Source organism: Nicotiana attenuata, unplaced genomic scaffold (genome assembly GCF_001879085.1).
Source record: "Nicotiana attenuata strain UT unplaced genomic scaffold, NIATTr2, whole genome shotgun sequence".
In the NCBI taxonomy this organism is placed as follows: domain Eukaryota; kingdom Viridiplantae; phylum Streptophyta; class Magnoliopsida; order Solanales; family Solanaceae; genus Nicotiana; species Nicotiana attenuata.
Genome location: NW_017675248.1, coordinates 1 through 68,198, shown reverse-complemented (window position 1 = coordinate 68,198; position 68,198 = coordinate 1). Strand labels below are relative to the sequence as shown.

Genomic DNA, 68,198 nt, shown 5'->3' with positions numbered 1-68,198 from the left:
AGTGTGGGGTGAGGTAGATTGTCTGGGTGACTTTTTCATGCTACTTTAGCTGTGTTCGTTTAATTTAAATAATTTTTTTTTTAAAGATTGGACTTTTCCTGATGATGGATCTTCTAGACAGTTTTCTTGAGGGAAGTAAGTCTAAAGAAAATACCAAAAAGATTTTTTGTTTTGTTTTAGGTAGTGTAGCAATTCCCCCTTGGTTTTTCTTTGTGCCGCGGTTCTTTTCCAAGGGTTTTATTTGAACCGGGTGTAGTTAGTTTTTTTTTGGGGAATAAGAGCCATTGGGTTGTGTTTTGAATTGAAGCAATATCTCTTGACTTTGTTATGCCTTGAGAATAGTGAGTGCTTTGGTTGTGACGCTTAGGCTCAGTTTTTGACTCTTGTATAAGTACCTTAAATTGTATGATTTTAAATTTGCTTAACTGCTTTGACTAGAGTGTCTTGATGAATCCAATCCTGAGTAAGTTATGTGCCATGTATGTGTGAGGTTTGGTGTTATTCTGTGCATTGCATTTGATGCCTAGAACTTGCCCCGTGTGTTTGCAAAGCGAAATAGTAGTGTTGTTCAGTCTTGGAAGTGATATAGGCATTTTCTTGTTGAGCCAGATATGTATATTTTACCCACCTAATTGTTATGTATCGTAGTTAACCTCTTTGAGCTTATAATCCTGTTTCTTTGGCAACCACATTACAAGCTTTACCCATTTGTTTGAATTAACCATCTATTTGAACCTTTTCACCTCTCATGAGCACTTGAATTGTTATGAACTTTGTAAAAGTTAAAGTGTGGGGTGGTTGGTTTGGCTTTTGAGTGGAACTAATTGAATAAGGAGAAAGGTGCACTATTTTGAAAAAGGAAGAGCCACTTGAATTGAAAAAAAAATGTAGTTGGATTGTTGTGAAAAAAAAATTCATTGATAAGTGGTGGCTCTTGACGTAAGTGTGCTTAAAGAAGAATGGGGTAATTTACATTGATGTGAAGGTGGAATTTTGGTTTGACATAAGTATGGGGTTTAAATGTTAAAATGTATGTATTAAAGTGCTTAGGGAGGTGTAGTCACTCTTATATCTAAATGTATCCTACCCGTCCCCTAGCCTACATTACAACCACATAAAGTCCTAATTGATCCAAGATTGAATGAGCTCGATTAGTGGAGTAGTACACTACGGGCAAGCTTATGGTGCATCTTTTGTGGCATATGAATGTTATTTCTGAGAGTGAGTGAATTCTTTTTATCTTGAGCTCCTAAGTGTTCTTAAATTTTATTGTGTGGAACTACTCTCTTTTGTTATTGAGGGCACTTGATTCATGAAGGAAAGGTAATGTCAGTGACCTCTATGTTAGAGTAAGTGGGTGAGTTGTGAATAACGCGTGGTACTTGTGAGTCAAATCTTGAGGTGAAGATGTTACGCTTTTGTGCTTAGTCTATTTTAAATACTCTTGGTGTGATGAGTTAGGAGAATTGTTTAAAAAGGCCGTGTCTATAAAAAAAGTATAGTTTGATTGCTCGAGGACGAGCAATGGTTTAAGTGTGGGGTGTTGATGATAGGCTATAATTACGTATTTTAGTCGATTATTACACTCTAATTTACTGCACTTTAGTTGAGTTTGCGCTTTAATCGCTAGTGTTTTGCACTAACAGTGTGTTTTATGCCTTGTAGGAGTGATTCCGAGCTATATTGATGTTATGGAATGAATTCAAGTGATTTCGAGCTTTGAAGTCTGAGTAAAAGCCCAAGGAATTAAGCCGGGATCGTATTCGGGGGTCAAATTTGATAATTAAGTACGAACGAAGACTCGAGGAGGCATATTGCGCACTGTCTAGTAAAATAGACATAACTTTTTTCTCAGAACTCCGTTTAGGCACCACAATATATGGTTGGAAAGCTAACTCAAAGGGCTACAACTTTCATGTTTTACGTTTTTCCAAATTCCAAATGGAACAGGGTGAAAAACCGCGGTTACTGTAGGACCGCGGTAGGACCGCGGCAGAGTAGAGCTGCAGATTCAGAGGACCATTTTGGCCGCGGTCCTGGCGTAACCGCGGTGGGACCGCGGCAGGACGCGTAAATTTCAGGGAATAAAGTGCAAAACACGGGATTTTGAGCCCTAAACCCTATATTAAACGAAGGAAGCCGGCCAAGAAAGGGGAGAATGATTTTTGGAAGTGAAAAACATCAGAAGGAAGGGCAAGAGGCAAGGAGGATCATCGGGAATCAATCTTTAATCTTCTTCTTTGTTCTTTTACCTTTGAATATGAATTCTTTTGTGATTTTTGTTATTTTCATGAGTAGCTAACTTTTCTAATCTAAGGTTTTGGTGAAATCCGTTGGGGATGAATTGGTTGTTATAAGTAATATAGATTTGAATTAGTTTAATCTCTATTTGTTCAACTATGTTTTGATTGTGGTTAATTGAAAGGATCCTCAATTAGCCGTTCCTATTTATTATGTATCTGCTTGAGAGAGAGTGCATATTTAGGTAGTTCTTTGAACAACATCACTCCCGGAGTATAGGCGAGAGTCATAACCGAGGGTTTAGAGGTTGGATTAGAGATAACGATACCTCGGGTGCGATCTAAGTGAACTGTAATGCGAATCTAGCTAGCGTAGCTTGAGAGAGTGCGTCTAGTAAATTATCATAATTGCTTGAGAGAGATTTATGATAGATGGAGAGTTCATGATTGATAGAGGCAACTAATTCAACGCTATAAGAAACATACAACCAAGGAAATCAACAACGGGGGAAACCATTACCTTAGACCTTTATTCTAATTGTTTACAATTCAAGCATAGTTAGTTTTCAGCCGTTTATTTATTTTCAATCTTGTCTTCTTGGTGATATTAAACAGATACAACTAAGCCTTAGTTCTCTGTGGGATTCGACTCCGGACTTTTAGACCGGGTTATATTTGCAGCGATCGCTTATCCTTTTTAGGACTAGAGTTGGGCGTGATCAGGTGGTCAGACCAACAATGTTGTATGGGGCTGAGTGTTGGCCAATCAAGATCGCTCATGTTTAGAAGATGAAGGTTGTAGATATGAAATGTGCGGGCACACCAAGTTAGATAGGATCAAAAATGAGGTTATTCGCGACAAGGTGTGTGTGGCCCCTATTGAGAGCAAGATGCGGGAAGCGCGGCTTAGGTGGTTTGGTCATGTGAGGAGGAGGAGCACAGACGCCCCGGTGAGGAGGTGTGAGAGGTTGACATTGGAGGGCCTACGGAGAGGTAGAGGTAGGCCAAAGAAGAGATGGGGGAGGTGATTATGCAAGTCATGGCGCAGCTTCAATTGACCGAGGACATGACCCTTGATAGGAAGGTATGGAGGTCGATGATTAAGGTAGTAGAGTAGGTAGTCTAGAGTGTTCATGACAGTAGTATTGGCACGCAGTCTCGCTTCCTGTTGGTACTAGGTTTTTATGACTAACCGTTGTTTTCTTTCATTATTGATCACCTTACTATCTTGTTGTTTTTATTCTGCTTTTATATGGCTTTTTGGTACTGTCCTTCTAGTCTATACTTTTATTAATGTAGTGCTTATGCTTTCGTGAGGCGAGGGTCTATTGGAAACAATCTCTTTATCCTCACAAGGTAGGGGTAAGGTGTGCATACACACTACCCTCCCCCGACCCCACTTTGTGGGATAGTACTAGGTATGTTGCTGTTGTGTATATATATCATACTATATTATAAGTGGGAAGCCTAAAAGTAAAAGTTAAATTAATATATTACCCATTAAATAGTAAGTGACCGTTTGGCCCTTCAATCACACATTACTCCTATAATTTTTGGTACTTAAAAAGTAAATTTACCTTTCAAAAAATAATAATATTATATTTAAATAAAATTGGATAAATAGACCAATACTTGTCCAGGTGCAACTCTCACTAACTACAGCCTATTCAATACGTTGCAACTGCTTTCACTTCAATACTTATTGGAACCTTTAGAATGCCTATTTAATATATATTTACATGTAAAATGTATGCTACCCTTTTCCAATACCTGCTCAGACATAACAAACGGACAACTAACTTATAAGCTATTGTTCTTTCTATCAAGCCATTACAATTAAAAACATCATTTCTTAAATTTTGCATATCACTCACCATCTGCAATACGGAAAATCAAACTATAATCAGGTAATTTAATTTCTTTTTAGTTACTTTCCATAGTGTTTTGCTAATTCTATAGATAACTAATGGTATTTTGCCTTGCTATTGTTTTGTGTAAAAGTATCCGGATAAATCAAATGATACAAGAAAATTTTGAGAAATTCACGAAACATGCACCATCTAAATTTAAACTATTTGTGGACCATCCTATTTCTTTTCTTCTATTTCTTTCGTCAGTTCCTTAAAACTTCACTAAATAATTTATTTACTGTAATATCATTCATTTATATTTCTTGTTTCCTTTCCCTCTTTGTCTTTTTATTATTCGTTGTATGGTTCGATATATACTCGATAGCAATATCTCTGTTTTGTTACTCGGTGAGAGACACCATCTTATATTGTGGCTTTCATGTTCTTTTAGCATACATTTCATAAAAAATATTTTTTTAGCACAACTTTCATATGGACGTGTGATAAATTAAGTAATTTGACATAAGGTAGCTTTCCGGTGCATTAACATACATGCATGAGCTTGCATTTCATTGGTTTTAGTAATGTTATACATATGATATTGCATCTATAAACCTTTTGTCATTTAAATATGTAATAATCAGAAGTCATTATTGCTCTTTGGGAAAGAATGGGGCAGGTTCATTTTAAGTACTATTCTAATAATTAATTAATGCATGTTTATTGAGTATGTTTTTTATATTATTGGTATGATTTTTATTTAATTTTTCATTTATTTCACCGTCGCTTATAAATTCATGAAAAATTTTATTTTGTGCCTCACACAACTGACACTAGTTGTGTGAGTCCTCTTTTTTTGTCTCACAACTGTGTGGGTCCCAGAATTTTGTGGACCAAGATGTGTAAGATATGGGTCCACAAATATGTGAGATAAAAAGAGGCCTCACACAACTATTGTAAGTTATGTGAGACACAAAATGAAATCACTCTAAATTCATCATAGACAGAAGGAAGCAAAGTAAGTCATTTACTGGGTAGAATTTCAATAACCAATTTACCAAATACTCATGATGTTTATGGGTCGAACAATCACTCTTTCTTATTCTCGCTCTTGAATATTATCTTTTCCTTTCTATAGAAAGAATAAACCAAAAATATTTTAACCTTTACTGATCTCATATATGATTATTAACTTACTTTATTTTTTAGTCGTCTTCATATATTTACCTTAGAAAAAAGGAAAAAAAATAAATTAACTTTGAAAGAATTTCAACAAATAATATACTTAATAGTCATACAATTTAAGGTTAAACGGAGTTTTAAATTATATATTTATGATTTCCTTCCTTACATACTCAGTACTTTATTCGTACTGACGTCCCTTTTATTTGTGGACGATGCATGTCATGTTGCAGGTCCTGATAGATAGGTAGGCGAAGCTCCCCCGCCATAGTAGGCTGCCTAGTTCAACAGTTATTGGTGAGATCCCTTCTTCGGACTTGTCGTGGTCTTGGTATGCACTTTTTTTATAGACATTATGGGTATGTCGGGGCCCTGTTCCGGCAATGTTGCAGCACTTATGTTCCTTTGGAGGCTCATAGACAGGTGTTGACTCATGTATAGTTTGGATTGCCTTGTTGGCTGATTTTTTATTGTGTAGTCTCTCATGGCAGCATGACAGCTCGTACCTTATATATAGCTTCATGACAGCATTGTCGACACATGTTATGTATGTTCATGCCATTATCTGTCATTGTTGGTTGCTCATGATTCATGTCTACCATTCATGTTGATCTCGTCGGCCCTTATAAATAATAAGAAAGGTTAGATAAAATGTATGTTGGTGCTCGGCAGGTATGGCCCGGGTGCCAGTCATGGCCCTCTAGTTTGGGTCGTGACACTCGAATAGCTCCGTTTATACTTCCTCAATTTGCATGCATAGACGGTGTCATTTTCCGGAAATTTTTTATGTGAAAAATTTAAGAAAATGTGAATTTTAACCTTATAAATGATTTGAGTTGACTACGATCAATATTTTGTGTAAACGGACCCGGATTTGGTGTTTTGACAGTTCTGATGGGTCCGTATCGTAATTTGGGACTTGGGCATATGCCCGGAATCAAATTCGAAAGTCCCTAACTTGTTTTGACTCATTTTGCCAAAAACTAGCATTTTTCAAAGTTGAAGAATTTCTAAGTTTGACCGTAAGTTGACTTCTTAGCTAACGGGTTCGAGTTTTGATGTTAAATCTTAGAATTATTCTGTATTACTAATTGAAACTTGTCTGCAAGATTTGGTTCAATTCGGAATTGATTTGACATGATTCGGACACTTAAACGTGATTCTAGTGTTCTTGAGTTTCACTTTGAAAGTTCATTCGTTTTGAGGATCGATTCATAGATTTAGATGTTATTTTGGTGATTTGATTGCGTGAGCAGTTCGTATGATGTTATTACTCTTGTGTGCATATTTGATTTGGAGCCCGAGGGCTCAGGTGAGTGACTTTAATTTATTTCTTTTCAATTACTCGTTACATTTCATGAGATTTCAACATCAAATTTCAAATTTCTATGGTAGAAATTAGGGATTTGGGTAGAATTGGGGATTTTTATATAATTAAGATAAGATTTAGACCTCGAATTGGGGTCGAATTTCAAAACAAATTACATAACCGGGCTCGGGGGTGAATGGATAATGGGGTTTTGGTCTGAATCTTTATTTTGACCAAGCGGGCCTGGGGTTGACTTTTTCAAAATGATCTAAATTGAACCTCTTTCATTTGTGGGTAGTTTCTAAAGCATAATTTAAATTATTTCATCAATAATTTGCTAGATTTGTTTGGTTTGGAGGCTTGTTCGAAAGGCAAGGCCTGGTTGATTGATTGCTTGAGTTGTGGAGTGAGGTAAGTGTTGGGTCTAACCTTGATTTGAGGGAATTAGGGACCCTTGAACTTCTTGTTATGTGCATTATATGAGAAACAACGTATATGCGAGGTGACGAGTGTATATGCGTTGTTGCATTACTTATTTCCATGCTTTCGTTTCTTCATTGTATATCTTGTTACATGCCTTAATTGCTACATGCTTATTTGAATTCAATGCCATATTTGCTACTTGACATTTAGTTTTACTTGTATTAAATTTTTCATTCCTTCCATAATTCCATGCTTATTTACTACTTGTCTCCATTTGCTTTCTTGCATATCTAAATTGTCTTATACTTTGTTTGCCGTATAGTTTCATATCATTTGTTGCCTTTAATAATGTAGTTTTATTTGTACGAATTGTTAATTGGTAGATACCATTGAGTTGGTAAAGTTGAGACCTCCGAGTTGTTCGAGATTCTTTGAGTATCATGCTGTTTTCCATTGCTCGTACATTTGTTCTCTTGAAGTAGAACTTCTTGTAAATCGTGGTTGTTGGATTGCTATTATTGATTGAAATTGTTTGGGGAGCGGGTTGCACGCTGCAACAGAAATTGAAAGGTAATGAATTGAAATGGCGGAATAAGGACGGATTATGAAATTGACAAATGATGATATGGTGGGATTGGGTTGTGCGTCGCAACAGATTATTTAATGTTGATATTGTGAGATCGGGTTGCACGCCGCAACATATTGATTAAATTATATTTGTTGTGACTGTTGGATTGGCCTCGGTGATCAAGTTGCGCTTATATGACTGGTTATTCTGGACTCTCTAATAGTTGGATTAGAGTTCGTTGTTATGAATTAACTGCTTTACTTCCATTCTTGTCTTTTTCTACTACTATTATTATTGTTATTGCGTGCAGGTTAATGTAAGTGACCCGCCTTAGCCTCGTCACTACTTCGTTGAGGTTAGGCTCGACACTTACAGAGTACATGGGGTCGGTTCTACTCATACCACATGTTGTACTTCTTGTGCAGATAGCGGAGTTGGTCCCAGCGGTGTTCAGTAGACTAACTCGGATCCAGCTATTCGGTGGAGACTTGAGGTATAGCTATACGCCATCTGCAGCCATAAAGTCTCCTTCTACTTCCTTTAGCTGTTTATTTTAACTCAGACAATTATGTTTATTTTAGACCATTATTTGTAGTATCTTAGACGATGTATTCGTGACACTAGTTCCGGGATTTGTATTTGGATTTCATCACTTATTAGCTTATTTACATATTGCAGACTATTCAGTTTCATTCTTGTCATTTAAATTGGAGAAATTATTAAAAATGGTTAATAGGTATAGCTAACGTTGGCTTGCCTAGCAAGTGAAATGTTAGACGCAATCACGGTCTCGAGGGTGAGAATTCCGAGTCGTGACAAGTTGGTATCAGAGCACTAGGTTGCATAGGTCTCACGAGATATGAGCAAGCTTAGTAGAGTCTGGAGGATCGGTATGGAGACGTCTGTACTTATCTTCCAGAGGCTATGGAGTTTAGAAAAAATCTCGCTTCTTTCTTTCTCTATCGTGCGATTTCATTCTATTATTGATGATCGAACCATTCTATTCTCGATCTCTCGGAGATGGCAAGAACACGCACAACATCAGCAGCCGGACAGGAGCCAGAACCCCCTGTGGCAGCTACTACTAGGGGCAGGGGTCGAGGCAGAGGCAGAGCTCAGCCTAGAGCTCGAGCAGCAGCACCCGCAGTGGAGCCTCAGATTGATCATGAGGAGGAGGTCCCAGCTCAGACCGTACCCGTCAGACCAGCTCAGGTCCCGGAAGGGTTCATATTCACTCTAATGCTTTAGGACGTTGTAATCTGCTTGGTGGGCCTTATGGAGAGTGGGGCCTAGACCGATGCATTTCATGTGGTACCAGTCATCTCTCGGGCTGGGGGAGAAGCACAAACTCCCGCTACTCACATTCCGGAGAAGGTGGATCCCCTATATCAGACTCCAGCATCCCAACCAGTTGGGGTGGTTCAGCCGGTTGTTGCGGCACAGGCCGGTGACATGCCCACTATGTCTTCTAAGGCCTTGATGAGGCTGGATAAGTTTACCATGATCTTTCTTGTTCATTTCAGCGGTGCACCTTATGAGGACCCACATGATTACCTGGACCATTGCTAAGAGGTGTTGCACAACATGGGTATAGTTGAGACCAATGGGGTCGACTTTGCAGTGTTCCAGATGACTGGTTCTGCCAAGATGGTGGAGAGATTATATGTTAACCAGGCTAGCTGGTTCACCTGAACTTACCTAGGATCAGTTTTCATAGCTATTTCTAGAGAAGTTCATTCCTTTCACTCTAAGAGAGGATTACCGTAGGCAGTTTGAGCGTCTCCGACCATCACCAGTATGAGACTCTATTTGTGGACCTAGCTCACCATGCCATTGTTTTACTCACTACTGAGAGGGAGAGAGTGAGGAGATTCATTGATGGACTCACCTTTAGTATCTGGCTTCAGATGGCTAAGGAGATTGAGGACGACATTTCCTTCTAGAGGGCCATAGATATTGCTAGACGGATCGAGATGGTGCGCGGTCAAGAGAGGGGGTCGATGTCTGATAAGAGGCCTCGTCATTTTGGTGGTTTCAATGGTGCCTCATCTGGAGGCTGGGGTTCTTTTGGTAGAGGCCATCCTCCTAGGCTGATTCAGTTAGCTCTTCAGGTTCATAGTGCTTCGAGCAGTCGTGGTTCCTATGGGTCTCGTCCTGAGCAACCAACATTCGGTGCACATTCAGCTCCTATCAGTGCACCACCGCTTCAGAGTTACTACAATGGCTATTCGAACTGCCAGGTTCAGTTTTCATTTTAGTAGCCTCAGCAGCCGAGGGAGTGCTTTGAGTATGGGGCATATGTCACATTAGGAGGTATTGCCCTAGATTGTCGAGCAACAGATCTCAGCAGGGTTCTCGTGTCATCATACCGACACCGGTTGCTCCACCGCCTGTATAGCCAGCTAGAGGTTAGGGTCAGAACGTTAGAGGTGGAGGTCAGGCCATTAGAGGTGGAGGCCAGCTAGCTAGGGGTCACCCAAGGCTCGGAGGTAAGAGTGGTGGGTCCAAGCCCCGTTTCTATGCATTTCCATCTAGACCTGAGTCCGAGTCATCTAACGTCGTCATCACAGGTATTGTTCCAGTTTTCCATAGAGATGCTTCAGTTCTATTTGATCCGGGCTCTACTTATTCCTACGTGTCGTTCTATTTTGCTTCATACCTAATTGTGCCTCGTGATTCTTTGAGTGCTCATGTATATGTGTCCATGCCTGTGGGAGATTCTATTGTTGTAGGTCGTGCCTATCGCTCGTGTGTAGTTTCTATCGGGAGCCTTAAGACTTGTGTAGATCTCCTACTTCTTGATATGGTAGACTTTGATATTATCTTGGGTATGGATTGGCCGTCACCTTAAATCATGCTATATTGGACTGTCATGCCAAGACGGTAACCTTAGCCATGCCGGGATTTCCCCGATTAGAGTGGAGGGGGACTCCTGGCCATTCTACTAGCAAGGTTATTTCTTATATGAATGCTCGACATATGGTCGTGAAAGGGTGTTTAGCATATTTGGCCTATGTTCTTGATTCTAGCACGAAGGTTCCTTCCATGGATTCAGTACCTGTTGTGTGTGAGTTTCCGGAGGTGTTTCCCGCAGATCTGCCAGGTATGCCACCCGATAGGGATATTGACTTCTGTATTGATTTGGCTCTGGAAACTCAGCCCGTTTTTATTCCACCATATCGTATGGCGCCACATGAGTTGAAGGAACTGAAGGAGCAGTTGCAGGATTTGCTTGATAAGGGATTCATTAGACCTAGTGTCTCGCCTTGGGGTGCACCCGTATTGTTCGTGAAGAAAAATGATGGTTCGATGAGGATGTGCATAGACTATCGGCAGTTGAACAAAGTGACTATCAAGGACAAGTACCCATTGCCGAGTATTGATGACTTATTTAATCAGCTTCAGGGTGCCAAAGTATTTTCGAGGAGTGATTTGAGGTCTGGCTACCATCAATTGAAGATTAGGGCATCAGATGTCCCTAAGACAGCTTTTCGGACTCGATTTGGGCGTTATGAGTTCCTAGTGATGTCATTTGGGTTGACAAATGCCCCAGCAGGATTCATGGGTTTGATGAACTGGGTATTCAAGCCCTACTTGGATACTTTTGTGATCATATTCATTAATGATATCTTGATCTAATCCCACAATCGAGAGGATCATGAGCAACATCTTAGAGTTTTACTTCAAACTCTGAGAGAGTCAATTGTATGCCAAGTTTCAAAGTGTGAGTGTTGGTTGGACTCAGTCGTCTTTTTGGGGCATGTTGTATCCGTCGAGGGAATTAAAGTGGATCTTAAGAAGATTGAGGCAGTTCAGAACTGGCCTAGACCTACTTCAGCTACGGAGATTCGGAGCTTCCTGGGTTTGGCGGGTTATTATCGCCGGTTCGTGGAGGGGTTTTCATCCATAACAGCCACATTGACTACATTGACCCAGTGGGTGCTCCATTTAGGTGGTCGGATGAGTGTGAGTTGAGCTTTCAGAAGCTCAAGACCGCCTTGACTACGACGCCAATGTGCTTTCAGAAGCTCAAGACCGCCTTGACTACGACGCCAATGTTGGTGTTGCCCACATGTTTAGGATCTTACATGGCGTATTGTGATGCATCTTGTATTGGGCTCGATGCAGTATTGATGCAGGATGGAAGGGTGATTGCATATGTGCCGCAGCAATTGAAGGCTCACGAGAAGAATTACCCTGTTCATGATTTGGAATTGGCAGCCTTTGTTTATGCATTGAAGATTTGGAGGCATTACATCTACGGTGTGTCATGTGAGGTTTTCACGGATCACCGGAGTCTACAGTACTTGTTCAAGCAAAAAGATCTCAATTTGAGGTAGTGGAGATGGTTGGAGCTATTGAAGGACTATGATATCACCATGTTGGCCCAAGTTCAGGTGAAGTTTTGAAGAATGACAAATGAACTCAGTCATGGACCAGGTCCATCATGTGAGACACAGTGTTTATCAACCTATACATGTGAGATACACGTGAAGGAGATAAGTCTCAAGGATAAAGCAGCAATATCTCCTGAACTGATCGAAAAGGTTGCATATTGGATGAGGAAAGAAAGTATCCTCATGGGAAGAGGACACAATCTGGATAAAGGATAGGGTTGGAGTTTGTATTGTTCAAGGACTCAACTTCGATGGAAGATCAGCAATTGAGTCTCAATCAAACTATACTAACTCATTAAATAACAGTGATTGTTCTCTTTTACAGGGGTTGCACAAACGCAGAAGTGAAACTAAATTGAGAGCAAAAGAGCGAGGCAATTTTGCAAGCAATTTATGTGAGATTCAAGTGTGCATTCCTGAAGCTACTTGGACAAGATAGAAGAACCAATTCCATTGTGTTTATTCTTATTCTAGTTCAATTGTAGTAGGTGGTTTAAAGTTGTACCTTTCCAGCTTTTGTAGAAGCAATTGTAATAGGTACTTTGAGTATTCAAGTTATAGGCTAACTTGAATGTGTCGCAACAGTTAAGGTTGTGTGCCACACTGGGATTAGAGTTTAATCCTTAGGTTTACAAGAGTTTTGTAAATGCTGTTTTGGCTCAGTGATTTTAGTGGAAGTTCGGGAAAATCCTACTGAGTAGTAGGTCGTGGTTTTTTCACCTTTTGAGCTAGGTGTTTTCCACGTAAAAATCTCTGTGTTCTTTATTTTATGTACTCTTAATTCCGCAAACAGTAGTAGTAAGTACACCTAGAAGAACCGGGTTCTTCTATAGCGAAAATTGGGTACCACACAAATCACCCCCCTCTTGTGTGGTATTAACGTTTAGAACATCACACCATTTTGTATCATCCCGAGAAGGCCAATGTGGTGGTCGATGCCTTGAGTAGGAAGGATAAGTATGGGCAGCCTTGCGTATATTCTAGTTAGTGAGAGGTCGCTTGCATCAGATGTTCAGGCCTTGGCCAATCAGCTCGTGAGGTTAGATGTTTCGGAGCCTAGTCGTGTTCTAGCTTGCACGGTCTCTCTGTCTTCTTTTTGCGAGCGCACCAGAGAGCGTTAGTTTTACGACCCCCATTTGCTTGTCCTTAAGGACACTGTACGGCACGGCGAAGCCAAGCTACCATTGGAGATGTTGGGGTTTTGTGGATGTAAGGTTTGATTTGTGTGCCTAATGTGGATGGGCATCATGAGTTTATTCTTGAGGAGGCCCACAGTTCCTGGTATTCCATTCATCCGGGTGCCGCCAAGATGTACTAGGATTTGAGGTAGCACTACTAGTGGAGAAAGATGAAGAAGGATATTATTGCATATGTAGCTCGGTGTCTGAATTGTCAGCAAGTAAAGTACGAGCATCAACGACTTGGTGGTTTGTTTCAGAGTCTTGAGATTCCTGAGTGGAAGGGGGAGTGTATTACCATGGATTTCGTTGTTGGGCTCTCATAGACTCAGAAAAAATTTGATGTAGTATGGGTCATTGTGGACAGGTTGACCAAGTTGGCACATTTCATTCCAGTAGTAGTTACCTATTCTTCAGAGTGGTTAGCTGAGATTTATATCCGCGAGATCGTTTGTCTTCATGGTGTGCCCGTGTCTATCATTTCTGGTCGAGGTACGTAATTCACCCCGCACTTCTGGAGGGTCGTACAACGTGAGTTAGGCATACGAGTTGAGTTGAGTATAACATTTCACCCCCACACGGACGGACAGTACGAGCGCACCATTCAGATATTAGAGGATATGCTTTGCGCTTGTGTCATGGATTTCAGGGGTTCTTGGGATCAGTTCTTGCCGCTTATGGAGTTTTCCTACAACAACAACTACCATAATATTCAGTTAGCTCCCTATGAGGCATTATACGGGAGGCGGTGCCGTTCGCCAGTTGGTTGGTTTGAGCCGGGGAGGCTCGATGTTGGGTACCAATTTAGTTCAGGATGCCTTGGAAAAGGTCAAGATGATTTAGGATTGACTTCGCACAGCTTAGTCTAGATGATAGAGTTATGCCGATCGTAGAGTTTGTGATGTTGCATTCATGGTTGGAGAGAGGGTTTTTCTCCCAGTTTCACCCATGAACGGTATGATGAGGTTTCAAAAGAGGGGCAAGTCGAGCCCTAGGTATATCACACCTTTTGATATTCTTGAGAGAGTGGGTGAGGTGGCCTACAGGCTTGCCCTGCCACCTAGCTTATCAACACTTCATTTGGTGTTCCATGTCTCCATGCTCCAAAAGTATCGTGATGATTCGTCCCATGTGTTAGATTTCAGCTCAGTCCAATTGGACAAGGATTTGGCTTATGAGTAGGAGCTGGTGGCTATTCTAGGCCGACAAGTCCGAAAGTTGAGGTCTAAGAGTTATCCTTCAGTTCGAGTGCAGTGGAGAGGTCAGCCGATCGAGGCTGCTATGTGGGAGTCCGAGTCTGATATGCGGGGTAGATACCCACACCTTTTCACCAGTCCAGGTACTTTTCTATGTCCGTTCGAGGATGAATGTTTGTATTAGAGGTGGCGAATGTGATGACCTGATAGGTTATTTTGAGCTTTAGCCTTCATTTTTGTGTTCCGAGACCCCGAATAACTCAGTTTAGCATTCCTTAATTTGCGTGCACAATCCGTGCCTTTTTTCAGAAAATTTTTATGTGAAAATTTTAAGAAAATGTGAATTTTAACCTTTAAAATAATTTGAGTTGAGTCAACAGTGTAAACGGACTTGTATTAGTGTTTTGACAGTCCCGGATGGGTCCGTATCGTGATTTGGAACTTGGGCGTATGCTCGAAATCGAATTCGGAAGTCCCTAACTTGTTTTGACTTATTATGCCGAAAACTACATTTTTGAAAGTTGAAGAATTTCTAAGTTTGACCGTAAGTTGACTTCTTAGCTAACGGGTTCAAATTTTGATATTAAAACTTAGAATAGTTTCGTATTGCTAATTGAAACTAGTTTGCAAAATTTAGTTCAATTTGGAATTGATTTGACATGATTCAGATACTTAAACGTGATTCTAATGTTCTTGAGTTTCACCTTGAAAGTTCATTCGTTTTGAGGAATGATTCGTAGATTTGGATGTTATTTTGGTGATCTGATTGCGCGAGCAAGTTTCTATGGTGTCATTACACTTGTGTGCATGTTTGGTTTGGAGCCCGAGGGACTCGGGTGAGTTTCAGATAGGCTACAGATTAATTTTGGACTTTGGAGAATAGCTGATGCCTTTACTGTTGCTGGGGCTCTTCTGTAGGTCTCGCATCACATTTGCGAGCCTCGCTTTTGCGGACAAATGTTCGCAATTGCGACCATGGGCAGGAGGGGGAGTCTCGTATTTGAGAGGCGAAAGTTCGCATTTGCGAACGAGCAGTTGTCGCTTTTGCGAAGACAGAGTCGCATTTGCAACTCAGTGTATTCCTAGGTAACCTTCGCATTTGCGAAGGATTGGTCTACAATTGCGAAGGCTGGGGTTTCGCATTTGCGAAACAAAATGTCGCATTCGCGATGACTGTTCTTCTGAGACAGGGTTCGCATTTGCGACCCCTTTTCGCATTTGTGATGTTTGCAATTACGACATCCGCAGCTGGGTAAAAGAGGGGGAAAACGAGACTTAGTCATTTCTTACATATTTTCAACCCTAAACACCCTAGAAGCAATTTTTCCAATAGATTTTCTTCCTAAATTATTGGTAAGTGACTTTAATCTATTCCTTTTAAATCACGCAATTCATTTCATGAGATTTCAATATCAAATTTAGGATTTCTATGGTAGAAATTAGGGATTTGGGTAGAATTGGGTTTTTTATAAAATTGAGATTTAGACCTCGAATTGGGGTCGAATTTCGAAACAAATCACATTATCGGGCTCGAGGGTGAATGGGTAATCGGATTTTGGTCCGAATCTCAATTTTGACCAAGCGGGCCCGGGTTTAACTTTTGTTGACTTTTAAAAAATAATCTAAATTGAACCTCTTTCATTTGTGTGTAATTTCTAAAGCTTATTTTAAATTATTTGGTCAATAATTTGCTAGCTTTGGTTGGTATGCAGGCTTGTTCGCAAGGCAAGGCCATAGTTGATTGATTGCTTGAGTTGCAGAGTAAGGTAAGTGTTGGGGCTAACCTTGATTTGTATAAATTAGGAACCCTTGAACTTCTTGTTATGTGCATTCTATGAGAAACGGCGTATATGCGAGGTGACGAGTGTATATGTGCTGTTGCATTACTTGTTCCCATGCTTTCATTTCTTCATTGTATATCTTGTTACATGCCTTAATTGCTTCATGCCATATTTACTACTTGTCTCCATTTGTTTCTTTCATATCTAAATTGTCTTATGCCTTGTTTGTCATATAGTTTCGTATCATTTGTTGCCTTCAATAATGTAATTTTATTTGTACGAATTGTTAATTGGTAGATACCGTTGAGTTGGTAAAGTTGAGACCTCCGAGTTGTTCGAGATTCTTTGAGTATCATGTTATTTTCCATTGCTCGTACATTTTTTCTCTTGATGAAGAACTTCTTGTAAATATTGGTTGTTGAATTGCTATTGTTGATTGAAATTATTTGGAGAGCGGGTTGCATGCCATAACGGATTATTTAAAGTTGATATTGTGGGATCGGATTGCACACCGCAACATATTGATTAAATTATATTTGTTGTGACTGTTGGATTGTCCTCGGTAATCGAGTAGTGCTTACATGATTGGTTATTCTGGACTCTCTATTAGTTGGATTTGAGTTCGTTGTTATGAATTAACTGCTTTACTTCCATTCCTGTCTTTTTCTGCTATTATTATTATTATTATTATTATTTATTATTATTATCGTTATTAATATTATTATTGCGTGCAGGTTAATGTAAGTGACCCGCCTTAGCCTCGTCACTATTTTGTCGAGGTTAGGCTTGACACTTATAGAGTACATGGGGTCGGTTGTACTCGTACTACATTCTGCACTTCTTGTATAGATACCGGAGTTGGTCCCGGTGGTGTTCAGTAGACTAGCTCGGTCCAGCTATTCAGCGGAGATTTGAGGTATAGTTGCACGTTGTCCGTAGCCCTAAAGTCCCCTTCTACTTCCTTTAGCTGTTTATTTTAATTTAGATAATAATGTTTATTTCAGACCATTATTTGTAGTATCTTAGACGCTCATGTATTCGTGACACTAGTTCCGGAATTTGTATTTGGATTTCGTCACTTATTAGTGTATTTACTTATTGGAGGCTATTCAGTTTCATTCTTGTCATTTAAATTGGAGAAATTATTAAAAATGGTTAATAGATATAGCAAACGTTGGCTTGCCTAGCAAGTGAAATGTTAGGCGCCATCACAGTCCCGAGGATGGAAATTCTGGGTCGTGGCAACCGAAACATATAATATTTTATTTTGTAACATAATATTAATATTAACTTTTCAAAGAATAAGTTACAAATTTCTATGCAAATCATCATATATTAACTTTGAATGTTCCTCCTAAACAAACACTTATCTTTGCAAGCAGACGATTAGCTTATGCCAAATAACATAATATGTAAATGTAGAACAGTGGCTAAATTGGCAAAACATAAAGTCATTGCTAATGTCTTCATAAAAATAAATGTATGCCACAAAACAGCTTAAATTGAATTTTTTTTGAGTTAAACACTATATTCTATTGATACTAAAAAAATATGTACAGTTGAGTCCAAGGAGCAGCTTTGACAGGCTACTCCAGATATACATCACACTCTGATTCTATCAATTCCTGTGTCTATCTATCCTACACTATAAATTTTCATACAGATATTTTTTCATAACAAACTACAACAAGGATTCCTACTGTACTTTCTAATTATCTATGGAGCCCAATTCAGGTGCTGCAATGCTTCTTTCCACTTGACTATTTCCTTTCCTCTGATTTGTAGGTGCAATACTATCTCCCTGCAGATTTAGGAATCATCAAATTTAGCTTGTTCAATTCTGATCTTGTTTCTCTCTCTCCAAATCAATGTAACAGTCATGGCAAATACACAGCTTGTTATTGCATTTGTTCCTTCTCTGCTCTTGGCTTTCTTGCATGCCCATTCCAATTCTATTTTTCAATCACCAATTATCCTATTATATCCCAACCATGAACATAGTCTGGACCACAGCTGCTTTGTGATGGTGCAATCAAAGAACAAGTGGTTAAAGGATTCCAGGTTATGTCCACAGAATGCATAGGCTGCAGAAATTTGGATGCCAATCTTCAATAGTCTTTCCACTGTAGCTAGTCTCTGTTGTGCTGCAAGCCATAAAGTGAATTTGTATCTGCGGTGTATGTTGGTATGCGGCATCAAACTTTTTCATTCAGCTCTGGGGTATGTTAGTATCAGCTTCAAGTACATCTGCTTTATCTGGAACTTTGTATTAGTGCACATTGACTTTAATCTGCTATGGATGTCACCTTGAAGTTGCTGGTGCTCCATAATCAAACCTCTGCCATCTAGTATCTTCCTCACCACCCAAGATGCAGTCTTAGGTATAGCCATTTATTCCAGGTCTCTGTTCTTTATATATAAGTTATGCACCCATAGTATCCATAAGTAGTCCTTCTTTCTTGCTATATCCCACAAATGTTTTATGATTGCTGCTTTGTTCCACAGTTTGATGTCCAATATATTGAGTCCTCCAACAGCTTGGCCTGCATGCATTCTCCCATGCCACTAGTGCTCTCTTAAAATAGTAGCAGTACCAGTCCATAGGAAAGTTCTGTATATTTCCTCAATTAGCTTCATAACCTTCTTTGGAAGAACAATGATCTGTGCCCAGTATGTTTGAATGCCAAAAATAACACCCTTGATCAGTTGACATCTGCCAGCATAAGATAAAAGCTTAGCTGACCAGCATGTGACCCTTGCAGTTATCTTCTCAATAAGAGGTAGATATTGGTGAACTGATAGCTTTTTAGAATCTAATGGGATCCCCAAATATTTGAAAGGATGCTTTCCTTCAGTAAAACGCAATGTTGCAAGAATTTCTTGTTTCACAGTTGATGAGATTCCAGCCATATATATAGTACTTTTATCCACATTTGCTTGCAAGCCAGAAAAGACTGAGAATCTGTGAAAGGCAGCATTAAGGATTCTAATAGACTCAATATCAGCTCTGCAATACATCAGGAGATCATCAGCAAAATAGATATGCGTATTATTTAACTTCCTGCACCTAGGATGAAAGTTAAAATCTCCATTCTTATGTAATTGTCCCAGTTCTCTTCCCAAATACTCCATTGTAATGACAAATAAGTATGTAGACATTGGATCTCCTTGTCTAATCCCCCTTCTGCCTTTGAAATGTTTGGTCAGTCCTGTCACGTCCCAAACTGGCCCCTAGACGTGACTGGCACCCAGCTAACACCACCTGCCAGGCAAACCATACTTTCATACCTTAGCCATTAATTTGCAGCATTTGATTAATAAAATAAGTATCTAAATAATCTGATAATTAATTACGAACAATAATATCTCAAAATATTAGATTAAAACTCTAGCCCAAATCCCACACTAGACAATGGAGCATCTAAGAGAATTACAAAAGACCTCGTATGAATAAAAGATAAAGACTCTTCTAGCAGCCTCCACGAACAATGCGGCGGCTCACCTCAATAACCGAATCAACTCTAGCGAACTCGTTGGCTACTAGCTCCGCCTTCACCAATAGTATCTACATAGACATGCAGGTACGGAGTGAGTTATACGTAAATATAACCCAGTAAGCTCCTTGACCCGCCACTTTGAGTACCCCTGGAACAAGTGTTAGAAAATACAAACACACTACAAACGAATGATATAGTAAATTTGATAATTATACAATAACTCAATATATGTGTATCAACAGAGTTATTAAGAATTAGCCAACAAAGATACCCGCTAAGGACTTATCATAATTGCAGTGAAAGAAATTTACCAACACACCTACGAGTCCACAACGGCACCACAATGCCTCGAATATGTAACAGAGCATACACAATGCTCGGGTGATGTACAAAGGCATACACAATGCCCCAACATCATGGCGCACAACCGTATCAAACTCAACATCATGGCGCACAGCCGTATCAAACTTAACACCATGGCTCACAGCCGAATCAAACTATAAAACTCAACATCATGGCGCACAGCCGTATCAAACTCAACATCATGGCGCACAGCCGTATCAAACTCAACACCATGGCTCACAGCCGAATCAAACTATAAAACTCAACATCATGGCGCACAACCGTATCAAACTTAACATCATGGCGCACAGCCGTATCAAACTCAACACCATGGCTCACAGCCGAATCAAACTATAAAACTCAACCTCATGGTGCACAGTCGTATCAAACTCAACATCATGGCGCACAGCCGTATCAAACACAACATCATGGCGCACAGCCGTATCAAACTCAACACCATGGCTTACAGCCGAATCAAACTATAAAACTCAATCTCATGGCGCACAACCGTATCAAACTATCAAACAACTTATAAAATAATATTTCTTTTTTCATAAAATAATATATTTGCGGCTAGTCTAAGACCACTGACTCTACCAAGCGCATGTTTGTCCCAACACATAGACCGGGCAGAGAAAAAATATTTTTTAAAACGAATTTTAGAAAAGCAAGTATCAAAGCTTAAAGTCTCACTTACCTCGCTAACAAGAAGTTTCTCAACCTTGCAACGTCTAAAACACCAACCAAACAACATTCAATGGCCTCAATCTATACAAAATATTGATAAACGATATCACTTAGTGGGGTCACAACTCAATCTTGTCTTTTCATAATGTCAGACTTAAAGCTAAATCTCAATGTTTACACCTCAAGTTATAAAGTTTTGAAGTGAAATTATATTCTAATACATCAATCTAAATATGATACTTAGCTTTAATTCTATAAATTAGTAAGGAATATCATTGATAATAATCAGACTAAAAGTCAAAACCTGTCTATATTAGATATTCAAAATTAGCTTAAAAGAAATTACGGTGCGATAGATTCCCAATTACTGCCGCATAGATAGGTGAGAATTAGCTTCGTTACCAAATTACGGTGCGATAATAATCCTAAGAGCCCATCATTACTAAATCGTTGAAACCTATCAATATAACTGAGATCACTTCATCTCAATTCCTTTGAGTACGTTGTTATGGTAAGAATTACAGATAAGCATACCTTTTAACTTGGCTTTCTCCACGAAGATTCCCATACAGTGATTGGTAATTGCAATCAAATAGTAGTCTAGCTTCTATGTATTCACGCCGACGTCACAACTTTTCAAATATTGTCCATTGATACTATTCTTTCTCGAAGAACCGGGCTATAAAAATATATTCCAATCCCTAAGTCCTAAACTTAGCAGCAGAAGGTATGGGCTTAGGGATTAGCATGTGTAAATATAAATTAGCCCATTAATCAATTATTTGGTACACTATCTTCTTTACTATGATAAATTTTCTTTCACTAGTTTAGTATTTGACACAATAGGTATAATAAAAATTAATTCTCCAATTTCACAATTAATAATATATAAAAGTATTCCGGGTTATTACAAGTCCTCCATTTAGCACCAAGGAATATAACACTATAGTAACACATGCCATTATCCATTGCACAAACTTGAAGGGAAAACAAAGATCAACAAGCATTCTTCTGATCAATCCCCATTCCAAAGTATCATAGGCTTTCCTCAAATCCACCTTCAGCACACATCTAGGAGAGATACCTTTTCTGGAGTATCCTTTAAACAACTCATGATCTAGTAGTATGTTATCAATAATACACCTCCCTTCAATGAATGCTGATAGGGAATATCCAACCAAACCATCAAGAACCATTTTGATTCTTCTAGTAATGACTTTAGAGACTTATACAATGTGATACAGCATGCAATAGGCCAATAGTCCATGACTGTTGATGGTGCTGGGACTTTAGGTACTAAGGTGATGGTTGTAGTATTGATCATTCCAGGCAGGCTACTGGTAGTAAAGAAGCTCTTAACAACTGCAAAGCTATCCTCCTTCACTATGTTCTAGTTTCTAGTAAAGAATTCCATGGGAAATCCATCAACACCTGGTGCTTTGTCTCTAGGCATCTCCCACACTACATCAGTGATTTCCTCATTAGTAACTTCCTGAATTAATTCTCTCTGTTGTGACACATTTAAGCACCTTGATTATAGTTGTATTTGCACAAGGCATTTCATTAGCACAATCTCCCATCAAGGACTTAAATACTCTGATGAATTCCTACTTAACTAGTTTTTGATCAGTTACCTTCATTCCTGTGTCAATATATATGGAGGTTATACTATTCTGGCTGGATATAACCTTCCATTGAGCATGGAAGTGTTTTGTATTGGCATCACCACACTCAATCTAACAGGCCCTGGACTTCTGCTTAGCACTTGTTCCTCAACATTGCTCCATTTATCAATGTCAGCCAGTGTGTCTTTCTCTAAATCAAACAGAATATGGGCTAAAGGATCCTTCTGAATCTGGTCCTAATATAATAACCAATCTCTCTCTTGCCTGCTTAAGTTTTTGTTTGTATGAAGCCATATAAGCATTAGAATCTTGCAGCTGCATCTTCATAGCCTTCAGCTTGCACCAGATCTGTTGCATAGATGTGCCATCATAATTCTAACTCCAAACATTTTGAATAATATTCTGGAATTGTAGAAGTTCCATTACATTTGTGTATAATCTAAATGGTTTAGGATGTAATAATTTCTGCCCACCACATTTGATTTGGATAGGGGAGTGATCAGAGACTGAAGGATTTAAGAAATCTGTCTCAACATGATCATATTGCTGTATCCACTGATAGTTTCCCAAAATCCAATCTATCTTGCTATATACTTTGAACCAGTGCCTTCTTTGTTTGTCCAAGTGAAATGCCATCCTTTAGCTCTAAGAGGAGTAAGCTGTAGAAAATCAATCACATCTTTGAATCGCTGTGTTTCAACAATGGTTACAAGGGACCCTATTCTATCTTCAGATAGAACATTGTTAAAATCTCCACTAAGCAGCCATGGCAGCTGAGCCTGCATATTTATATATTTAAGATCCCTCCATAAAGTCTCTCTTTAATGGTCATCATTCAGGGCATATATGATACTGAGATGTGTGGTAATTTGAGTTCTGGTATGCTCCACTAGACAATGGATGAATTGATCTGTAGTTTGAATAATCTGAAGTTGTATATGTGCTCTCCACAGAATCCAAATTCTACCATTTATAGCATAAGGATAATTGCAGTAAGCATTCCACCCCTGAGCAAATTTTTTTTTGTATTTTCTTAGGCTTATGTTCTTTTACTCTGGTTTCAATACACCCCATTATATCTACCTTATTTTTAGCCAGAAAGATTTTTACCTCCTTCTGCTTATGGGCCTGGTTCAAGCCCCTAATATTCCAAGTGGAAATGATCATTTAGGGTTGTGATTTGGAGAGCATGTTGGACCTGGATCCTCCTGTTTCCCTCCACTCCCATCATACCTTAGCTCAACAGCTGCCTTCCCTTTATAATTGCAGGTTAGCATTCCACTCACAAGATTGCAGCATGTGACATTCTGCAGGTTGACCCCTTCTTTGGTCTGACATGGCATAAGAGTATTTTGCTTTACAGTCTTTATACTCTTCCTAACCATCTCAGTGCAATCAGGATAATGAACAGGGTCTGCTTGCAAGGCTTCCGTCCTCTGTAGATCTGGCTCCGTTTTAGCATTCACTTCTGACTTTTTCACCAGCCATGTTTGCTTCACAGTCCTAGCTGTCTTCTTTACTCTTGTTCTCTTCCTTCTTGGCTTTCCCCTTTTCTGGTTATCCTCCTCTTCATTACAACTTTTATTGTGCCAGCAGTCAAAAGAATCATGATCAAATTTCAGACAGTCATTACAGAACATAGGCCTCTAATCATATTAAATAGTCTGCACCATTGGGCCAAAAGGTGATTCTATTTTCAGCTGGTCTGGAAGAGGATATGCATCATCCACCTCCACAAGAACCCTAGCATAGGATATCTTCTCATAATGAGCAGTGAATTTATCAGTGTATAGGGGCTTGCCTACCACACTGGCCATTTTTCTTAGAGCCTCAGTCAACCAATATCCTGCTGGTAGCCTAGGGAATCTCACCCAAACTGGCACTATGCTTAGTATGTCTTTGCTGAATGAGAAATCAATTTTCCATAGCCTTAGCACCATTGGTTTGTTCCTGTATGTATATGGCCCTAACTGGAGAACTTGGTCCTATCAGCTATGATGTGAAACTTGAAGATACAATATCCCTCAAATGAATTGGTATATGAGGTTTAGTAACAAAATTCCACACGTTCATAACAAAATTCTCTATAGCTTTTTCATAAGGATTCTCTCCTATTATGTACCCAGTTAAAGAGGTTTTTCAATATCTGCTTGAGATTGTAGATCTCCCTCGTTCAATTTGACAATTCGTTTACCATCTCTATCATTGGAGGAACAAAAGACAATAGTTTACCCATTTGTGAGTTGCGATTCCCTCGTACAATGTCAACCGCGGTAGGAGTTGGCTTTCCCTATTCACTCGCTTCAGAGTACTGTAACCGCTGAGCTGCATGTACCGTTGTTCTTTCTGCTTTGACATGTTGAAGTTGCACATCACCTTCAGAACTACTAGTTTCATGAACTTCCTCTATCGATTGGTAATTCTGTGGTAGAAAGCTCCCAAATGTGAGTGGTGGTAATTCCTTTTCTATGCCATTTGCTGGAGTGATTAACTTCCCTGACTGTATATTATGTCATGCACAGTTGAAAATTTAATATATCATAAAAAAAATTAATTTGAATTATCTTATTTAGCATAGTAATTAATTTAAAATATCTTATTTTTATGTTATTTTGCAAGACCTTCTTTTCTTTTGGCATTAATTTTTTCAAGATTTATGATTAAAACACAATTTAATAGGACATTTGATATATAGGAACTTGAATATGAAAATAACTTTAAAATACAAATAATATTATTAGTAATTATTTATTGCGAGTAGCACAAGTTTTCTTTCAGGTTATTTTCTTATAGAAAAAAAAAATAGACTGCCTCTTTGACACATTACATTTCATACTCTAAATCTAATTTTAAATTCAAGAAAGTATAATAATTGAGATTTACTACTTGTTGTTTAGTTTCAAAAGTTGTCTGCTAATAGAACATAGTTAGTGCTTGAATTTAGAGACGAACGATCTATGCGCAAAATAATGTTTAGGTTGAATTTAAAAATAAATGACTTATGCTGCAAAATGCAAACATTGCATCATCTTGTCTAAAGCCAGTAGGAAAGCACTGTTTAATAAAAAGCCAGTAGAAAAGCATAAAACAATAGACAGATGCAATAATCATTTTCTTTCTGCACTTCTTATAACAATAATCGCCCAACAAGAAAAAAATATAGATTTTCTGTTCGAAAGTTAAATACTTTAAATCTGTGACGACCCAAAATTCATTAGTCGTAATGGCACCTAACCCGACTCGCTAGGTTAGCTAACAGTCACATAATAACTATGAAATCGAATAACGTGGTTTAACAACTCAACAACAAAAAAATATCATGAAATATCTGAGAACACAACCATAAGACTGCAAACTTGGTGCCAACGAGTGCACGAGCACTATTGAATAACAAGATACAAGCAAAATCCTCTAATACAACTATCTGAACAATATAACAGTAAAGATAGAAATAACTGAAAGAGAACTTCAAGTACCGCGGACGACGTAACAACTACCTCCTAGTCTCCCAACAGCTAATAGCAACTCAACTCTGGAAATTCCCTCGACCGGATGTACCTGGATCTGCACACGAAGTGCAGAGTGTAATATGAGTACAACCAACCGCATGTACTCAATAAGTAACAATACTAACCTTGGGCTGTAAGCAGTGACGAGCTCAGAAACAATAGTCGAGCTTAGAAACAATAGTCAAATGCTAGTATCGATAACCAGTAACAGCTTAGAATATAAAGGGAAATGAGTAGAAACAAGTAGGTCAATCATATTATGTTCAACTTATTCACATTTCAGGAATTTAGACATGCTTTCAAGTATAACTGTTAAAGCCCAACACAGATAAAGCATTTCATTTACCAGTTAGCATGAGGAAAGTGCATCTCTATGCCTACATGCCATGTATACATGTCAAATAAATAATATCATAGTGGATCCATCAAAATATTCACACTTAGCACGGTACGGGTGCATGGCATAACTGCCCATCATCAAGCACGTATATTAAACACTGTGCCTGCGCCCATTGCTGGCATGTACGACTCCGGAGGGGCGGATCCTGCCCAAGCACTAATCATAATCATATAGCCCAATAGTGAGGCCTGGTGCACGCGTCGCCTCAAAACAATAACGCTTAGCCCAATGTGGTCTTGGCCGCGTCACCTCAAAATTAATACCAAATCGGCTCTATGGCCCAACTCAGTCATTTATCGTTCAAGTCTCAGATAACATATCTCACAATACTTAGTTTAACAGTGTTACACATAAGAGATATCAACAACATGTGGGGAATCAAATAAGAAATACTGAGACAGAGACATCATATACGGATATAATATCATGACTGAGAACATGTGTACAATTAAGGAAAATAGCTCATAAACGGCAAGAATAACCCTATTAAGTCTCAAACAAATAGCACATAGCCTAGACATGATATCTAACATGAATCATTGATCAAATAGCCAAACAAATAGGTAAAACACGGGTAGAATAAGGTATGATAATAAAACAATTTTCGATAATTGTCTAAAAGCCACCTCAAACCATGAACACATCGGTGCACGTACACACGCCCGTCACCTAGCGCGTACGTCAGCCCAATACCTTTCATATAATGTAGTTTCCAGGGTTAAATACCTTCAAATCCAAGTTTAGATGTGTTACTTACCTCAAAATGCGCAAATCAATACTCCAAAAAGCCCTTCCTCCGCTAATTGGCCTCCAAACGACTAGAATATAGTCACAAACAACTAAATATCAATAAATAATGCCGTAGGAAATAACTTCAAACAATAAAGCTTCAATCTTTATCAAAATCGAAAAGTCAACCCAAAAAGTTAACCCCAGGCCCGCTCCCCGAAACCTAGTCAAAGTCACAAATTCTAAATACTCATTCAATTATGAGTTCAACCATACCAATTTCATCCAATTCCACCTAGATTCGACCTTCAAATCCTCAATTTTCGCTTTAGGAAGTTTTAACTAAAATTCCTCGTTTCTTCACTTTAATTCACTAATTAAATGCTAAAACAAAGATGGAATCATGAAATAATAATAAATCCGAGTAAAAAGACTTACGCCGATCCAAATCTTGAAAATCCCCTCCAAATCACCCACAACCGAGCTCTCTAACTCCAAATCTTGAAAATCCCCTCCAAAATAACCCACAACCGAGCTCTCTAACTCAAAGTGTGATATAATAACTCTAACCCTCGAAATGGGATTTTAAACAGTCTGCCCAGTCATTTCCCTTCGCGAACGCGGAAGATGCCTCGCGTTCGGGAAGCACAAATCTCACCAGCTGCCAAATCCTCCTCCGCGAACGCGACATTCATATCATGAACGCGATGACCACATCACCCCATGCTACGCGAATGCAAAGGCCTAAGGCCTGATGCCCCCCAACCTACCTTCCTTCACCGCGAACGCTGCTCCGTGCTCGTGTTCGCGAAGGCCACAACCCCCAAAATATCACGATCACAATCTCCCGTTTGCAAACACGAAGAACGTCCCACCAGCTAAGCAAGAAGACCCTACACGAACGCGACCCCTGTGTCACGAACGCGAAGAAGCACACACCAGACACCAGCTCAGCTGTCCAAACATGATGAAAATGGTCCGAAACTCATCCGCAACACGCCCGAGGCCCCCGGGACCCCGTCCAATCACACCAATGTTGATACCCAATTTTTTCCTATATATATTTTAATATGCAAAATACCTTCAAAATATCATATGTATGCATATATAAGTATGTCCAAGTGTATCATTACTTTTCCTTATTTTTTAAAGGTTTTTGAATCAATTTATTCCCCTATTTTATCCATAAAAATCCAATAATTATTTTTTTTAAAATATTATTTTTTGGTGATTCACTTGTTGTACTTTTATATCTATGCTAAAAGGGAATTTTTGCATATTTTTTTACAAATTTATTTAGTATTTTTAAAAGCTAAATTGCATAATTGCAATATTAGCCTCTTTTAGGATTTAATTACGTTTACATTTACAAAAAATTAANTTTTCTTTATGTGACTTATCTAATATTACAATCCTTTAACTCGACTATGGCTGAAACCCTAACTTTTCAAAAGGTTTCCTCACCTGCTACTGTGAGACCTTTGCATGTTTCTAATACTCTATTTTCTGCACTGTTGATTCAATGTGACTTGACCTACTTTATTACTATGCTTCGAATGTTTGCTTTACTACTGAAACCTGGCTTATTTCTAGCACTACTGCATGCTTGTGATTATCTCTTCTGCCAATGTGCTTGGCCTCGCATGTCTGATGTCTTCTGTTCACTCTGTTTATATACTAAAGTGCAGAAGCATGTTTTTCTTTGACTGACCCTAATCGTGTGACTGATTTCAAAGCTTTTCCTTTATGAACCCTAATTTCACTCGCCTGTTTGGAATTGATTGATTCTTTTCCCTTTACTGTGATATTTTGCCTTACTGAATCTTTTCCAAAATAAGCATATTTCTGTACTTAGACTTGATTACTTACTTAATGCTTGTACTACTCTTTTTATGGCAATAATCAGTCTGTTTCTAAATTGATATCTTTCCTTATTTGAATCTGTTACTACCCGTTAAACAGTGATTTCTTAATTAAAGGGAATCACTTGTATAATTGATTCTGACTGTTGATTGTTTCCATATTTGTATTAAAACTTTACTTATTACCTCTCCTTCACTCGTTTTCAAAAGCTATAAATACCTTGCACTCCTCTTCTTTCAAACACGAACGAACCACTTGAGTTCAGAACACACACTTCACTCAAAATTCTCTCTCTTTTCTCTGTTACTACTTGTGTTGCTGCCTTGTCTAGCCCGGCTGAAAGCCAAGGCTAGGCTGTGGAAATTTGCTTACTTTTCTTTCTGCATTTGCTTCTTTACTGGTATGTTCTAATTAATCTTCAAGCATCAAAAAACATATGTTTTCTTTACTATTGCCTTCACTCTTGCCTGTTTCCTGCTTGTGTTTAATCAAGTTTCATTCCTAAAGCATGCTGTAAATCAATGTGTTCCTTTATGTATAAATACTCTGTCAGTCATTTGATTATGTGATTATGCCTTATGAATCCCAAACCCCCATATCCCATATGTGTTTGTATTCTCTGGTTGGTTTGAGGGCATGTCAGCATTAGACATTGTTGTGCATGACCCAAACCTGACCCTCCCTGGGGTCATATGCTTCATATCCCCTCTATGTGTTGTGTTCTTTGGCTGGTTTATGGGCATACCAGCGCCATCTATTGCTGTGCCTGCCCAAACCTGACCCTTCCTAAGGTCATATGCTCCCTGCAATGAATTCCCAAACCCCTGACCCCTTTGTATAAAAATGCTGATTCTGTGTAGTGTTAGCTTTACTACTACTATTTTCCAATCACCCTTACCCCTCTCTATTCTCCACTCAGTTTTAAATCTCTGTTTCTGCACTTCAATTATACTCTTAGACTTAGGTTCAGCCCCTCTTGTGTGAGCCTTGCCTTGGGACCCATGAGCTCCTTCTGAACTTGGACACATAAGGGCTGGCCCTTCCACACTGCACTCATCTCTATCTGGTTATGCAAACTTGGGTGTAAGCACTACCCGGGGTCCCTTGAGACCCTTAGGGAACTTTGACACACTCAAGTCTGAGAAAGGCTTTGAAACAAATGGCATTTGAGGTGGTTTATTCCATAACTCAGAGAGGAAGTCAAGAATCAGGCTTCCACTGGTTGTAATCCCTTTTTTTACACTTTTCTGATGTAATTCATTATTTGGTCTGTAATAAGTTGTAATAAATATTGGGGTTGGTTAGTGGAAAGGGCTGGGTAATTATGCATGCTTAACTATCAGAAGGGTAGAGAATATGCCTATGGGGCCTTTTTTTAGTTTGCATGTTTAACTCTGTATTTAGAGAACCTGTCTATAGGACATGTTTTAAATTCTGCATTAAAATAACATGCCTATAGGATTTGTCTTAAATTCTGCATGTTTATTACCACACTTAGACACCATGTTCTTAGGATCTAATTGGTTATAATCCGGCATCATGTCCAATAGATTAAAATCAGTACCTTTTCATAGAAATCATGCCTATAGGAATTTCAAGCAAATCCTGCCTCTTTCGTTTCACGTTCAACTAGATATCATGTCTATAGGAATTAAAATTAGCAATAGTAGATATCAATGTCTATAGAATCTGAAACCAGTCTAGTCTAAAATCAGTTCAAGTTATACTGTTCTGAACTAATTTTTAAAACAACTCTCTCTCTTCTTATTAATACGATTTAGAAAGCATGTCTATAGGATCTAAAATCGTTTATTTTAGAATTGTTACTGCTTTGCCACATTCTGAATCAGTAACAGGTATCATGTTTATAGGATCTCACCCAAACACTTAGGCAAGCCTTAGGTGACAACAAATAAAATTGAACCCGCCTTTGTTAATTAGTAACTGCTGCAACCGGCAGGCAGGCCTGATTCAGACTTCTTATCTGAGTTATGTAATAAACTGGTCTGCCTCAACAATTAAAACTCCCCTTGCCTTAGTACTTTAGATTCAGACCCTGACTGTGTTTAAGTCATGCTATTTATGTTCTTTGCTTTAGGAGGTATACATGAGCCTTTTAGTTGTTTACATGTTTCCCCCTTTATGTGCAGTCCTATGTGTTTTTGTATGTCGCCTTAGCTTTTTCACCTTTTGAAACCTAAAAGTCATCCTAATATCCCTCCCCTTTAGGAATAGTAGTCCTAAGTTCCTCCGGGACTGATAGGAATGGGACGGGTAATAGCATGCAATAGTGGTCGTGACCAATCCGCGCTTTAATACCTCAACGGGGTGGGAAGGGTAGATATGGATATGATGACCGGTGCGCTAATACCACGTGTAGCCCCTCTTTTGAGGAGTGATTACCGGGTATTGCATTGATGTGATCCATATTATAAATAAACCTAGGACCCCTTTTCTTTTCATTTGCCACTTCTTTTCAAAATCCGCCTTTTAATAATTGCTCTTTCGAATTTTATGTNTCTCAACTCTCTCTGAAACTCTTATAAACCCTAGCCGCCGCCATCAAACTACACCCTAATCCATGGCCTTCCGTGGTCATTTGAGACCTGTACCAGCTTTCCATGGCTTCTATGTGTTTGGTTCTGTGGTTTCATGACCAGAATTCGAAGGAGTTTGGTCCAGTCCTTGCTCGACTGGTGTTCATGGCCTTTCTCCGGCCAGCCACAACCTTTTTCGGCCATTTATGGCCTTTCGAGGCGGGTCCTTGACCTTTTCTGGTTAGATCGTTAACTTTCGAGATCTTTCTCGTTTCTTTTGGGTTTTCTAAAACCCTAATCTCTAAGATCTTTCGATTGCTTTCAGATCTACCTTAGATCTGTGCTTACCATGAACTTTTAAGCATTTTTTTCTCGAAAGTTCTTCAACATTGCTTTCAAAGCAACTCTTCATTGTTCTGATTAGGGTTTTCCTTTAAGTTATTTCAAAAATCTCTTCTCTGATTCTCGATGTTGTTTTATGACTTTACTATGAACTGTTTGTTATGCTTTCCTTCTACTTGAGTCAGCATGTTGAAAACCCTAATTTCTTTTGGGTCTCATTCGAATCCTGAAGCTGTTTGTTTAAATGTATACTTGTTTAACTAAGTTCCTCGTTCTTGTTTGACTTATTTGTGTTACCATTTTTTTTTAAAAAAAAAACTCGATTGTTGTTGAAAAGCCCTGGGTCTTTGGGTCTGAAATCGTTTGTTTGAGTATTTGACTCGACTGAAAGCTTTTGTTTTAGACTTTCTTTTCTTTATGTGACTTATATGATTTTACTATCTTTCAACTTGACTATGGCTGAAACCCTAACTTTTCAAAAGGTTTCCTCACCTGCTACTGTGAGACCTTTGCATGTTTCTGATACTCTGTTTTCTGCACTGTTGATTCAACGTGACTTGACCTACTTGATTACTATGCTTCGAATGTTTGCTTTACTACTGAACCCTGACTTATTTCTGCCACTACTGCATGCTTGTGATTATCTCTTCTGCCAATGTGCTTGGCCTCACATGTCTGATGTCTTCTGTTCACTCTGTTTATATACTAAAGTGCAGAATCATGTTTTTCTTTGACTGACCCTAATCGTGTGACTGATTTCAAAGCTTTTCCTTTATAAACCCTAATTTCACTCGCCTTTTTGGAATTGATTGATTCTTTTCCCTTTACTGTGATATTTTGCCTTACTGAATCTTTTCCAAAATAAGCATATTTCTGTACTTAGACTTGATTACTTACTTAATGCTGGTACTACTCCTTTTATGGCAATAATCAGTCTGTCTCTAAACTGATCTCTTTCCTTATTTGAATCTATTACTACCCGTTAAAAAGTGATTCCTTAATTAAAGGGAATCACTTGTATAATTGATTCTGACTGTTGATTGTTTCCATATTTGTATTAAAACTTTACTTATTACCTCTCCTTCACTCGTTTTCAAAAAGCTATAAATACCTTGCACTCCTCTTCTTACGAGGAACGAACCACTTGAGTTTAGAACACACACTTCACTCAAAACTCTCTCTCTTTTCTCTGCTACTACTTGTGTTGCTGCCTTGTCTAGCCGGCTGAAAGCCAAGGCTAGGCTGTGGAAATTTGCTTACTTTTCTTTCTGCATTTGCTTCATTACTAGTATGTTCTAATTAATCTTCAAGCATCAAAAACAATATGTTTTCTTTACTATTGCCTTCACTCTTGCCTGTTTCCTGCTTGTGTTTAATTAAGTTTCATTCCTAAAGCATGCTGTAAATCAATGTGTTCCTTTATGTATAAATACTCTGTCAGTCATTTGATTATGTGATTATGCCTTATGAATCCCAAACCCCCATATCCCATATGTGTTTGTATTCTCTGGTTGGTTTGAGGACATGTCAGCATTAGACATTGCTGTGCATGACCCAAACCTGACCCTCCCTGGGGTCATATGCTTCATATCCCCTCTATGTGTTGTGTTCTNTCCAAGTCAATCATTTCATATTGCTCCTACAATTCTTTAAATTTACTGGTTTCCCTGGCTCAATTTCTTTTTTTGGCACCAATGTGAGAACATTTGCTAGAATTCTTCTTGCTTTTTTAAAAGTGATTATGTTTTACTCTGTCCTGTTGGGAGGAATGTAGTGGAAACGAATGCAACCTAGGAGCATTTATATAGAGGAAAGGATAATTAGGCTTCTCTATCAAAATTGATCTGAAAATATGGTCATAGATTGCAGACACCATAAAATTCAAAACAGTACCAGTATTCGGGAGATTTATTCCAAACTGCAAAATAATAATTGTAAATACGAGTTATAGATACTACTTAAATACATGTAAACTACTATATAAGTCGAAAGATAGAATGATACAAAACTTTCCTCAAAGTTGTTCAAAGAAACATGTGTCTTCTTATTTCTTCTTTCGTATGTTTACACTATTATGAAGTTGAGACGTCTTCATCATTTAGTGCCGTTCATAAAAGGGTCCTCTTTTATAATTCTTGCTTATTCAAAAAAGTCACGGAGCATTGAAGCATTTTTAATGCAAAGTTAAAGGGTGAAACAAAAACCCAAACGTTAAAATAGGCAGTAAATAAAGCCGAAATTTATATATCAAACTTTGCAAACATAAGACAAAGATTTGTCTTCAAACCCCGGAACAAGAAAGGGGTAAACCAACCGATTATTGACGAAAGGAACATAAGCGGCGGAGTTATCATCTTAATCTCTTTTTTCAGAAGATTCAGAACTAAATTGAAAGAACAATTCTTATTTTTGAAGCTTAAATGAAAAAAGTTGACCGGAGTTTGACTTTTGAGTAAACAACTCCGGAATGGAATTTTAATGATGTCAATAGCTTCGTATGGTGGTTTCGGACTTATGCGTATGTCCGGATTTGGATTTGGAAGTCCGTAGGTCAATTCGCCACATTTGGACGAAAAGCTGGAAAATGAAGTTCTTGAAATACTCATAAATTCGACCGTAAGTCGATTGGTTGATAACGAGGTCGGATTTCGATTCCAGAAATTGGAACAACTCCATTACGTCATTTATGACTTGTGCGCAAAATTTGAAGTTATTCCGGATTGATTTGATACGTTTCGGCGCAAAATATAGAAGTTGGAAGATTTGAAACTCATAATTCGATTCGATGCGCGATTTGTAATTTTGGCATTGTTTGACGTGGTTTGAAGCCTCGACTAAGTCGTGTTATATTTTGGGACGTGTTGGTATAATTGATTAAGATCCCGAGTGTTACACCCCAAGTTTTCATACGTGAGAGTACGTCGTAAGTCATTGATGTAAGCTCGAAAATGAGATTATCTTTGGAAGCAAATAAAGTAAGTTAATCATGTTACCTTGGAGGTTACAAATATTTAAGATCATGAATAACAAGTACCAAAAGGGTTGGAAAGCTTAGTCGCTAAACAAATTGAAGAAAATAAGTTTCGTCGAAAATCGACAAGTTTGGAATGTTATAACATATTCTTTTTGGGTGAGACTAAGGTGATTAACATGATGAGGAGGTTAAGTTATGATTTATTGTAGTCGTATGATAGTCGTGTGTTATGTTTTTAAGTCAAACGAGTTATGGAACAAAAGTTAGCAAAGGTCATCACAAGTTGCATTTATAATGTGCTGAAATTTAGGTCAAATGTAGTGCGCTTTTCTCCCAATATACTTGGAATAAATGGATGATCTACATATCAAATTGAAGATCTATGAGTCTAGTTTCTAACGCATTAAACCGTTCATCAATACAACATCGGAGTAGAGAGATATTCGCATTTTCGCGAGACCGCGCAAGCAGCTCCCAATGGGACCCACTTAGGCGGTGGTCGACCTACTTCACTTTATAAACGATTTGGACGCCTATTTTTCACTTATTTTCAACTCAACTTCGTCTCCAAACTTCTCCTAACCCTTCTAAACAGATTCCACAAGGGTTTGAAGTGATTACACCATATTTCAAATCAAAACTTAGTTCTAGTGAAGAACAACACCTCTTTGAGGTTGTGTTGTCATTGAGGATTGTTGTGGGCTGTATTTGGATGAAATTCCAAGTTGTTGCTGCTGTCTAAGGTGAGTATAACAGCCTACTAATTGTGCTTAAGCTTGCTTGTATGTTGGTTAAGTTGTTAGGATGATAAACTACAAGATAGTACTTGGATTAGCTTAAGTCACTTCTATGGTGTTGTATTGCTATTGAGGGTTGTTGTGAGCTGAATATAACTTGGATTTCGACTTGAAGTTACTATAGGAGTTGTGTGTATTATGTTCTTGCATGTGCTTAAGGTTATCTTGATGTTGATTAAGTTAAATGGATGGAGTAGACATGAACTAGTGAATAAAGCTACTAATTGAAGATAGTTGGAGTTGAGGATTGTTTCCTTTGTTATAAATATATGTTATAAGGATGGAATCATTGATGAATGACTTCATTATCATGTTAATGATACTGTTAAATTAATGTAAGAAGTCTATAAGGGGTGATATTGGTTATACGGATTCCAATCGGAGCTTGCCGCTCGTCGTGAAGTAGTTGTGACTTGTTGTTGTTATATGGTGTCTTGTTATTGATATTTATAGGTTGCTGGACTTCCCTGGCTGTTGTTGTTGGTATATGGTATTGGAGGAGGCCCTTGTTACAAGGGAGATGCTGCCCGAATTTACGTAGACGAGATACTAGCTTAAGTTACAGACTTAGCCTTTGTTCAACACTGATTTTGAATCTCATTATGCTATGATAGATCGAGTTGACTTGTTTGAAGAGTTGCTTGGAAGGTATTAAGGACTCAACATGTTTAAGGTATGTTAAGGCTCTTCCTTCATTCTTTCGGCATGATCTAAAGTGAAACGAACATAAACGATACGCTATTTCATAATGAATCTACTCCTAGCAACTAAGGTTGTCCATGTTATTCTTTCCTTACAAAGTTATTCCAAGAAAGTATATATGATCCTTGAGTCCTAGTGAAGTTCATATTGATGGTATGATGTCCATAATGTTAATCGATGGTGCAATGACCTTATGTCACTCCAAAAGGTTTAGAACGTGACTCCATGAGTCCAGCATGCACTATATATGTATCTACTTTACTCTACCGAGCTGCGCTATAGTCGGCCGGGTATGGCACCTATTGTGCAACCACTGATCAGTTGGGTTTACCGAGCTCCACGTGGCCGGGTACGTTTTTTTACCGAGTCCTCTTTGAGGCCGAGTATGATATGATGATGAGGATGCCCACAGAGGCGTATGTTTTTAAAAGTTTATGTATATATATGTATTATGCATTTCATGTCAGTAGCCCCCAGAGGCACTCAGATGTTACAAGTTGTATCTCCTCTATCTCTCTTTACATTACTGTTCTTATTTATGCTTTCCTGCCTTACATACTCGGTACTTTATTCGTACTGACGTCCCTTTTGCCTGGGGACGCTGCGTTTCATGCCCGCAGGTCCCGATAGACAGGTTGACATTCCTCCTAGTAGGCTATCAGCTCAGCGAAGGTGTTGGTGTATTCCATTTGCTCCGGAGTTGCCTATTTGGTCAGTATGCTTTGGATATGTATTGATTGGTATGGCGGGGCTCTGTCCCGACCTTTATGATTTTATGTACTCTTAGAGGCTTGTAGACAGATGTCAGGTGTATGGATACTTGTATGGCCTTGTCGGCCTATGTTTTGAGTTTACAAATGGTCATGTTGGCCTTATAGGCCCGTATGTCACATGTATAAGTTTGTATATCATGCTGGGTCATCATACGTTAAGTATTCCCTTATGTTTTATTCTTGTTATCTCATGAAGGGTTTTCTAGCTCATTTACCCATGATAGTATGATAAGAATGATATGTTACGTTGGTACTTGGTTGAGTAAGGCACCGGGTGCCCGTCGCGGCCCTTCGGTTTGGGTCGTGACAAAAGTGGTATCAGAGCAGTTCTGTCCTAGGGAGTCTACAAGCCGTGTCTCGTAGAGTCTTGTTTATGGGTGTGTTGTGCACCACACTTATAAGCAGGAGGCTACAGGGCATTTAGGACTGTCACTCTTTCTTTTTACTCTAGATCGTGTGGTAGAGCTCAGTTGTAAGAATTCAAACTTCTAAATTCTATTTTATCCGTAATACAATGATCCCTACATCGAGAAAGATAGTTGGTTAAAGATTGAATGTGGCTCTGGAAGAGCTGAGTTAGAGGAACCCGATTTTGCATCACACTGATGATGAGTAAATGTAAGTTCTTCAGCAGATCATGTGTCTACTAAGATGTGTGAGCTTCTTGAGAAGGAGCCCCAAGGCATGGATATCTATCCACCCATATGGTAAAAAGCAACAAGAGAATCAGAAGGTAGATACAAGTTTCAACAAATAAAAGAAGCAAGGTGGCGAAGGTTACGAGGTACCAGTTAATGAAGGTTCAGTATTTACAATTCAGGCAGAGAAATACATGCATTCTGAGTTACCTTGAACGGTAACAGAGTTATATACAATTGACCACACCCATCTCAATTATGCCCTATGGGAGCTGACAAATATAATTTAAGAGAATGATGTAATATGAGGATCAAGCTGGGATTAGTGTAACAAAAAAATTATGGATGGATTGTTATCATTAGCTAACATTTCCGAAGGGTAGTGCAAATGTAGTAATAGATTTCCTTGTGAGACACCCAGATGGCCTTTGTATAAAAATGCTGATTCTGTGTAGTGTTAGCTTTACTACTACTATTTTCCAATCACCCTTACCCCTCTCTATTCTCCACTCAGTTTTAAATCTCTGTTTCTGCACTTCAATTATACTCTTAGACTTAGGTTCTGCCCCTCTTGTGTGAGCCTTGCCTTGAAATTCAACGTCAAACCAAGTCGGGCCCATCTGCAAACAAAGGTTGGTCTCCCTAATCGTGGCCTTTTGGGACCCATCGAATGCTTTCACATTCGTAGTTCCTGCTCGTATCTCATGCAAACCTTTACCCAACCTGTTCAAACTGGTCAGCGGACATATGTTGAGACTCGAACCCCCATCTATCAGGACCCTGGCGATGAATTCGTCCTCAAATTGCACTGTGGTATATAGTGCCTTGTTGTGACTCAGTTCTTCTGGTGGCAATTCATCTTCGTGGAAAGTGATCTTATGGCTTTCCAATATTTGCCCTACCGTATTGGCCAGCTCTCCACTGGTAATGTTGTTGGGTACATAAGCTTCGTTCAACACTTTCATCAACGCATTCCTATGCGCCTCGGAATTCTATAGTAGCAATAGAATGGATATCTGAGTAGGGGTTTTGTTCAGATGATCAACCATAGAATATTCTCTTGCTTGAACCTTTCTCCAAAGATCATCTGGGCCAGTTTCAATGATAGGCGACTTGGAAGCGGCTTCTTTACTTGTTCCTCCCAAATGCTCGGGTGTGTGAACCCTACCAGTTTCGGTCATGCCTTGTGCTGCACCTGTTTCCTCCATTTTCCCCTTTCCTTTCCTTCTCGCCTCTGCAGCATAGTCCCATGGTATAGTATTGGACTTAAAGGACGGTGTAGGTGCTACCGTCATGGTGAAGGGTGTGGTCACTTCCACCTCAAACAGAGTTGGTGTGGCTGAGGGCATTGTTACTTCAACCTCAAACGGAGTCGGTGTGGCTATTTCAACCTCAATCGGTGACTGAATCTGCACCACAATAGCTGTGAGAGTGACTGGAGGTATTTTAGGTTCGTCCCCTTCACGAATGAGCCTAATTGACCCTTCCGGATCCCATTCTTCATCAGTTTCTATCACATTTACCTCCTCGCCCCTGTGATCCGGGAGAGTATTGTTGCAGACATTAGGTGCAACCTCTTTTTCTTGTATAACCTTGGTGTCAATTAACGTCTGGATCTTATACTTCAAAGTGGGACATTCATCAATAGTATGACCCTTCATGCCCGAGTGGTAGGAACATATCTTGTTTAGATTGACCTACTGAGAGGAGTTTTTCATGGCAACGACAGGAATGGGAGTGACATAACCGGCAGCCTTTAGTCTTTTATACAACTGGTCAATGGGTTCAGCAATAGGAGTGTATTGTCTGGGTGGTCTGCGGTCGGAATTTGGTCTGGGTTTTTGGTAATTTTGGCGGGCTGGTGGGGATTGGTAGTATACTGGCTGGGTGTTATAAGTATGGTAAATGGTAGCAGGTTGTTAGTATCTGGGAGGTGAAGGCCGATATATGGGTGGGGGTGTTTGGTATGTAAGAGGAGACTTTGGATCTTGGGCCACCATCACTGCCCCTACTTTCTTCTTTTTAGAAATACCGCCTGACTGCAAAGCTTTGTTTGTAGCCTGGAGTGCCTTAAAATTTATTACCATTCCACTCTTAATCCCCTCTTCTATTCTTTCTCCCAATTTGATGATGTCAGAAAATTTATGGTTTTCAATAACCATTAGTCTCTCGTAGTACTACGGATCCTGGGCTGGGACAAAGAACTTATTCATCTGATCTTCTTCCAGTACTGGCCTTACTTTTGCAGCTTTAGACCTCTACCGAGTAGCATACTCGCGGAAAGTTTCTGTTGGTTTCTTCTTAAGATTCTGATTATAGAAGACATTTGGCGCATTTTCCGTATTGAACCTGAACCTATCCATACAATTTGATGCCATGCTTACCCAGTTAACCCATTTCTTCGGGTTTTGACTGATGTACCAGGGCAGGGCGTCTCCAGTGAGGCTCCTCATGAACTTCTTCATGAGGATTCTTTCATCTTTACCAATCCCTACGAGCTTGTCACAATATGTTCTCAAGTGTACCTTCAGATCACCTGTCTCGTCGAACATTTCGAACTTAGGAGGTTTGTAACCCTCTGGTAGTTCTATGTCCGGCTGGATATACAAATCCTCATAATTCAAACCTTCGACGCCTATACTGCCTTCAATACCTTGGACTCTACTAGTAAGTTTCTTGAGTTCCTCACCCATGTTCTTGATAAGGAGGTCCTTCTCGGCGAACTCCGTTGTGTACAGGATATGTTGTGGAGAGTGGGGTAAGGTTTCCACGTATATGGGGTTTCTTTGATGGACTCTAGGAATTTGGGCGTAGTGATGGTCGTTGGTTGAGTTTTGGGGATTAAGGGTAGGTTGTGGTGCGTTTTAAGGAGTGTGGTAGGTGGTGGTTTATGGATACTGGGTTGGATGGTGATGATGTTGTAGAGGGGTCGGTACTAGCAGAGGATTAGGATTTTGAGGAAGTGTGGCATACTGATAAGGTGCGGGAAAATTTTGTTGGTTTTATGTGTTCTGGGGGGTGCTGGGTTTTGGGCGTTTTGTTGGTTGACGTCGAGGACGTTTAGGGTAAGGGAAAGATTTGCCAAGTTCCGGACCTGCTCAAGTTCCCTTTGTAACTCCAATATCTTTTGTTCTAACCGTAAAACCAAGTCATTCTGTGTCGGAGTACTCCGACCATCCGAAGTCTCGACATTCTCTACATGCGTAGCGTTGTCTTTCCCGATACCGCTCATATCATCCATTCTGGGTTTTCCTTGCTTTTAGTATCACTTGGAGGAGGAGGAGGTGGAGGACCTCTAGATCTGGTATGATATGCTGATGATGCCAGTATGCACCAACCAACCTTAGGGGATGGGAATAAACAAACAAAGAAAAGAAGAAAATAAAAAGGTAAACAAGTCAGTAAGGGGTGTTAAAAGGATGTTTGCGGTATTTAAACACATATTGCGGAGTTATAAATTTGCGTCCTAGTTTGGGGACCTCATTGTGCCCGAGGTAGGCCTAAGCGACATATATATTTGGAGAAAATCGATGCCAATAACTGCGTAATTTCATTAATATAGTGAATGGACCAAATCTTTACTAAAACGATAATAATTATAAAGAGTCACTAATGGCATTTGCCTTATTACAACCAAAGTCTAAAACGAGTCTAGAAAACAAGTAAAAACATCATTCTTAATCTATTTGGTCCCAGAGGGACCTTCTCCATGTTTGACCTTCTTTGCTCCATCGATCAGATTTCCCAGGTCGCGCATGTCCATCAGCAGATACGCCCTTGCTAGATGCCCTCCTTCGTTGCCCTCTGCATCCTGACAGTCCTAGATCCTTTTCCTCATCTTCCCTTCAAGCTCCATCAACACCTGCTCCAAATATTCCAACCTCTCTATTGATTTAGTAGCGATTTCTTTCCACTCGTTGATTGTTTCCATGTCTACTTTATATTGTTCCAAATGCCTGGCTTCAGACTCGAAAACCCTTTTGTGCAACATCCTGTATTTGACTTGTGCTTCAGCAGTGTCATCTATAACCCTATTCTTTAGATTAATCCCTGGCTTGACATCCCCCGCTATATCATCTACCAACCATGATGGATAGAAGTACACATGGCCGACATGATACCGATCTGGCTCGATGGTATCTTTCTCCACAATGATCTTTTGATGCCACATGTGTTGTGCCTCGAACTTGAACGGAATGGCGTTCCCCTGTAGGTCCGCTTTGTACTGAACCATTTTAAAAACTCGTGGTATAACCTATTTTCTCCCAGCCTGCCTCATAACCCTGATAATAGCATAAGGATAGATCCCCCTGAATCCGATTAGCACTAGATGAGGAGTATCTCTCGACGTGATGATGAATTCACTACTAGGGAACCACTCGAACATCCAATGTACCTTGTCATCAGTCAGATTGCTGAAGAAATGTACCCAACTCATAGCGTTTTCTGGTTGCGCAAACCTATTTGGGATAAAAGTCATTCTCTTCGGATGGTGATAGGCTATGTGGTCACTCCATGGTCGTCGCGAAAGATCTTGACGATATTCTCCTCTCTGAAGGTGTTCCAACAACCATACTTGCAACAACAGATTGCCACCCTCGAAATGCCTATCCCCGTTTTTGCAACGGTCTAAAGCCTGGTATATCTCAGCCAAAATCATAGGGACAATAGTATAAGTTTGCCCCTCAATCCCCTCCATTAAGGTCTTAGTGACCATAACTAGGCGAGTGTGGATCCTTTCTCCCTGTATTGAAAATACCAGCATCCCCGAAAAGCAAAAAATGAATACAAACACTCGGCGGTGAGTCCAACCCAAAGAAGTGATGGCAAACTCATCATGATAAAGGCGATATGACTTGTTGTGCCCATAACGCTCATAAAGGAAATTGAATGGTATGTAAGACTTCTTCAGACAGACTAACTCATCATTTTTCCTAAAACCTATCATTTTCAAGAAACCTTGAGAGGTGTGATTTTCCGGTACCAACAAACAAGGGCTATCCCATGGGAGCCCAGCGAAGCCTCCTATTTCTTCTAAAAGGGGAGTCATTTCTATGTCGCCAAAACAGAAGACGACTCTCTTCTCATCCCAAAAGATGGTGGCGGCCTCAGTTAATACATTGTTTGGCTGAATGTATAACAAGGAGGGTAAATTTAGAGGAATCTTTTCACATGATTTTTGTCACTTGGTGAGATATTTTCCCACAAATCAAGTAGCAAAGGTTGGATATTTTGAACCATGCCGAACCTGGGGACTTCGTGCCTCATTTCTGCAAAATAAATAAAATTAGCCCTTCCCCCCTCTGGATTGGCTATTTACACGTCAATGACCAACATATTGGCATGTTTTCTCCAAATAATGCATAAACTGTGATTGTGTCCATTAGAATTATGGAAATCCCGGTGGACTTTGGACAAGGCTTGCCTTAGCGAGTTATTACGCCGATAGCGTTTTAACCCATACTAGGTTTGGACATGATGCATGCACAGTTAATATTAGAATGGGGGTATCTGGAAGAGTCTAGACCGGTACCCTCAAGCGGGCAACTTGAGAGGGAAAGGCACGGAACCATCGACTGCACCGCTGATCGACTAGTTTTACCGCAAATAAGCCTTTCCAAATTTAAAGGGTGATTTAGGAAGAGCGCGGACACTCATCAAGCGTCGCTATGGTATTAATTATACACGAGTGGAATATGATATGGAGCATGCAGTTATGCAAAGATAAAACAACATGTTGTCAAATATTTTCCATGATGAAAACAGTACATGCAGTATTAAATGAAACATGAAGACATAAAAAGAAAGGAAAACAAGGAAGAAGTTAGTTCGCACAATGTGGAAATTGTAATAAAGTAAACAAGGGAGTGAGGATGAGGAGAGACATGGTGTAACAATTCTTAAAAAAATATCTAAAGGAAAACGCATGCTATAACCAAATTGAGCGGAGATCTGCATATTAATGCGAATTCAAATAAAGGGAAATGGGAAAAGGGTGTACATGTAGCAATAAAAGGGAAACAGGAGCGGGATATTCATGTAATAGCAAAAATAATAAAAGACAGGTTTATCAGAGAAGACTAATTCATATAGGCCAAGTTCGCTTATGGTAAGAGCCTAAAGATGTCCCCAGCAGAGTCAACATGCTGTCGCGCCCCTTTTCTCACAAAATCGAGTTTCGACACGTGACAACTTTTTTAAGGAAGGTGTTAAAAGAGAGAGTTGCCACCTAACGGTTTGAGTTGCGTTAGGGCACCTATTTGCAAATAACTCTGGTTTAACCAGTTTGCGTCACCAAAGATCGGGTAATGACTCGAATTACCTCGAAGAGAAGGTGTTAGGCACTCTTCGAGGTCCACAACTGTGGTCCCGGCCAAACTCGAATTATAAGAATTAGTCAAATAAACAGATAGAAAGACAAGAAGTTTGGGCAGTTATTATCAAAAGTCCTTGAATAAACACCAATAATTGATTTAAAGATAAGATGGAGGGTCCTAAATTTTTTAGCCTAAAGGATCACCCCGTGCAACATAAATAATACTTCGTAGCTCCCTCGAGATGGGGTGTTACTCGTATTATTCAGCGGGCACAGACTATCATCTCCAGCTATCCGATTACTATCTTTAAGTTTGTTACCTAGAGCGCACTAATTGATTCTAAATCGTGTCTTATGCGTGCACTACCCGTCCCATGCCTATGGTCCAAGAGGCGTTTGGACCTCTATTTTGGATAGTTCTAGACTTAACTTAGGCTGCTAAAAAATAATAAAACTAGGCGACATACAAAACAAGTTGGACTTCATGTAAAGGCAATTAAGGGCTCAAGTTAGCCTCCACACTTAGACAACAAATGCACGCGAACAAATTCTCATATTAAGCGTTAGACAGTTTCAAAATTGAGCCAAATTAAAACCATTAAGCCCTATAGACATGGTTTCTATGTGACCTCGTGCAGACAGTTTCAGATGCAAGGTGCCATCTTATATACATGATTTCTAAATAACTATATAGTTTAGGGGAATCTGGTATAGCATGTTGATTATTGAAATTACAAATTATACGTGATTAAACCTATAGACATGATCTCTAGGTGATTTACGCAGTAATTGGCAATGATGACTGTTTGAAATACTCAGAATTACTCAGTTTGATCATATAGGCATGCTTTCTAATAGTGGCAGAGCTAAGCAATCAAACAGTGTTTGAAAGCTTAATATTAACACTTTAAAGCAAGTGATAAAATCCTATAGGCAGGATTTCTAACGATTAGTAATTGAAATTGACATTTTTTATGTGACTCGACAAGGAGTTCGTGTACGCGGTGTGTACTACGAGACTTGTTGCAGAAAGAAGACCCATGGTTATGCAAATGATGACAACTATAAAGCGGTAAAAACATAAGGAAAAGCGATAAACAAATAACCAACAAAACAGGAAATAAGACAAACAAACTAATTAAACAAAGCAAATAAAGAAAACAAACACCTCAATCGAATACCCTAAAAGCCAACAAGATCAAGTATCAACTCGAACCTGTAACTCCCCAGCAGAGTCGCTAAAGCTGTCATACCCCTTTTTTTTTACTTCACTAACCCTCTTAAAATAATAAAAAGATTTTTGAAGTTCAAAAGGGTTCCAATTATGAAAAGTGACAAAAATATTGTGTTTCAAAAGATTTTCAGAATTGCCACCTGACATTTGGTTTCGGTGTGCCAGGTCACCGATTTTTTTTTAAAAAAAATAACAATTTCCCTTAAAGACACATTTGACTCTCAAACCAGTCTGCACTAGAGATTCTAGATAAGGGGGTTCATTTGACTCGGGGAGAAGGTGTTAGGTATTCCCCGAGTCCCGTAACTAGTACGGTTGCGTACATGATCAAGTCAACTTTTAGAAATACTCAGATTGAGGTAGAAACACACAAAAAGCGAAAATAAACATAGAAAAGGCTTGAGATCGTCCCCAGCTAATAAAAGAAAAATAAAAAAAGAAAATTAAAATCCTATGCTAACCTACACTATACTTCCTCCACAGTGTTCGTCACGGCCTCCAAATACATGTTTTACGGGGCATACCCCGGATGATAATAATATATACAAACTCTACGGGGCATTCCCCTGAATATAGACTAAAGGGAACAATCTCTTACCTCGGAAAAATGAAAAGAAACGACCTACGGTTTGCCTACCCAAGTGTGGTCGGTCTAACATGCTCTTATCGGGCAAGATAACAAAAATAAATAAAACTAAAAGAAATAAAAATTAATTTCATGCCCATTCCCAATCCTAAAATATGAGAACGATTAATTACTAACTTTGGTCATTTCCCACTCCCACGACCCAATTCAGCCAAAGAAGCACGCAAACAGTTGCGATCCAATTTTAATCTTTAAGAGTTCTATCTTAACTCTCGTTAAACCAACTCAATATAGTTCTAGTGGAACATAATATAGTTTATTTTTAGCAGAATAAGTCATTCTTTGTCATCCAAATAAACCAAAGACATGAAGGTGCTAGTTAAATTAAGAATTGTGAATGTAACAACTTGAAAACCACATAAACTATTTACTCAAGAAAAACTATAAGAATATGTATTTAATCATATGAAGACAGAAATGCAGAAGCTGATTTTTGAAGTAAATGCATACCTTTTAGCTTATTGAAAATACATTTTTTGCCTCTTCTTCAACGGTGTTCGACAAATTCTCAATAGAACTGAAAAGTGATTGTTTCACTGCTTTGAACTGAAAAATGTGGCGAACGGCAGACGGGGGCTCGAATAAGCGACAGGAACTCAAATCGGAATCGACCTCAGCTCAATCGAAACTCCATCTCGCCACTAGTGAACACACAAGTTAATCCCACAGCAAAGGCTAAAGCAACGTAAACAACCCGAGAAGCAAGAAGTTGACTGGATGATTCTGGTGCTAGTAATACAACGGACACAATGTAATGAAGGGAGTGATTATAAAAACATTGTACAATGCTAATCCTGCCCCTGTTTTTGTTCGTCCATTTCCTCTTTTTTTAGTTCGTGGGCGTTTTCTAGTTGAGAAATGGAGATGAAAGCCTGGTCTTGAGGGAAAGGGAGGTGCGGCAGATGTATTGCGTGGTGTGTGCGGCCAGTTTTCCGGTGAGCTTTTTGTTTTGGAGATTAAAGGTGGCCGATGGGTGCTCTTCTTAGAGATTCCTCCTAGGATTTTTTAGCGAAAGAGATGGGGATTAAAAGGGGGCAGATGTCTTTGTCTTGGTTAGGTTAGTGGGTCAATTGGGTATTGGGTTCAGAATTCTTAAAACTGGGCCAATTTTATCTAATTGAAATCCAATAAAAGTAACTAACCCAAAATCATTCTTTCTTTGGATGAAAAATAAGAGTATTATAAAATACTAATAAGGAATAATGAACTAAATTGAGGTAAACCATAACGTAAAGTGTAACTTTCTTTTTTTTTTCTTTTATATTTTCAAGGACTATACTAAATAAAAGTAAAGAAAAGTAAGTTAGAATCATGGTAAGTTTAAATTAATATCACTATAAAGCGCTAATGACCCTAAGTAAAAAATAAGAAAATATGTAATGAACTATTTTTGGTATTTTCGATTTTATGTTTAAAACTTAAATTAAAGATAAAAGTATACTAAAATTTCGTAAAATCAAATAGGTACTAAAAACACTAAGAAAACTAAAAATAACTCTTATAACAGTGTGGGCCAAAAATCATGTGCTTACAATTTTTATGTTCTGTGCCAACCCACCGAGCCTTTGGTGATCGGCCTTCACATGCTTACAATTTGGACATCTTGCCACAAAGTCCGCTACATTCCTCTTCTTACCATTCCATCAGTAGACTTTCTTAAGATCATGGTACATCTTTGTAGAGCCCAGGTACACGGAATACCTAGAGGCGTGAGCCTCGGTCATGATTCTTTCCTGGAGACCATCTACATTTGGAATACACAGTCGCCCTTGGTACCTTAGTGTACCATCATCCATGCCAAGAGAAAAGGCCATGGTCTTATGTTTATGAATCCCCTCGTTCAATTGTACCAACAATGGGTCGTTGTATTGCTTTTCCTTGACTTCCACAATAAGCAATGATTCAACCCTATTTTGCACAATCACTCCTCCTTCACTAGAATCCGCAAGACGAACTCCCAAACTATCCAACCAATGAACCACTTTGGCCAACGACCTTTGATATGCCACCAAGTGCTACCCATAGATTTCCGGCTAAGAGCATTCGCTACAATATTAGCCTTCCCCCGATGATACAGAATATTGATGTTGTAATCCTTGAGTAACTCAAGCCATCTTCTCTACCTTAGATTCAGTTCCTTCTGTTTAAAAATGTATTGAAGGCTCTTATGGTCCTGAATATATCCACATGGACCCCATACAGATAATGACACTAAATCTTCAATGCAAATACCACAGCTGCAAGCTCTATGTCATGTGTTGGATAGTTTTTTTCGTGATTCTTGAGTTGCCTAGAAGAATAAGCTATCACCTTGCCATGTTGCATTAATACATACCCAAGTCCGATTCTTGAAGCATCACAATATACCATAAAGCCATTTGTACCCTCTGTAAGGGTCAACACTGGTGCCGTAGTCAATTTTTGATTTCAATTCCTGGAAGCTCCTTTCACAAGCATCTTACCACTGGAACTTAACCGCTTTCTGTGTCAATTTAGTCAACAAAGAGGCATGAGTAGAGAACCCCTCCACAAACTTCCTGTAATATCCAGGTAAGCCCAAGAAACTGCGAATCTCTGTTGGGGTAGTAGGTCTAGACCAATTCTTCGCCGCTAAAATCTTCTGAGGATCATCCTTAATTCCTTCTCTAGAGACAACATGACCTAAGAACATGACAGATTCAAGCCAAAATTCACATTTCGAAAACTTCTCATACAACTTGTGCTGATACAGGGCCTACAAAATTGCCCTAAGATGATCGGCATGGTTCTCTCGATTGCGTGAATATACCAGAATATCGTCAATGAACAGTATCACAAATGAGTCAAGAAAAGGCTTGAAGACTCGATTCATAATATTCATGGAAGCTGTCGGGGCATTTGTTAGCCCAAAGGACATTACTAGAAATTCAAGGCCGGGTCCTAAAAGCTGTTTTCACAATATCCTACTCCCTGATCTTCAATTGGTGATACCTGGATCTTAAATCAATCTTGGATAAGTACTTAGCACCCTGCAATTGGTCAAACAAGTCTCTATCCTTGGCAGTGGGTATTTATTCTTGATCGTGACCTTGTTGAGCTGCCGATAGTCAATACACATTCTCAGTGACCTATTTTCTTTCTTACAAAGAGAACCGGTGTTCCCCAAGGCGAAACACTTGGCCGGATGAAGCCTTTTTCTAACAAGTCCTTCAACTGCTCATTTAGTTCCTTCAATTCTGTCGGTGTCATTCTGTAGGGAGGAATGGATGTAGGCTACGTGCCTGGCATCACATCAATTCCAAAATCAATCTCACTGTATGGTGAGATCCCAGGGAGCTCATCTGGAAAGACCTCCAGAAAGTCATTCACAACTGGTACAGACTCAAGTGTAGGTGCCTCAACATCGGTATCCGTAACCCGGACTAAATGATAAACACACCCCTTTGGCACCACATCATCCCCCTTACATTCAATAACTGGCTCATTTGAAAATTCAAATTTAACGGTTCTGGTTCGGCAATCAAGCTTAGCGAAACATGAATAAAGCCAGTCCATCCCCGTGATTACGTCAAAATCAAACATCCCCAATTCAATGAGATCGGCCATGCTATCTCGACCACGTACAGTGACAACACAGTCCCGACCTTGTTGCTGAGTCATAAAAAAATTCATCGTCTCCTCTAACCGATGTTGTTCGTCACCCCTGCTAGTGGATCTTGCTGAGAAATTTTCTCTTGAGTGGGACGGTGAAGTTCTAGGAGATTGATTATTTGGAGTTCGTTTTCCTCTAGTTTGATCCATTAGTTGAGTTGCTAGGTCCACTAGCTGGTTATTGACACCGGGCATGGAGTTTCCCTTGAATGAATAATTAACAAGTGAGTAACATAAAATTGAGAAGAAGTGATAAAACTTGGTTCAAATACTCAATTGCTAGGGCCTCAGGATGAGCGCAAAAGTGTTTAACCTATTAGTTTTAGAATACATAATTAAATTTATATTATAAGGCCACTATCAAATAAATTTATCTAAAGTGCTTTGAATGAAATTACAAATAAAAATGTCAATAAAAGTTGAATTAAAGAGCTAAATAGAGAGATTCTTATTAGATGTCGGCTTTTGATGGGGATACATAAGAATGCAGTACAATTCTTCAGGAATATAATTGAAATAATAACTTCTGGAGTGTTGTGCATGATTTTTTAGTGTGTGTTACAAGTGCATGAAGTAAAGTGCGTATAGTCTCCGTAGGATGTGACGGTTACAAGTTTCAAGCCTACACATTGTGTATATGGCTAGCTGGTGGCGAGATCCTTGCTAGTAATAACTACAATGGTGTAACAGATAGGGGCCATAATCTCCCGGGAGGATCTTGGTTATACTGGAGTTCGGGCCGAAGGTATTAAGTTGGTGAGTCCCTTCTAGTCACTCTTGTTCTGGATTTGAATTTGAATGGACAATCCCCATTGTAATTCTTCGAGTCTTCCGGCTTTACCTTCCATGCTTCTAGGTACCGAACCATTCTTGCTATGTGTCGCTGCAGTAAAGAGTCACGTGTTAAGACCGAATTTTACCGGTACAAGTTATTGGATGGTATGCCGGACTAGTGTTTATTCTAATATAGTGTCACAATTTTGTATTAACATTGTACAAGAAATTAGTACTATTAAATTGAGAGTAAATCCAAAAGTCTCCCATAGGCAAAGCCTTATTGGCATAAAGTCATAAAGGAGGCATTTAATTTGAAGGGAATGAGATAGTAATCTTGCGTACGCGCCAAAAACGGCAGTCGTGCGACTTTGGTATCTCCTCAAATCATTTGTTGGGTAGTTGTCCCCAACCACCCAAAAAATGCATTCCATCCCAACATTTGATTTCTTTTGCTCTGGGAAAACAACACAATCGAATCTTAACAACTATCTTATTTTTTCTGTTTCCCATATAGATACAATTATACATTTCTCCTTTTGCTAGATAATCGTATCAATTAGACGAGCGAAACATTCTCACAATCCCAATAAAAGCTTCTTTGAATATGTCAGAGACTTTTTTTTTTCCTTTTGATATAATCACGCTGGCAATTGATGGATGAATTTGGGTTCTCGTGGTGACAATTCCTTTCAAGGATAAAAGAAGATGAATTCTTTACAATTATAGAGCTTTTTGGGATAATCAATTTAGAGGACGGAAAATGTCTATTCCTCATGAGGGAAATGCTGATAGCAACAATGTTTCAGGTATTCTTTCTCACTTGTCTTTAATTAAAACAAAATTATGCTCGTCTGATCATGTCTAGGATTAGATTATTTTGTTATATTATTCGAGGAAAGAAACAAGTAAATTTGGAATGAGCGAATATACATACATGTGCAGCTTTTAGGCAATTCTATACATGATCCTCAGTCTCAGGTTTTGCATATGGGCTTTTATCTAGCAGGGTTCACTGAATTCTTGTTTGTTTGATAAGATGATGTTGGATAATTTGTGACCAGAATGCACTTCTTTTTCTTACTATGTTACAGTAAATAAGACCATCTAGCTCTTCAATCTGTTGGGTTGGTTGTTCATCTTTTTCTGTCATTTATGCTACCAAATTCCTTTTTGGTCTTTGTCAAAGGGTAAATTGTACTAACATTCTCAGATTTATTCTTCACCTGCTGTGTTGAATTGACAAGCTGTTACAATTATTTCTACAGAATGCAGGTTCGGATAGTTGCTGTCTCTTTACGCATGTGTAATGTAATAATAGCTCATCTTTATTTGTCCTAGGTTCTTGCCTCTATGAACTTCTGCAAATGGAATCATCTTCAAATTGTAGTGTTCCTCAACCAGATAGACGAAAGCGTTCTTCGAGTATGTAATATCTTTTTCTCACCATGACATGAATGCCAAATTTTACTAGTTTTGAAGATTTACTAACCATCATCCTTAACATTTTCACAGGATGATTTTTCTTTTATTTGTTTTTCCTTTTTTCACGATATACATGATCAGTTGCCTAGGATTAGTCGCTTTCATGTTTACTCTTATGTCAATTTGATCGCCATGGAGATCTCCTTAATTTTCTTTTCAATTATGTTGAGTTTTACTCTTTTCCTAAATCAAATGTTGGATATTTGATGCTATGCTGTTAAATTGGTTGGATTCAATGCATATTTTCTCATTTTACATGATTGAATAAGCTTGATTTGCAAGTATAGTCACTTTCACAGCTTGTAAGTGTTTCTAGTACTCCTGTATTATGTTTATCAGGTCCTCGACACAGACTACAGAGGCTGTTGAGTGAATCTGGCAATAGATTCTGTGCAGATTGTGGATCTCCTGATCCAAAATGGGTGTAAGTATCAGAAGTTATGACATATCAGTTTCCTATCGCAATTAAAGAAAATGGTCGATCAATCTCTTTAGTTACTTTTTTGATTCATCTTGTAGCTGAACCTTTACTGTCCCACGTTATTTGACTTAGGGACCATCCATTACAGAAACCTTTTACTTCTTGTTCTGAAGTTTTCCTTTGTGCTGGTACTTTATGTATCTCAAATGTTGTTGGAACAGTAAATTTAGTCTTTTTCACCTAGTTTTTTTGGGGTTTGCTGTTTTGTGTTCATGTAAAGTCTCTCCTCCCATTCAGCAAACATACTGAGGTTGACAGTGGTTTGAGAAGATTTAAAATCATCCAAACTTGAGAATATTAGTTGTTTTACGTTATTGAAAAAATGCTTTCTTTATTTCCCCTCTCTATATTGCATTTCAAGAAACTTAATACCTAGCAGTATCTTTTGTTTTTTGAAAAAAGGAATCCTGCTTTGAAGATTTTCCTTTAATTGAATTAGCCTAGTATATTCCTCTTTTTTGCAATTTGGCCTTGAGTCTCGAAATAGCTTGCTATATCTATCTCATCTCGTGATATTCAGATCTTTAAGTCTTGGAGTTTTTATATGTATCAAGTGCTCCGGAGTACATCGAAGCCTTGGAGTGCACATATCGAAGGTTGGATATTCAAACTTTGCTGTTTGTCTTAACCGCCATATATTCTGTTATTGTTGAATGTACTAGAATAATGTTTGATCTATTTCCTTTTTTTCCTCATGCCCCTTCATATGAACTGAAATTGTAATTGGAAAACCTAAAACAGAGTAGATACTTGAAATGTCGAAGTACGGGTAAGAAAGCTGCCACGTGGAAAATTCTATGGAAAGAAAGAACCTAACCTTCTCTATTCATCTTTGCCTGGATGAAGCAAGTTGCTCCAACTTAACTGATGTTCAGAGCAAAACTTGTATCAATATTTTATTTCATTTGGGTTGTAATAAATTTCCACCAAAGCATGCAGTTATTTCCATCTTATTCATTTTGAAACATGATTTAGCCTTTTCTATCTAGGCTAAGCTAAAAGTTAGGAGAATTTACTGATTCACAAGCTGTTATTTTATTGTATTTCAGATGAATATTGTTGTATAGAGGGTCTGTACCCTTCATGTATGTTGCAGAAGTGTGTTAAAGTTTGCGAAATATCAAGTTACATAATCTTCTATTTTTGTCATTCCAAGATCTTGCTTTTTCCTGACTGGGTAGTAGGCACCATTCCTGTACTTGATTCACTTTGATAATCTTTCCTCTTTCCAATGGGAACAAAATAAAGGTTAAAAAGGGGTGCGACGGTTAACTAGTCCGTCATTATTAACAGGTTCTGTCAGTGAAGCTCGACGAATGGACAGACGACCAAGTTGATAGTTTGATAGAGATGGGTGGAAATAATGCAGCAAACTTGAAGTATGAAGCTTCCATTCCTGATAGTTATCGGAAGCCCAGACCAGAGGCATCAATAGAAGAGCGTACTGACTTTATCAGGTAACGTCTTTTCAGTAACCATATGATATAGGTATATGTATTGCCACATTCTATTCTGAATTGAAAATTCACTTGCTGGATACTCAGGAGAAAATACGAGCTGCAGCAATTTCTAAACACTGATGTGCAAATGATCTGCCCCTTCCCACCATCATCATCCTCACGCTGCAATTCATTAAGCCTTTCTTGTAGTTTGGCCCTGGATAAGAGACATTATGAGAAGCAATCCACTGGGCATCGCATCCATGGCATAGGGCATGCATTTCGTAATAGCTGGAGAAGGAAAGAATCTGAACACAGGAGCACCAAGAAAAGTAACTCAATGGTAATAATTTTTTCTGTAAGGAACAAAATCTTCTATACGAACCTGAGTGAATTATGTTTTTTCTTTTATCCATTCTGCTTCTCAACTTACATGGAATGCATATTGGTAAGGTCAATTATTATTTGAAAAGCGGGAATTTCTTGTTGAAGAAAGGGGAAGGGCTTCTTTTAGAGAGAGCGTGAGGTGGGGATGGGGGGGTTTCTGGGGCTTTGAATCAGGGCCACTTATATTGCAAACACTTGGAGACTGGATGGAAAGTCTTTCGTGCTCTATTGCCTTTTCGAGGGCCTCCCGAACCCCATTTTCAATAGTGCTCTTTAGCGGAAAGTATGTCCCGGCTGGTGCTTTTGTTTCAAAATTGCTCGAAACCAAAACATAGACTGTGTTTTAAGGATTGTTCCTTATGTAATTTATAGAGCAAAGAAAATGATGGTTTCTTATGTAATTTCAAAGACAATAATGCAATTCTGTACGATCATGGATTGACTTAATATCATACTTAACACATGCATGATTTATCACAAAATCAGCTTTCAATTTGTAAAACTGAATCATACACCTACATATTTTGTCTATAGGCAGGTATGGTTGAATTTATAGGATTGATAAAAGTCAATGTGGTGAGAGGGACCAACCTAGCTGTCCGTGATGTGGTAACAAGTGATCCTTATGTAATTCTCTCCTTGGGAAGCCAGGTAAATGCTAATTCTTTTTTGAGTTTTGTCATTGTTTGCATTAGTGCAGGCTAAACTTTTGAAGTTTATCCAGATCTGTAGCATCCTTACTGGAAACTATTGCCACCCAAAAGAACTGGGGCTGATGGTTTATTTGGAACTTCCCTCCCTCTCCTACCACCTGTGGGTGACACATGGCATTAAAATCCTCATACTAAACCCAGCTCTGGACTTCTTTTGGTTGCAGTCAGTCAAGACGCGTGTCATCAAGAACAATCTTAACCCTGTCTGGAATGAAAAGCTAATGTTGTCAATTCCAGAAAATGTTCCTCCTTTGAAAGTGGTATGTGTTTTTCTATCATTTAATTTTATTAGCTATTAAATGTGAAGAGGGACAATTATATGAACAAACTAATAATAAACCTACCTCAATACCTTCTCATTTCTCTTGCCATGTTTATTTTTTATTATGAATACTTAAATCTAGTCTCTGGTATGACCAAGTAATAATTGGTACAAGCCATTTTCTTTCTTTTGGTTCCTTTGGGGAAGTGGAAAAAAATGTGAAAGAAAGGGTTAAAATTTTAGCAATGAACAAATGAGAGAAAGGAGAAACTTTTCCTTTGCATGATTTCCCTTTCTTATTACAAACAAACAGGGAAAGAGAAAACAGATTATCTTCTTTTCCTTTCATTTCTCTGCATTCAGTCAAGCTGCTAGAGCTTACACTGGCTACTTGGAGCCGTTAGAAAAATTTTCTGCAATTTGTTACATAATTGTATAAGTATAGTGATCCTTGTAATGTTATTTAGAACATGAGGAGCAATCAGAATCTTAAATCTCTACATCTTAGTTCATCATCTTGGTTAAGGAATGAAATTTGGATCAACCACATTCAACGATATGCCTAAATCTTAGCTTTCATCTCCTAATAACACAGATGAACCGTAAATTCATGTTTTCTGTTTCTTTCTCAATATAAATGGTTCCACATCACATTCATGTCTCCGTTCTCTTCATCTTGGTAACTAACTTCATATGATATGCGTTTTGATTCTGTGAGGTGTTCCAAACTTGTATCAAATTCAATCACGACCAGAGATGACACTCCAGACTGAATGAAGGAAATATATTGTTAAAACTTTCTACATAGCCTTCTAGTGACATGATTAGTCATTTTTTTTAGTATCATATGATGGATGATACATGAAAGGAACTTGAGAAAATGCCAATTTCCATATGAATCTTCACCTTCTGCACATTTTTCCTTAATAAATTGCCTACCCTGCGGCCCTTTCTCGGACCCTGTGTCAACGCAGGATGCTTTGTGCACCGGCAGGCTGCCCCCTTTTTGTATAAAAAAGTAGTTATCAGCATATGTGAGAGTTGCTTCACTGAATTGTTCAAGCCACCCTAATGAACTTAGGCATGGTTTCGCAGCTTGTCTATGACAAGGATACATTTACAACTGACGACTTCATGGGGGAAGCTGAGATTAACATTCAGCCTCTTGTTACTGCTGCAAAAGCATCTGAAAACTCGACACTCGGTGAATCAATGCCGCTTGGAAAATTGAAAGCAAGCAAAGAAAACACTCTAGTTAAAGATGGCATTATCAGTCTAATAGATGGTAAGGTGAAACAGGATATCACTGTGAAGCTGCAGAACGTTGAAAGGGGAGTACTAGAGATTGAGCTAGAATGTGTTCCTCTCACACAATAACAGGTGCAAGGGAAGGCTGATGAAAAACAATATTCAACCATATACAGTAGTGTATTTAACATGGTTAATCCTTGGGCTGCTGTAACGTATGAGAGGTCCTCTATCTTAGCTGCAGTGAACCTTTTGGTTGCATTAGATTAGTCAATTGCTTCAAACACGGACGCGTAGAAGAAGGAAACACAATAAACTGGCAAAGTGTCTGATGAATCTCTACACTGGAGTAGTTGCAAAAGTGAATTCTGCTTGTTAGAGGATGCTCTCGCTGACAGGGCTGAGATGGTGAAGGGTCGACTATTTGGACGGACAAGTGTAGACTGCAGCAGAAAGGCAGGGGAATCCGGAATCACACCAGCATTCAACTTTTGATGTCATATTAGACTTTTGATATTGCTAGAGCTAGATATTTCTTTAACCAACTGTATGATGTAAGATATCTGTTCTAACCAAAACGAGTACTTTTCTGGGTTTATTAATGCTAATTAGATTACACGTTGGTGTTTATTCCTTTTCAAGTGACGATACAATTATCCAATACCAGGACAAAAATGATCGTCGTAATTGTTGTCAATTAAGAGTGAGTCTACAAGGTGCACAGTGATAACGTCCAAATCATTCCTCAAAGAGTAAGTGTATAAGATCGCATGCAGTATAATTTATCCAACTATGAGTCGGAGTCGAATCCCACAAGGAACAATATGTAGGCGATTAAGAAAGTAAGAGAATTATCTCTTATTATGTTAAGCCAAACACAAATAGGGGTTTTGAGAAAATATTATAACTAATGCGAAAAGTTAAACTAACCTAGAAAGCAAGTAAAATGATCATTGGCTACAAACATGGATACAAAGGGGAATTACACTCAAGTAATGATCCAATGTGTTTCATGGTTTCACAAATATGAGTGAGATTATGTTAATTAACCTTGGATAATAATTCTATATTAGTTTCTTCCTAAGACTAACAAGATTTCCTAATTGAATTATCCCTAAAAGAATTAAGAGGATTAAGTACACCCGAATGTGGCTACTAGTAGGTTAATCCTATCCCTAGGTAGAATCTATAAAATGAGGGTTAACGCCTCAAGTTTTTGTTAATTAATCTTTCGCAACCCCGAGTTTGCCTTTTCCAAGATTAATTCGAAGTTAATGGGCGAGTCCTAGGGTTAGCTAATCCCATTGGAAATATTAAAGAACAAGAATAATTAAAGAAACATTTAACTCACTTCATAATTAATAAAACTCATTCAATGCATAAGCATAACAAGAGATTTAATCCAAACTTTCACGATGAATATTTTCATAAACAAGTTTCAACTCAAGTATTGGAATAAATACTACACACTTAAATATGTCGCGCCCCCTTTTTCTCGCGAAATCAGATTTCGACATTTCTGGGACAACTCGTTTTGAGAGGGTAGGGAACTGGAATTGGAAGAGTCGCCACCTAACGGATTAAGGTGCGTTAGGGCACCTAGAGCAGATAACTCATGTAACCAGTTTACATCGCCAGAGATCGGGTAAGGGCTCGAAATTACCTCGAGGGGAAGGTGTTAGGCACCCCTCGAGGTCCACAACGGTGGGTCCCGACCGAACTTAAATTAAGCGAATTAGTCTAAAAAGGGAAGAAAATAATTTGGACAAATACAATATTCAATTTATTTTTAAACAGGAGTATAGGGGGTGGTCCTAAGTTTTTTAGCCTATAAGATCATTCCATGCAATACTTTGCAACTCCCTCAAGTCGGGGGGTTACACATAGCATTAGCGCACGGTCTAGCATCTCCTTACTACCCAATTACTATCTTTAAGTTGTTACTTAAGCGTTCTAGTAGTTTCTAGCTCGTTCCTTATGCGTGCACTACCCGTCCCTTACCTATGGCACTGGAGGTAATAGGACCTCTATTTGGGATGGTTCTAGACCAACTATGTTACTTAAAAATGTGAAATCTAGGCGACAAACAAAAATAAAGAGGACTTTCAGATAAAGAACAAGCATGGGATCACATTGACCTCCACACATAGACAACAAAAGCACGCAATTGAATTAGCGAACTTTATTAACTTTGGAATCCTATAGGCAGGATATCCATGTGAGAAAACAGAGTGCAGAGACAACTTTGTTAAGGCGAGCATTAAGACCTATTGTTTGCCTACTGATTTTATTCAGCATGAATCTTGGCACTTCAGGCAGTAATATGTCAAAGTTATAAACCCAGAATCATTATTAAGTCCTACAGATATATTTCTTAAGTGATTGACAATAGTGAATGAATTCAGGATCGATCGACAGAATCCTAAAGGCATGATTTCTACAAGCTTGTTGATTATAGACCTACATACATGGTTTCTAAGCGTAGCACTGATTTTGACTTGCAGGATAGATTTTATTCCCTTTTGATCTTATAGGCATGATTTCTAATTACTGAATTGACTTAAACCTTATAGGCATGATTTCTAAATTTGAAAATGATTTTTAGTCCTATAGGCATGATATCTATTGCTGGATTAATTTAAATCCTATAGGCATGATTTCTAGGTTTGGACGGATTTAAATCCTATAGGCATGATATCTATTCACTGTGTACGGGCAGAAATTAAACAGATTGCCAGGAAGGACAGTTAATTCAAATAACAAGATCCTATAGGCATGCTTGCTAATGCACATTTGTTGGAAAGCGTGTATAGATCCTATGAACAGGATTTCTAATGTACAACATTGAACGAAAGTCCTATAAGCAGGATCTCTAGTATGCAAAATGTAAAATACAGAATCAAAATGATCATGAAAGTCCTATAGGCAGGATTTCTAAACACAGTATAGTACTCACACAATTCAATCAGCATAATTAAATCCTATAGGCAGGATTTCTACCCAGTTTTAACAAAAGATATAAGAAAAACCTTCCCCAGCTTTACTAAATATCCCCAAATCTGTTATTACATAGTTATTACAGACCAGAATAGCCTAATGAATTACATAATGGTAATAGTTACACTATAAGGAGCCTTCATAGGCCCAAATAAACCTAGGAACCAGGCCTTCCCACATAACAGCTTTGAAGCATAGCAGTGATTCATCCACAGCATATTAGAATCAGGCTTCCAGTGTGTCAAAGTTTCCAAGGGCCTCAGAGACCCCAGACAATGCTCACACCAGAACCACACATTCAGAAAGTAATTCAAAAGAGATTGGAAAACCAGCCCCCAGTGCGTCAGAGTTCAAAGGAGTCTCATGTGGGCCCTAGGTAGTGCTCATACTGGGGTGGTTGAGAACCTAAGGGACTAGGGGTATACAAAAGAGAGAAGGGGTAGGTTTTAAAAATAGTTGGATTTTAGAAGAAACGGGATTCAGAACATGGCGTTGCAGGCAGAACTGTACCAAGGAAACATACAGAAATCATGCTTAACAAATAGTCGAAGTCTAGTTAAGCTAAATACTCATGCTAGTACTTAAGACTATCATGGCTTAATCACAGAAACATTTAGGTAGAAACGATTAAGCTGGTCATACATATGGATTACACAGGCAAGGCATATTAGTTAAGCAACAAAATTTACTGATTACATGTCTATAGTGTGCAAAGTTCAGAACAGGTATAGAATTAACAAACAACGCATGAGACAACTTAAACCTTAGGCTAAATTATGAAAAGGATTCATATTATTCAGAATAATTTAGTCTTAAGTTAATAATGTTACTAAATAAGATCACATAATCATACAAAGGACAGAGTCATGCTGGGAGTTGAAACAGAGTAGTCAAGCAAAGCATAAGGAATGAAATTGCAAAGGTTAGGGCATACCAGTTAAGTAAGAAACAAGCAAGTATGCCACAACAGAGAAATCCCAGAATAACTTGGCCTTGGCTTTCAGCCGGCCAAAATCAAGAGACACTTAGCACAGAAATCAGAACACCCGAGAGAGCTTAAGTTTTTTTTGAGAAATATGAGAGTTCGAGTCTTCTTCTAAGGGGAAAGGGGGAAGAGTTTAAATAGTACTCAACTAGGTAGATAAACAAGGTAATGAATCAGTCTTACACAAATAAGGAATGAAAATAGAAGTTGAATAAATTTAAGTCGGATTCAATCAATTAGTAAGACATAACCGCATGTAATCAGGCGAGTACTATTTAGACTAAGATACATAATCAATCAATAGTCAAGTACCAGATCAAATAAGGTAGGGAGTAATCTGAACAGGTAAATTGAACCAAATAAGGGAGTACCAGTATCGTACAGGAAAGGAAAGGTTGGAATCTTAGCAAAGATTTTCAAACCCTAATTTGGGGTAAGTAAAATTGATCAGCAATTAACGCCAGAGTTAAAGACAAATAGACAGAAACATTAAGAGAAATAATTAAATAATTGAAACCCTAGAAAAATAGGCAGAAATACAAACACATATAGATGGAAATAATTATGGTAAGTGAAATCAGTCAGAAGTAATAAAGGAAACCGTAATAAATACACAGAGATGAAACAATAGATTTGGTTCGTCTTTGAAAATCAAAACCCTAATTTTAGGGTAAATAAAATCAGTCAGAAATAGTAGAGAAACTATAAAACACAGAGGTAGAGATACCGAAACATTAAAGGAAAAATACTAAAAATGAAAATCGTTTCAAATCTGGAAAGATCTAAACCCTAATTTTGGGGTAAGTAAAAGATTCAACCAAAAATAGACAGATTCGATGAGTAACAAGGTAAATAATAACATTAAAGCGAACCAAAAATGAACCAAAATCTGGTTTGAACCAGAGATCCAAAACCCTAACTGAAAGATACGAAAAATATTCGTACTCACAGATATTAGGATGAACACGGACGAGAATAACCAAAATATAAGAGATTATGGACCAAATCTGGTTCGAGTCTCTTGAGATACACTTGCCACTTGAGGCAAATAAGTTTAAGTAACATCAAAGACGGATAGTAGTTAAAGAAATAAGGCCAAATAAGGCAAGGAATCAAGAAATGATTCCAATTCTGGCCGAAATTGAAGGAGAAATGGTGACGGCGGGTTATGGTTTGAGAGGGTGTGGGGTGAGGAGATGAGAGATTAGAGGACGTCGGGTGTGGGGAAATTTAGGGTTAGGGATGTTTGGTAAAATTAAAAAGGGTTGGGCGATTGGGAGTCGTTGATCTTCTGAGATCAACGACTAGGATTAGAGATTATGGCCGGGTGGGTTATTTGGACGGGTATGGGTCTAGTTGGACGGGTATGGCTCTGGGGTAATTGGGTATGGGTTATTGGGTTGCTTAATATATTGGGTTGGGTAAGTCCGAAATTAATTAGAATGGGGCTAGATTTTAAATACCCAATTAAATCAGTAAAATAATTTATAAAAATGATTAATAAATAATAAAAATGTCATTTGTGCATGGAAATAATTTAAAATAATTACTTAACATTATAAAAATATGAAAAGTCATTTTCTGTGTAGATAATGTAATTATGCATATATATGGGGTATTATTGCAAGATGTGCAATTCTAGCCTTCAAAATAAAAATGTAATTATGAAAATGCAATTAAAATATTCAAGCATTATATGGGCATAAATGATGAATTTAGATGATTAAATCATCATAAAAATAATATGACGGATAATTATTGGATATTTGTATAATAAAAAATGCAGAAATAAATTAATTTAAAGCCTTTAAAATTATAGAAAAATTATAAAAATACTTGTACATGTTTGTAAATCTAATAACAATGCATGTGCACTATTTTGAAAATATATATGCATATTTAAAATATATGAGGGAAACCGATTGAATTGTTATAGGAATGGTCGTGTGTTTTGGAAAGGGTTCCTTTTGGGAAGGATAGTATCGGATGGGTTTATGCGGAGTTATGAATATGAATCTGAAGCGTGAAGGATGTATCACAGGGCAGATATTAGAGTAAGGGCGAGTAATTGATGGGAATCAGTTACATTTGAAATAATGGCAGGGTGTAAATGGTATGAGCGAAAACCGGAGCGAAGGTTGCTCCTGTTTGAAGAACGGTTACTTCCTAGATTACCTGCAAAACTTAAAACACGATGCATGCAAATATATAGATTACTGCAAGAATTTAAACATGATGCAAATTCCCTTTGGACCATGAAGGTTGTCTTTGGACAGTGAGGATGACGTCCTTAGACCATGACGTCCCGGGTCATGAATCATGAGATAAGGGATTCACAGGACATGAAATGATGTTCTCGGGCCATGAGAATGGTGCCTCTGAACCATGACGCCTTTGAATAATGATGTGTAGTATTGAGAGATCCTCAGGCCATGACATTGTGTCTTCAGGCTATGAGGATGATGCCTTCGGACAATGACGCCTTTGGACAGATTGGCTATACATCAACCCATGAAGTGCAGAGACATGATACCAAAGGTAATAACAAAACAAAGCTTAGTCTTGTGCAGAGTTTGGGGGCAGAGCTTAGCCCCGAGAGAAGAGGATAATGTAAGGTTTAGAATAGAGCAACACTTATGCAAAGGGAGACAATGCTTAATCTCATGAGAACGCAGTGCTTAGCCTTATGCAAATGGAGAGGCAGGACTTAGCCTCATGCAAGAATTGAGACGGGGCTTAGTCTCATGCAAGAGAAGGCAATGCTTAGCCTTATGCAAATACGGAGGCAGGCTTAGCCTCATGCAAGGATCGAGACAGAGCTTAGTCTCATGCAAAGAGAAGGCAATGCTTAGCCTTATGCAGATAGGGAGGCAGGGCTTAGGCTCATGCAAGAATTGAGACAGGGCTTAGTCTCATGCAAAGAGAAGGCAATGCTTAGCCTTATGCAAATAGGGAGGCAGGGCTTAGCCTCATGCAACGATCGAGACAGAGCTTAGTCTCATGTAAAGAGAAGGCAATGATTAGCCTTATACAAATAGGGAGGCAAGGCTTAGCCTCATACAAGGATCGAGACAGAGCTTAGTCTCATGCATGGGGGAAGGCAATGCTTAGCCTTATGCAAATAAGGAGGCCGGGCTTAGCCTCATTCAAGATTTGAGACAGTGCTTAGTCTCATGCAGAGAGAAGGCAATGCTTAGTCTTATGCAAATATGGAGGCAGGGCTTAGCCTCATGCAAGATTTGAGACAGGGCTTAGTCTCATGCAGAGAGAAGGAAATGCTTAACCTTATGCAAATATGGAGGTAGGGCTTAGCCTCATGCAATATTTGAGACAGGGCTTAGTCTCATGCAGAGAGAAGGCAATGCTTAGCCTTATGCAAATATGGAGGCAGGGCTTAGCCTCACGCAAGATTTGAGACAGTGCTTAGTCTCATGAAAATGGACGAATAATGAGTAGGAGCAGAATATTTCTTAGCTGGAGATACATTTGCGTTTGGCGGCCTTGCCATTATGAAGGTAGTGATTTTGATATGTGTATATTTGCGAGTACTCCTGTTATGTTCACTGTGCCTGCATCCAAAGAAAAATCGTGAGCTTTGAGGGAAAGGTTGGTTTGTGCCTTTGTCTGCTTGCTTTTTTTTGCTTTGCTCTGTAGGCCCTGTTCGAGTTACCCTGAGTAACACCTGGCGGCCATAGAAATAAAGTTTTTGAAAATATGCACTTATTTATGAAATAGAGTTATTCAAAAACATAGTGACATATAATATCAAGTAAATTAGATGAACTAATGACTGTAACACTTTTAGAGACATTGCGGCTTCCTTGCATTAGAATTTTGAGGGTCCTCCTCAAAATTCTGCCCCAGTTTCTTAACAGATTTTTGACTATCTTGCATACGATGGCGTCTGCTGGACTTGTTTCGGAATTTTGAGGGTCATCCTCAAAATTCTGCCCCAGTTTCTGGTTCTGGGGAAATGAAGATTTTATTAAGATGTGACCGAATCCACAAGGCTGCCTACGTATCCCCTCTTAAACGGGAATCAGGTCAAGCGTAGTTCAGTTACATCAGATGACGAAATGTAGACAATCTAAGCATAGTATCTCTTGACTGCATCTGAATTGATAGGTTTTGGCCAAACTTCTCCGTCCATTTCTGCAAGTATGAGTGCTCCTCTTGTTAGCACCGGGTGAACCATGTAAGGACCTTGCCAGTTGGGTGAAAATTTCCCTTTGGCTTCATCCTGATGCGGGAAGATCCGCTTCAGCACCAGCTGCCCCGGTGGGAATTGTCTTGGTCTGACCCTTTGGTTGAAAGCTCGGGACATTCTATTCTGATAAAGCTGACTGTGACATACTGCATTCATTCTTTTTCTATCTATGAGGGTTAGTTGCTCATAGCGGCTTCTTATCCATTGTACATCACTGAGTTTGGCTTCTTGTATGATCCTTAAAGAAGGAATTTCTACTTCGGCTGGAATGACAACTTCGGTACCATAAACCAGTAAATAGGGCGTTGCCCCAGTTGATGTGTGGACTGTTGTGCGGTACCCCAATAGGGCAAAGGGTAACTTCTCGTGCCATTGTTTGTGTTTTTCTACCATCTTCCTCAGTATCTTCTTGATGTTCTTGTTGGCAGCTTCCACAGGTCCGTTCATTTGAGGCGTGTATGCTGTAGAGTTTTTGTGCTTGATTTTGAAGGTTTCACACATGGCTTTCATCATATCACTGTTGAGATTGGCAGTATTATCAGTGATAATGGACTCGGGAACCCCGATTCGACAAACAATACGATCCGTGACAAAATCTACAACGACTTTCTTGGTTACAGCTTTGTAAGATGCAGCCTCTACCCATTTTGTAAAGTAATCGATGGCCATTAGAATGAACCAGTGCCCGTTTGAAGGAGTGGGCTCGATTGGACCGATTACATCCATTCCCTAAGCAACAAAAGGCCAAGGTGCACTTGTTTCATTGAGTCCATTTGGTGGTACCTTATCATGTCTGCATGTCTCTAGCATTGGTGGCATTTCTAGACGTACCGGATGCAATTCGTTTCCATGGTCATCCAACAATATCCTGCTCTGAGTATCTTTTTGGCTAGAACAAAACCGTTCATATGTGGTCCGCAGGTTCCGGCATGTATCTCGAGCAATCTGGAAGCCTCTTTTGAGTCAACACACCGTAACAATCCTAGATCAGGAGTTCCTCTATACAGGGTCCCTCCACTTTGGAAGAAATGATTTGATATCCTCTGCAATGTGCGTTTCTGAGTATGGTTTGCCTGTTCTGGGTATTCTCCTTTTGCCAAATATTCTTTGATGTCGTGGAACCATGGTTTTCCATCCTTTTCTTCTTCAACATGAGCATAGTAAACCGGTTGATTATGGATCCTCACCGGGATGGATCGATGAAATTCTTATCTGGATGTTGTATCATTGAGGACAGGGTGGCCAGTGCGTCTGCGAACTCGTTCTGGACTCTTGGAACATGTTTGAATTCTATCTTTGTAAACCTCTTCATCAATTCCTGCACATGATACAAGTATGGTAGTATCTTTATGTTTTTTCGTAGCCCATTCTCCTTGAACCTGATGTACCAGAAGATCCAAATCGCCAATTACCAGCAACTCTTGTATATTCATATCGATGGCTAAATTGAGCCCCATGATGAAAGCCTCATATTCTGCCATATTGTTGGTGCACGGGAACCTAAGCTTTGCGATACCAGGTAATGTTGAACTGTTTCTGATACCAAAACTGCTCCAATGCCCACTCTTTTGAAATTGACAGCTCTGTCGAAGAACATTCTCCAACTGTCATAGGCTTCAGCAATGTCCTCTCCTATGAATGAAACTTCTTCGTCAGGAAAATACGTTTTTAATGGTCGTATTCCCCTCTTGCAGGATTTTCAGCAAGATGGTCTGCCAATGCTTGTCCTTTGACTGCCTTCTGAGTTACATAGATGATATCGAACTCACTTAACAATATATGCCATTTAGCTAACTTCCTGGTAGGCATAGGCTTCCGAAAGATGTACTTCAGAGGGTCCATCCTGGATATGAGGTATGTGGTATAGGCACAAAAGTAATGCCTCAATTTCTGAGTTGTCCATGTTAGAGCACAGCAAGTGCGTTCTAGCAGAGAATACCGTGCTTCGTAAGGTGTGAACTTCTTACTCAAGTAATATATGGCTTGCTCCTTTCTTCCTGTCTCGTCTTGTTGTCCCGAAACACATCCAAAAGCCCCATCTAATACGGACAAATAGAGTAGCAAAGGTCTCCCAGGTTCTGGCGGAACTAGGACTGGCGGTGTAGACAGGTATTCCTTGATTTTATTAAAGGCCTTCTGACAATCCTCGATCCAACTGGTTTCAGCATCTTTCCTCAACATTTTGAAGATGGGTTCACATATTACTGTGGACTGTGCTATGAAGTGGTTGATGTAGTTGAGGCGTCCTAGGAAGCTCATCACGTCCTTTTTGCTCTTTGGTGGTGGTATGGATAGCCTTAACTTTGGATGGGTCCAACTCGATTCCTTGGCGGCTGACAATGAATCCTAACAGCTTTCCTGCGGGAACCCCGAATGCACATTTTGTGGGTTTCAGTTTTAAATTGTACCTTCTTAGCCTATCAAAGAACTTCCTCAAGTCTGCTATGTGATCTGCGGCCCTCTTGGATTTGATGATGATGTCGTCGACATACACCTATATTTCCTTGTGTATCATATCATGGAAGATGGTCGTCATAGCTCTCATGTAGGTAGCCACATCATTTTTTAGACCGAATGGCATCATTTTGTAGCAGTACACTCCCCATGGTGTAATGAAGGCTATTTTCTCTGCGTCTTCTTCGTCCATCCAAATCTGATGATAACCCATGAAGCAATCTACAAAGGATTAGAGTTCATGCTTGGCTCATTTATCGATCAAAATGTGTATATTTGGCAGCGGGAAATCGTCCTTGGGACTTGCTCTATTTAAATCCCGATAGTCAACACACACCCTTACTTTCCCATCTTTCTTCGAAACTGGTACGATGTTGGCTAGCCAGGTTGGGTACTCAACTACCCTGAGGACTTTAGCTTTGATCTGCTTAGTGACTTCTTCCTTGATCTTTAAGCTCATGTTTGGTTTGAACTTTCTGAGTTTCTGCTTCACCGGCGGACACATTGGATTGGTAGGCAACTTATGAGACACTATGGATGTGCTCAGACCAGTCATGTTAATCACGCCCAACTCTAGTCCTAAAAAGGATAAGCGGTCGCTGCAAATATAATCCAGTCTAAAAGTCCTGAGTCGAATCACACAGAGAACTAATGGTTTAGTTGTATCTGTTTAATATCACCAAGAAGACCAGATTGAAAATAAATAAACAGCTGAAAACTAACTATGCTTGAATTGTAAACAATTAGAATAAAGGTCTAACGTAATGGTTTCCCCCGTTGTTGATTTCCTTGGTTGTATATTTCTTATAGCTGTGACTTAGCTGCCTCTATCAATCATGAACTCTCCAACTACCATAAATCTCTCTCAAGCAATTATGATAATTTACTAGACGCACTCTCTCAAGCTACGCTAGCTAGATTCACATTACAGTTCACTTAGATTGCACCCGAGGTATCGTTATCTCTAATCCAACCTCTAAACCCTCGGTTATGACTCTCGTCTATACTCCGGGAGTGATGTTGTTCATACAATCACCTAAATATGCACTCTCTCTCAAGTAGATACATACTAAATAGGAACGGATAGTTGAGGATCCTTTCAATTAACCAAAATCAAAACGTAGTTGAACAAATAGAGATAAGCAACTAACTCAAAACTATATTAATATAACAACCAATTCATCCCCAAAAGGTTCCACCAAAACCTTAGATAACAAATTAGATATTCATAATAGTATGTAAAACTACAATATCAAAAGTCATAACCAACAATGAAAAATAAGAAGAGGAAGGAAAAACTTGTTGAGGAATTCCCCGCATTGCTCCTATTGTGTTCTTGACTCCTTAGGTCGAATCTCCGGTCTCCTTAGCCTCCTTAGGTCTAAATTATGTCAAAAGTGT

The 68,198-nt window shown here is 38.9% G+C and overlaps 1 protein-coding gene and 1 long non-coding RNA gene across 3 annotated transcripts; one reads left to right on the top strand and one right to left on the bottom strand.

Moving 5' to 3' along the window:
* Positions 1–25,492: 25,492 nt before the first annotated feature.
* Positions 25,493–46,793, bottom strand: LOC109219859. 2 transcript variants are annotated; one of them, XR_002066999.1, is made up of 3 exons: positions 46,186–46,793; positions 26,942–27,002; positions 25,493–25,839 (listed from the first exon to the last, which is right to left on the bottom strand). It is a non-coding gene; the product is annotated as an uncharacterized LOC109219859 (long non-coding RNA). The 2 variants fall into 2 exon arrangements; XR_002067000.1 differs by lacking the exon at positions 26,942–27,002.
* A 3,671-nt stretch (positions 46,794–50,464) lies between these two features.
* Positions 50,465–56,795, top strand: LOC109219858 (probable ADP-ribosylation factor GTPase-activating protein AGD11). Its single transcript, XM_019384327.1, has 9 exons — positions 50,465–50,948; positions 51,481–51,564; positions 51,964–52,048; positions 52,626–52,701; positions 53,399–53,562; positions 53,650–53,887; positions 54,466–54,582; positions 54,809–54,904; positions 56,002–56,795. The coding sequence occupies exons 1-9, from the start codon at positions 50,903–50,905 to the stop codon at positions 56,281–56,283; spliced, it is 1,188 nt and encodes a 395-aa protein (XP_019239872.1). The 5' UTR covers positions 50,465–50,902; the 3' UTR covers positions 56,284–56,795.
* The last annotated feature ends 11,403 nt before the right edge of the window (positions 56,796–68,198 follow it).

What these genes read in the sequence shown, in the direction of transcription:
- LOC109219858 (XM_019384327.1), top strand. Translation starts at nt 50,903, where the DNA reads ATGTCTATTCCTCATGAGGGAAATGCTGATAGCAACAATGTTTCAG. An exon ending in TGATAGCAACAATGTTTCAG is followed by an intron (nt 50,949 to 51,480) that starts GTATTCTTTCTC and finishes TATTTGTCCTAG; the next exon opens with GTTCTTGCCTCTATGAACTT. An exon ending in TAGACGAAAGCGTTCTTCGA is followed by an intron (nt 51,565 to 51,963) that starts GTATGTAATATC and finishes TATGTTTATCAG; the next exon opens with GTCCTCGACACAGACTACAG.